Source organism: Camelina sativa, chromosome 3 (genome assembly GCF_030686135.1).
Source record: "Camelina sativa cultivar CO46 ecotype springtype chromosome 3, ASM3068613v1".
In the NCBI taxonomy this organism is placed as follows: domain Eukaryota; kingdom Viridiplantae; phylum Streptophyta; class Magnoliopsida; order Brassicales; family Brassicaceae; genus Camelina; species Camelina sativa.
Genome location: NC_141882.1, coordinates 16,441,067 through 16,507,295, shown reverse-complemented (window position 1 = coordinate 16,507,295; position 66,229 = coordinate 16,441,067). Strand labels below are relative to the sequence as shown.

Here is a 66,229-nt window from a genome sequence, read left to right as displayed (position 1 = left end):
GGTTAAGTAATAAAATATAACAAAAAGGGCAAAACATATTTGATCTCACATATTCCTAATTGAAAAATAAGAGTGCAAAAAATATAATATAATAAGAGTGGGAAGATAATGAAATATGTAAAAGTTAAGAGTAAAATTTAGGAATATAATATTTACAACTAACTACATATTTTAGGCCCGTATTTTGCTTAATCACATTTTGATCGGCCTCATATTATATTTCGGGCCCTTTTAAGTTTTTTTTTTTCGACCATGTGAAAAAGAGGGAGGAAAAACATAACACAAAAACTTTTCCAGAAGATGAAAAACTTTACTTTTACAGAGACGATTGATCAAAAGTGACGATTTGTAGCAAAATTTTCCAATCAAATGTGATCATCATCGAATCCATCTACGATTTTAAGCTAAGACCGGATCAAATAACGTATAGTTTGAAGAGGTGAGTAAGAATTTGTATGTGTCTTATACTTTTTTTTATTCCCAGTTGTATGATTTGATTATTAGTCTTATTAAACTTTCATGGATCAATAGATCTTGGGTAAGATTCTTCAAGTTATCTCTGTTAACATGTGTTACTTTTTCATGTTTGGATCAAGTTTTAGAATCGATTTTTAGTTTCGTTTTCAGATTTTATTTCGATGCTTCAAATGCTAGTTAATTGATCTGAGACGATTTTAATATTATAGATTTCGATTTCTGTTTATTGATTTATTAAATTCCATCCAGTATATGAATGTTGAAGTATATTGACCGAAATATAATATTTGGGCAGATGGCTGATTTTTTTGAAATGTATACTGGATGAGGCTATTCAGAAAAAGAAACTTGAAGAAGAGGTCACATTTTTACAACCACCTAATACCTGCTTTTTGCACTTGATAACAAGTGTATATTCGTAGTGATTTTGGTCCGACCTTGAGTTTCATAAATTTGGTAGCTCACAGTTGAGTCTTATTCTTCTAGATGAGACAATGCTCGGACAGAGGGACCAAACGTTTGCTACCCTCACGGCATTTCCAAGCAAAAGAGAATCTGTGAACGGACATAAGGCATTGTTTGCTACACTATGTGAGCAAGGTAATAGCAATTTCTTCTAAAATGTTTACGTCAGTGTGTGTAAAACTGCCTTTGTGGTTCTTAGAACTTTCTATCCTGAATGTTTGGCGAATCTTGCAGCCAAAGGTAACTTTTGCTCACTCACATACATATATGATCATCTCTTGAGATGTTTTGTTTCTATAAGTTCTCATTGTTCCCCTATTTTTCTTTTGATTCGATAAGCAGAGGCAAATCAAGTTAAGGTGAGCTTACAACGTTGTTAATGATTCTCAGAAGCTACAAAGATGAAACTGTCTGAAGAGGCGCCACTGGTGCAATCGCCAATCTCACAATGAATGGTAAACACTTATGGATACTAATTACTAACAATTGGAGGTTAAACAGATGGTGAAAGCTGAAACAGACTAATCAAATGGCTATTATTTTCTCTCTCTATCCTATAATTTTTTTAAAGCTATTAAAATTAAGAAATTTATATTTTGTGTGTTGATTAACTTGGTATGACATATAGTTGTTTGGATTTTTTTTAATGAGAATTACCTAAAAAAACTCACTCTTAAACTTCGTCTTCACAACAATAATTATTGCTACTGTACTTTTGCATTTTGCAGATTCAAGAAGTAAACACTTGGCTATAAATACATCCAAGGGATTGAAGGAGAAAATGACTTTCTCGAAAATTTGAGAAATAATATAGGTAAGTAGTAAATTATTTAAATGCCTAAATAGTAATAGATTATATGAATATATAAGGTATATAACCATAAACCATCTCCAAGAATTCTTCATTATGCCGAGAACCATAACTTAGCTTTGTTCCTTTAGAACCATAATCATAGCTTAGCTTTGTTCCTTTAGTTGAACTGGAAAAGAAAACAGTTTTATTAAACATAAGAGTTGCTTATTTTCTGTTAATGAAAATGATAATATAAAAACAGGAAGATAAACCAATAAAGATATCATATTTGATTGTGTTAGAATATAAAATACACACGTAAGAGAGTTTTTAAAATGGTATGGTCTCCACTCGTTAGTCTTTTCATATTTAGTCTTCTCATGAGAGATTTATTGAGTGCATTCTTTTTTCAATATAGATCAATAGATGGACATCAAGTTATAGAAGTCATGTTCAGAAAGCTCATCTTGTAGGCCTGTGGTGCTGCCTTCATATATTCACTTGCATGAATTTCTCGAGAACTTTCCAATCGCCATGCGATCTCTCAAAACTGTGCATGTTATTTTCACTGAATCATAGTTTTTCAGCCTACAAACCAATCACACAAATTAGAATAAGAATTTTGCTACGTATAAACTAAGATCTGAGTATTACTTTAAAAGTTTGATACTTACAATTATGTTTTCAAATCGTTTCTGCTCTGTCCAAATTTTGCAATATATGGCTTCTCGAAATGGAGAAGCTTGGTTTGGATGTATCAGCAGGTTATGAAAATCTTCACGTTTAAGATAAGTGAATCAAAGTTTTCAACAATTTCAATGAGATCTACTGTTCTAAAATTAAAAAAGAGATTTATTATAAACATATAAACATGATTTAAAATGTCTTACATAAAGAGTAAAAAAAGATCCTTACCACTTTACCCCGCCGGGGAAGCGTTGAATGAATGTGTCGATTGTTGGTTTTGCAGTTTCCTCACTTTTGGAGATCTTCCCTGATATGCTTGTAAAATTCTTGTAAACTCAAGTATATCTTACAAACTTACCTTATGAATGGAGCTGATATCTATAGGCATGAATCAGAGAACCCTAGCAGGAAAAAGTTTCACTATTAATGTCAGAGTCAAAACCGATAAGAGGAAGATAGTTAAACTTACCGCAGTAATATCATCTCAATTTTCTCTATAGTGTAAGTTGTATATTGCTTCGACGTGTGTACGATTTTAACTTTGATCTTCCATGCTGTTTTGAAGGGCTTAATATCGGACAGAAGATTGATTCCATCATTGGCGGCCATCTATACTATCAAGGTAAACTTTCAGAGCTGTTATTTTAGGTTTGATGTGTTTGGTCGTGTATGACGTTTTGGATGGTTTTTATAGTAGTAATGGAGGTGATTCATTGCGATGATAGAAACAACACAATCTTCTTAGTTGTTAATTGAAACATCCTAGAATATTCTATGTAATCTGTTTCGATTTTCAATTGATGTTTTCTCGTTTTGGTAAGATTTTGTTTGCTTTGAAAAGAAAATGATTTTATTTTGGTTTGATATGTTATTATAGAGGATGTTTAGGGATATCATTGCAATCTTTTTAAAATGTTTTAAATGGTGAATCGGAAATTATGGAGATGATAGAGAACAATTTTGTTAGTTTTGGAACGGAGTAAGTTTCGGGTTATTTATATTCTTGATTTGGGATTTTATTGTAATCATTATTAGTTTGATTAGTTCATCATGTAAACGGTATTTTCCAAATTTCTGTTTATTTTGGGGTTTAAATGTCGAAGAGAGTTGATATGGTAGGTAGTATGAATTAGGTAGGCAGTTAATATCTGTAATACATGATCCCTTATTCTTCGTTGTATTTTGACTCACAGGTTGATGTAGAAGCTGTTTGGATACACTTGCAATATGTACAAGATCCGAGTAGAGTAGTAGGCAAACAGTTCGGGTCCGCGTCCTTTTACACTTCAGATTACCTATATGTCTTTAATTTTTTTTTTCTTTCTTCTTCCTAGCGTTTGTCCTTAGGGGCATGATATGGAATTTGTTTTTTTTTTCCTCAAAAATCCCTCCTTTGTATTCCCCAATTAATAGTATAGATTTTGTCATAACATTGTATAAAACATTCATCTTACATAGCAGTTTAGGAAAATGAGCTATCTTCTACTGCGACTTTTCTTGTAGTGTAAAAAGACAATTATATATAAAAAAATAATTATGATGCTAAGTTGTTCTATATAAAAAATTCATATATTTATGTAAGTGAGAGCATATGTTTACATATTATACATATATCATTCTTATTATTATTATTATTTTTTTTACATGAGCCCATGTTAGTTTTCCAAAACTTTTAGTGAATTTTCAGTTTTTGTTAATTTTTAACGATTTTAATTGTAATTAAGATACATATCTTATTATATAAACCTTGATGACAAAATTACTCATTAACAAGATCGTGACACGTGTCAAATATATTGGTTAGATGTTGACATGTGTCTAATTCTATTTTCAGAATTTTATATGTTTATATTTTAAAAAATGTCAAAGTTACTCATTAACAAGATAGTGACACGTGTCAAATATATTGATTAGATCATGACACAAATCTAATTTTATTTACAGAAATTTACATATTTATATTATAAAAAAAAATATTTTTTTAAATCGAAAAGGAAAACTTACAAAATCAATATGCTTTCTATTTATATTATATGTGTGTTCTCAATAAAATTTGACATGTGTTAACAAAAACAAAATTAATTAAACATGTATATTAATCAATAAATAATGAATAACAAAGTTAAAAAGAATAACATAAGTTATTTAACATAATTTTAGTCGAATACAAATTGTATTTATTGTTGTAATATAAATTTTTATTGTAAGTAAACACACAAAACCTTAAAAGAGTAATGAACTTAAAAAAAAAATTCAATACATGATGTGTATTAGTATAGTTTTACATGTTTTATTTTAAAGATTTAAATGCATGTAGTTATATGACAAATCTGAAAGAAAAATAGAAAAACTGAGTTTGTAGGAATGAATTTTTGGTTAATTGATGAAAACTGACAAAAGTATTACTTATAAAATTACGACATATAGTAGAATAATATTTATGATATTTTTGGATTTCCAAAATTTTTGTGGATGTTAACTGATTTTTAACTGATTGTTTATTGTTAAATTTAAAATACTAACCAATATACATATTATCTCATATGATGCTTATATTAGTTTTTTTTTATTAAAATTTTAACTCTAATACATGAAGAAGTGAATTATGGTTTTACAATGAAATAAATAGTTAAAATGTGATTACTAAACTGAATGTCTAACGATGAAATTTATTTTAGATAAAAAAAATTTCAAATATTAATATGTATCATGTTTAAAAAATTGATTCAAGAATATTATTCATATTTTTTATGTTTGAGTTTATAATTTGAACACATGTATTTTTGTAATGCATATGTTAAAACATAAGATAATACGAAATAGATTATAATTTATAGGAATGAATCTTCACTAATTTTATGGTAATGTCTCTATATCTTTATATTTGTTTTTATTTTATAACTTTCACTTATTTAAAATTGATTATGAAATGAGTTAAAATTAGTACTTATGAGATAACAACATAACAAATGCATTTTAAATATGTTGATTCAGTTTTATTGCGAATTATATTTTGTTAATTTTTATTTGTATTTTCAATTCTTACTAAGATATAGACTTGATATGATTAGATTAATTTTGTTTGATATAAAATATTTGGTTCTATGCATTAAGATGAAAGGTATAATTAAACTTAAAATATGGTTTATTACGATGTTATAGATATTTAAATGGTACTCCATGTCCTATAAGAGTTTTTGGATAAAAATACAAAGATTAATAAACAATAAATATTATGTCATTTATAAAACTTCAACCAATAAGAAAATATACGAAAACGATATATTTCTCCAAGAGAATATCATATCAAGCCAGATAAAACTCAATCTACTACCACATGCTATATATCTCTGAGAAAATATTTCTCAATCTATATATCTCAGACTCTATAATTCAAGATCTATATCTCCTTTGAAACATAGTTTCACCTAATTACCCACAAACATCGGTTTTACTCGGTTCACTATTTACCGAACCAACTAAATCAAATAATAAAACAAATATAACCTAATTTAAACCGAATTAAATTAATTAAAACAAATTAAAAGAAAAAAAGAACATAATGATTTTCTTCAGTTGATCAAAGATTGAGCTCTATCTAGCTTGATGTGATACTTTTTTTCGGAAAATAGATCGTTTTCCCGAAAATATATTGCATAGTTCAAATAGTCATAAATTGTTATATTAATAAAAATTCTACTAAAAATTTGAGAAAATATTATAAAATAATGCAAAAAAGCCTTCAAACTCTTATATAATATAACTGAGAGAGTATTAAAATGAAATATGAGAAGTTCATATTTAATATTAAAATGTTACAAGATAAAATCTAAAAATATGTCTATTACAACTTAATTATTTTTAATAATTTTTTATCCGCGTAATAACGCGGGCCTTTGATATAATGCATTGATATAATTTTTTTCTAACTCTAATCCTTTAAGATGAAGTATGTAAAAACTAAAATATGGTTTATTATGATAGTCAAATAGTTAAATTTTATTACAGATAAAAAAAGTAAAGCTAAAATTATTTTTAAAAATTACTTAAAATTATATAGGTTATCACTCAAATTTAAAATATTATCAGTATATTTAATGTTTTAACACGCGAGTTTTATTATTTAGTAAATATATAAAGGAAACTAACTCAATTAGTATACTTTTATGAAATGTTTTATTAAAAAATAAGTAAACAAATCTTTGACAAATGCCGAAAGAGGAGCACTTATTGAACAAAAATGATCAAATTAAATCCCAGAGAAGTAGAAAACTCTAATTTCAGTGTTTGTTCGTAGCCTATACGACTCCAAAAACCTTCAAGCTTCCAAAATCTCCAAATTTAATTCTTAGGGTTTTCTCTGTGATCCCAAATCGGTAACCGGAATTAAAAATGAGCTCTTCACCATCGCCGGCGAATTCCGCCAACGGCGGCGATACAACCAACGCCGGTAACGGTCAAGATCTGAACTTACTACACTTCTTGGATAAGGTTCGTCTCGCCGCTACGCGAGATGCCAAGGAAGACGAAGGCGAAGATTCGCCGACGGAGTTGAACACGATCAATAGCGCAGGCGGGTTTCTCGTGGTTTCTCCTGATAAGCTTTCGGTTAAGTACACGAATATGAATCTTCATGGCCACGACGTTGGCGTTGTTCAAGCGAACAGACCTGCTCCGGTCAAGTGTCTCACTTACTACTTTGAGATTTTTGTTAAAGATTCTGGGGTTAAAGGGCAAGTTGCGATTGGTTTTACTAAGGAGAGCTTCAAAATGAGGAGACAACCTGGGTATTGTTTTCTTTAACCTTGGATTTTTGATCCAATATGTTCAGTTCCGTTGTGTAGGAGTGGTTTAGGGATGAATCTTAGTTGGAAACTTGATTCTTGAGTTATTCAAGAAACATTGTTTTAGTTCGTAGCTTGATCATTTATTGTGTATAAGGTACTGTTTTTGGATCTAAGTTGTGGTTTCTTACTGGTTTATCCTGTTAAGGTTAGATATCATACAGATCTAGCTTCTTGTATGAAGGTTGTGTTACGTTCTGTATTCAAAGTGCATTGCTTCGTGGCTCTTGAAAACTAGATTCTTGATTGATTACGGAGAAGGATGATAGTGCCTTTGAAAGAAGTTACGCAAGAAAGCATAATTCTAGATTGTTGTTGCATTTAAGATATGGCTTATTATAGAGTTTGAGGTTATGTGGCTGTCTGATTTTATTGTTTATTTCGTAATTGTACAGATGGGAAGTGAACAGCTGTGGCTATCATGGGGATGATGGATTTCTGTATCGTGGCCAGGGAAAAGGTGAACCTTTTGGTCCAAAGTATACCAAAGATGATACAGTTGGCGGCGGTATAAATTACGCTACGCAAGAGTTCTTTTTCACGTAAGATAGAAACTGTTTCATGCGTTTTGTTACTTGAATAAGTTCTATTACTACTGGGAATTGCATTTATGATGCGTTTCTTTTTGGTTTTCTTTGTTTGCATCCGCTTTGTCTGTTAAACCTGATGATATTTTTGATTACTTCTTTGAGGCCAGTAAAAACGGGGCTATTGTTGGGAAAATCCCCAAGGACATAAAAGGTCATCTGTTCCCTACTGTAGCTGTACATAGCCAAAATGAGGAGTATGTTCTCACTCTCTCTTTGATGATCAGTACCAATGTCATCATAGCTTCACCTCAAAGTTGTATAAATAGGTTCAGTAGAAGTACTTACACAATGCATTTGTTCTTAATTTTTGGCAGGGTATTAGTCAACTTTGGGAAGAAGAAATTTGCTTTCGATATTAAGGTAAGAAAGATAATCCTTGAAAAGATGGTTTATTAGGTCTTGTAGCTTTATATTAAAGTGGGATGATGTGACATAATGCCTCATGTCCGTTCTTGGTACTGGCAGTGTTTCTCTTCATACACATTGCGCTCACATTTGGTATTTTACATTTAACCTCTAGTGTTCTGTTCCTGTGTAATCAACCCTCAAGTTATAGTCTTTAAATAGTGAAGTAGGACACAAACTTTTATGTCTCGACTTCCCCTTCTCTCTCTGCATTACATATATGTTTGAAATTAAGTTTTGACAAGGGCTGCTTCCCTCTTTCTGTATTATTTAGGGTTATGAAGTATCAGAGAGGAATAAGCAACAAATGGCTATCGAAAAAATATCCATACCTCCAAACATTGGTTATGGGTGAGTACAGTCCTTTCCAGCAATAACAGATGATGTACTTTCTCAACTGAATTGCATACTCTGTTATCTAAAGTTTTGTTTTCTTTAACATTAGGCTTGTAAAGACCTACCTGTTACACTATGGTTATGAGGAGACACTCGATGCTTTCAACCTTGCTACTAAAACTACAGTTCCGCCTATTAATATAGATCAAGGAAATGCTATTGATGAGGATGATTCGCCATATGCTTTGAAACAAAGAAAGATTCTTAGACAGGTATTGAACTTGTATCTCACTGGCTACAGTTTAACATATAAGACATGTTTTCTCGAAGTTTACTATTCAAACCCAAACTAAATGACTGATACATACTTTCTTCGGTACAGCTTGTCAGAAATGGTGAGATTGATGCTGCTATGGTTAAACTCCGGGAGTGGTATCCCGAAACTGTACAGGTGAACTGAGATTTCCTGTCATATGGCTTGTTTCATATTGCTAAGATGATCCACTTCACAGGATTGATCACTCCATCCGTACTTACTGCAGGACGATAAATCGGTGGTTTGTTTCCTCCTGCACTGTCAACATTTTATTGAATTACTACGGGTATGCTCTTTGCATTCCTTATCCAGTTAGATTTCTTTAATATTTGTCAGAGGGATCCTCTTCGTATAAGAATGAAATTTGAGTAATATAGGAAGCTTGAGAATTCGGTCGTACCATACAAAATTAGCTGCTTAAACTGTGACAGTCTTGGTTGTAAACCGTTAACTAAAGAAAAAGAGTGCAAAGAATCTCCTGCACCTTTTAGATTATAAAGAAATATTACTGTGGAAGAATCTATATCCCACTGGAAAAGTTGTTACATAGATGCCATGTTTTTTTTTTTTTTTTCCATCCATAGATGCCATGTTATTATGCAAAATACTCTAATAACGTTGATAGACCTATGTGCAAAATTGAACACCTAGATAAAAGATGAATGGAACCCTCTTCACAGGGTCTCTAGAACACATTGAGTTGGTTCCGTATATTATACTTCTGCTGTCACTTTCACATTGTTGGTGGGATTATTTCTCTAAATCTGGTTTTGGAAAAACATGGCATAAACAGGTTGGAAAACTTGAAGAAGGTGTGAAGTATGGCAGACTTGAGTTAGCTAAATTTGTTGGGTTAACCGGGTTTCAAGATATAATCGAGGTACATACTTCTTCAACTTTGTGCCCTTATCTCTATGAAGCAAAATCTAGTTCAAATACAGAGAGATTCTATGTTGTTGATCTCTTATGAACTCAATTTTCTTGCTGATTATTTCAGGACTGCTTTGCTTTGCTCGTTTATGAAAAGCCTGAGGAATCACCGGTTGGGTATTTCCTAGAAGACTCGCATAAGGAACTAGTGGCTGATGCCGTGAATGCAGCGATACTATCAACAAATCCAAATAAGAGAGATGCGCAGAGTCACTTGCATTCCCATCTGGAGAAACTGCTAAGACAATTAACCGTGTGCTGTTTGGAAAGGCGGTCACTGAATGGAGACCAAGGCGAAACATTCCGGCTTCACCGCGTACTTGACAACAACAGTACAAGAAGATGAAATCGGGTTAGCCGCGCATATATTTTGAAACCTCTGTTTTTGTTTGGCTGCTATCACCACCATAAGTGGCTTTTGTTCATACTTGTGTCATATTATGTTGAACTTCCCCTTCTGTAATAGAAAAAGTTAAAAAGAAAAAAAAAAGGTTCGACGTTAAGACACTGGGACTTGCATCTTTAATGTTTCTTCAAAGTTTAGATGATTCAATTAAACTTTTTTCAACATTCATGATTCTACTGTTTGGTAGAAATGACTTGAGAATTTTTTTTAAAAATTTCTGCCTCTCACATTTTCTACAGTTTCGAGACCAACGACGACTAGAGTTTTGAGATGTTCATATTTGATTAATATATATAGATGACTTTGATGAAGTTATTGGGCATTGAGAAGTCAGAAGTCTTAACTATTTTGAACAATGGAAAATTTTGTTGTTTGCGCTCGTTAATTTTCATGATCTATCCACGAAACATTAAGACGTGTTAGCTTTAGGGCTGTAGCTATTACTTCGTAGTATATATATACAACTGCAGCCTTAAAGATGAAGCAGTCGAAAGCCACAACTAAAGCATTTGAGAGGGAGAGTTGGAATTAATTACACTGTTCAGGCGTATGTGAAAAAAACATGTTCAGGCGTATGTGAAGAAATGAAGGAAGATAACTTTATTATGCCTAAGGATGAAGGCTTGATTGTGGCTTTCAATAATTTTATACCTTTTTATTCTCATACATCTATTCATCATCATATGTGAAATTCTTTACTTTCATTACTTGGACATTCTTCTGTTTCTATTAGTTTCCTAAAAATTGGTTTTTAGTGTTTAATATTTTTGCCTTTTAATTAAGGGTTTGATCCAAACAAACTATATGGTACGGGCTGGCATGTAAATTTGTTTCCTCTCTTTCAATTTAAGTTGAAAACTTCTATACAAACTTATATATGTACAAAAACTTAGTGAATAAAAGTTCACTACTTAACTCAAAACATAAGAATTTACTCGAAGGAGACATCATTTCATCACACGAAAAAGTATTTTAGATATAAGAAAGAATCTATCTTCTCTCTCCTCGGTAGTGTTCGCCCTAGCCGTCATTTCCAAATCGACAGAAGTGCATCTAGCCTCTGGCACCGGTGTAGCTTCGGCTCGCCAGCGTTAGACTTTGCCTTCGTCTTGTTGCTCTGTTGTTCTTCCGACAAACCCAAGTTCATCTCGTTCCAAGATCTTGTTTAAACCGCACTTTTGGTGTTTCCTCCGGCATTACTTCCGTCGGGGGCTGTTTCTTCCTCTCGCTTTCGGTGGCCATTCACCTCCGCTCGCCTCTCGGTATTGTGGGTTCTTCAAATACTTCTCCGGGGTTTTGCCCTTTAGTTCTCGCTCCTCAATCAGTTTATGGGGCTGGGATCTCCTCGATGAGCTTCCAAAAACCCTTTCTCCCCCAAAATGTCGGTCACCTCCTCCTGTCAAAGCTCTCAACCACCTCTCTCCTTCTGGGTCATTTCTTTGACTTTCCGGATCTGCCTCCTCCCAGATTTTCCATTGTTTCAGCCTTCGCCTCTCCTCCTAGCCTGAAGAACCAGATTCCTTCTTGCGCAGCCTCTGCTACTCTTGGCTCCTTAGTGGATCTATTGGGTCTCTAGTCCAACCAAAGTTTCAATCTGTCCTGTAACGCCCTGACCGCCACCTCTTAGTGGGCCCCATGTCCAATAACTGTCCATGGACCCACCTTTCTTAATGTTCCTCACGTCCTCTCTCTAGGCCCGTGAGCCCATCTATATCCGACCGTCGGTTTGCTATGTCCAGGAGGTTTTAAAGGCCTGTTACCTTCCATACAAATCACCACATGATCTTTCCCTGCGATTTTGTCCTCACTCTCACAATTCCGACAGTCACTTCCCGGAAGGTCACCCATCCTGAGACTACTCCAGCATAAGTACGCTTAACTGTGGAGTTCTCTCAGGACTCTTGACTGAAAAGATAAGTACACTTTGGTGACATAGGTGGCCAAATTAATTCTTTTTCAACCTCTCCGCAAGTCTCTGAAACCGGGGTGTCACAATTCACCCCCACTAACAGATCGCAACGTCCTTGTTGTGCACCAAGACCGTCACCCCTTGACGGTGTGAGCCCACTAGGTTCCACACTCGTTTGGGTCGGCTATGATACCACTTGTAACGCCCCGACCGCCACCTATTAGTGGGTCCCATGTCCAATAACTCTCAGAAACTTGCCTCCAGCAATTCTGACTACTCATTCTCGCTCTCCGGGATCTCCTTTGATATCCGCACTCTCCGCACACTCCGGAGTAATGAAGCTATGAGTAGCTCGAGAATCAAACATAACATGGGCCTTAAACCCGCCCACCAACAAGGTCCCTACACAAACCTCATGTGTTAAGAACCTAACACTTTATCACATGCAAACATAAAATCTGAACTTACTAAGAATTCACAAAGACAGAGTACCAGAAATTATACCTGTGATTGCCCCGACACTGGTTCCACCAGTCTCTGCAGTCGTGTAAACCCGTGGCGCCTGCTCAATCCGTGCCACTTGCTGCCCTTCCGGCTGCACCGGATGCAACTTGGGGCCCAAGGGCATGATGTGCCCTGGCTCCCTGCAATGATAGCATACACGTGCCACTGCCGTCAGAGCACTCCTCTTGGGACAGCTAGCAACCTTGTGATCCTTGCTCCCACAACCGAAGCAACTCGCACCACTCGACTTCTATATAGCCTCCCACCTCCTCTTGGTTCCCTGCATAGGCTCGTCGTCCTTGCTAGAACCTCCATGATGTTGAGCCTTACTAGGCTGAACTGCTGGACTAACCGCCACTGATTGTGCCCAGATGTCCACCTCGATCTCTGCCGCAGTCTCAACTAGCTCTGCACGCGTAGCATAGCGCCGCCCTCTACAGTGAACCCTTAAATCATCACGTAGGGCCCTCAAAAACCTCCTGATCTGAGCCTCCTCAGACTCCATAGTTGTCCTCATGCTTCCGCAACTGCCGCAAAGCGTAGGCAATCACCTTCCCATGCTGCATCAACACACACCCCAAACCAACTCTGGATGCATCTGTAGTCAACATCTCCTTCAGGCTTGCAAAACCCTCCTCGCACTCCTGTGACCAAACAAAAAGGAACATTCTTCCCTGTCAACCTAGTCAACGGACGTGCTCTGTTCGCAAACCCCTGCACAAACCTCCTGTAGTAACCCCAACCCAAGAAAACTCCTGATCTTTGTGGCATTCTGCGGTCTAGGCCAATCTCTGATTGCCTGAATCTTCTCCGGATCTACAGAAACCCATCTCACGCTGCTAGAAACTACACTTGCTCAACTTAGCAAACAACTTCTCCTCACACAGCTTCTCCAGAACCGCTCTCAAGTGCATTGCATGCTCCTCAGGAATCTTGGGGGACTTTGGTTCTCCTAGTACTGCCATATTCTAAGAATTTGTGGCTTGAGAGTATGGTTGGTATATCGACTTCGGAGACGAGTATTGGAATTCCTTATACATTATGGCATGTAGGTTTAGGCCCGATGGGGAGCCAATATCATGACATGCAGGCTTCAGCCTAATGAGGAGCCAATAAAAACTCAAGGTTTAAGCCTTTGAGTAAATGAAAGTCCAAAAGTCGAGAGCAAATAATGCCTTGAACGTGAGTCTATCGCCTATAGGTGACCTTTCGTAGATTGGTCGGAGGAGTGCAGGCCGTGGACACGGTTACACGAGAGTCCTTGACTGATGATTGTTCGAGATTCGAGGACGAATCTATGTTGGTGGGGGAGGGTGTCGATCGACACCAAGAGTGGTTGAAAAGAGTTCCTTTCTTGTGTGTGTGTGAAATGGAATGTGAATGAATGATGTGATGATGATGATGAACAATGGTGAAAGCAGACTGTTTCAATTCCCCTTATGCAATTGTAGTAAAAGAGGTATCAATCCTAAATGAGTGAATGCAAGCAATCAAGGTGTGCAATACTTGTCTAAGTTAAGCCAATTATAGAGGGTGTTTGTCACTAACAACCTATTGCAGAATGTAAAATGCAGAATGTAAAAGCTGAATGGACAAGATACTAAATGTAATGGAACAGAATGATTATGGCAATAATGAAACTAGAACAGAGATCAAACTATAGTAATGCAGGTAATGAACTAATGCAAGGAAAGTAATGAACAGGAAACTAAATGAATGCAACTGAAATGCAACTAGAATGAAATAAGAAACAAGACAGGACAGACACAAATCATAAACAAGAGTTCTGAGAATGAACTCGAGCAAGCACTCGATCGAGTGTAGATCGAGTGCAGGGTCGAGCTGGACAAAAACGTAAAACAGAGCAATGCAAACAAAACAGAGCAAGACAAAAGTAAATCAAATAACAGGATTTAGACTAGGAAATAAATAGACAAGGAAGGTCTTAGGGATGGATTCATGGGCTGAACTTAGATTGTGGTTATCTAACTTGATCAACAAACCTCAATCAACATGAGCTAATCTCTAGACAATAATCTCTAAGAACATGTTAATCCACTCTCATGGCAAAAAGAATCAAGCTAATATATTTCTAGACTTGTTCTCACAAAGTAAAGAATCTATACAAGCAAGCATTAAGCAATATGTCAAGAATCAAACAAGACTTCTAATCTCTTAGCAAGCATAATGATAATCTCTAGATCTAGCCTTATCTATGCACTTTAGACATTGGTGTGATGCTAAGAAGCTTGAGATCAAACCCTACCCTCTCAGTTATAGGATCAGCATTAAGAACATCTAGCCTAGAAGAGATCTACAACAATCAAGCTTGACCAAATCAAATAACCACAACATCCATCCAGCCTAAACCATCCCTAAGAGCTAAGGAAACTACTCACAATCACACATGATGAACAGCAAAGTCATAAACCCAGAAAAACACGAAACTTGTATGATTAGAAAGATAAAACAGAGATCTACAATATTGGAGAAGGAATCAAACTCGAATTCTTGATACTTTGAAAGTTATGAAACAAACAAGTATGAAGAATCTTGTGTTTTTTCCTTCAAAAGAGGTACAAGATCTAAGAAAATAAAAATGCAAAAAGCATAAATTCCCAAAAAGGGTAAAATACTAGGTTTGAGAATATCTAAAAAGCTGCTCTCCGGTGGCTGCAGGGTACAAGGTCCTTAAATAGGAAAAAGGAGGGGAAACCCTAAAAATGCTAAAAGACAAAATAGCCAGGCGGCTCGGCCAACTCGACCCGGTGCTCGGTCGAGTGACCAGTCGAGTTGGGTTTTCTTGTGCTCCTTCCACTCGGTCGAGTCACTCTCAACACACGGTCGAGTGTCTGGTCGAGTGGGCAGTCGAGTGGGACTCTGGACCTTGGTTCTCCAGCCTTAACTCTTTTGCTTTCTCCTCATGATTGCTTCACTTCTCCTCAGCATTGCTTCCATGCTCCTTAGGCTCCAAAATCACATGTTTATGCAAGAAAAGATGCAAATGCAATGCAACTACACTCTAATGCAAGAACAATCCTAAAACTATGCAATAATGGTCAAAAAGGATAGCAAAGGATGAAAAAGATGTGAATATATTAAGGGAAAACAGGGTAAAATATATGAACATCAACACCCCCAAACTTAGTCTTTGCTTGTCCTCAAGCAAATAAACAAGACATAAGAAGGTAGGTGAGGGTTGAAAGTGGGATCTCAGCTCCTAAAGCTTGCAAATAAACCAGCTAGAATCAATGTCCAAGTTACTAGTACTATGATGCAAGTTGAATGAGCTGTACTTAAAGATTTTAGACAAACCTATCACAACCTTTACTGATTTGAGCCTTAGATGTCCACATGCATTCAAATCAACCATTTTCTTTAACATTCATTTAATCAAGAACATGGATCAATCTTATGCAATGCTTTAAACTCATTTGGCTTGGAAATAAAGGTTTAGAGACAATGATGGTCTCTGTTTAGAGTGGGGCTTATCAATATCAAGGTTCTCTCATAAAAAATGGATTGAGCTTTAGAAGAATGCTAAAGGTAAGAACACTTAGACACATACAAGAACAAAACCTTGTCTACCCAAAAGTAACCCAAGTGTTTGATCTCATCATTCTAAACCCAAATGATCCTAGTTCTACCCTTTATCTTCTTCTTTTCTCAAATACCCTTTTCTCTTTTGTTTTCAAGCCTTAGGAGAGGTTTCTTATTTGAATCAACTAGTGGAATGAGGCTTTCTTTCTTATTGCTATGGTTCCCTTTTCTTCTTATTTCTTAAGACATAAAAACATTTTGCTATACTCCTCTTTTCTTTCTTTCTTTTCTTTGACTAGAACCATTTTTTCACAAATCTTATACTTCCCATTCTTTCACTAAAACTTTACTTAAACACATTCCCTCCTAAAAACTTTAACCTTTTCTTTCTTTCTTTCCTTTTTTTTTTTCTCTTCTTTTCTTTTTCACAACAGCCAAGTCCCAAACCCAACAATTAAACCACCTAGTCCTATCTAGTTTGAAAATTGCAAACTAGAACTACACAAGGCAATATTCTTGTCAGTTCAAACCTAACACTTTCTACCAAACTCAATCCCAAAATAGGCCTTACACACTCAAGAATAAACATGGCTTGAAAGAAGGGTTGGTTAAGGGTATTGGAAACTGATTTTAATGATTTAATCAGCTACTTGGATCAACAAGAGTGGTAAAAAGGAGAAAGATGATCCAAATATGTATATGGTATCCATGAGTTTAAAGCACTACACAAACTGATAATTACAAGTCAATATTAGGTTCATATAAATAGGAAATGGCATCAAATCACAACATGCTTCAATTTAGACCAAATGCAATGCAGGAATTCAAGGCTTGGTTCAATCTTATGCTTCTAACTACTCAACTAGCATCAAAGTACTATTAACTTGGGCATTGATCCTAGTTTAGTGAATTAAACAAGCTAACAAGGCAAAACTCATCATAGATCCCTAATGCAAATAATTAACAGTCCTACATGAAACATGCTAAACAAGATGCTATTATGCAATGCAAACTACATGAACACTCTTTTTATAAAGATTTTTGCAAAATTTTTTAAATTTTTAGGGTTTTTCTATGCCTTAGATGCTATGCAAGTATTAACATGATGATGCTAAAAATTTGAAATAAGAAAACAAAACACAACATCAAATACTATCTCAAACCCTCCCCCAAACTTAAATCACACAGTCCTCTGTGTGAAAGAAATTTGTTAGAGGATTCAAGACTAAAAACAAAACACAACATCAAATGCAATGGTATTTACAAGGAAGATGATAGTGGTACCTCATGGATTCTGGAAGAAGCTGTCCACATCCTCATTCATGCTCTCATAAGTGTAGTTGAGGTCTGGTTGGTGACTTTGAGGGGGAGATGGAGGCAACTCGATGATGGCAATCGACTGGCACTCGGTCGAGTGCATGGTCGAGTGGGGGGGGGGGGTCGAGTTGGACTGCGAATCTTCTTTTCTTCTTCTAACTAGACTCCCTTGCTTCCCTGACCATGAAAACACCAAAACACAAATCAAAATACCAAAAATCCTAAGCAATATAAACAGAGATACCTTAGGGACTTCCTCCATAGTGAGCTTGTTTAAAGTCACTAAGTTTGACTTTAGATGCCTTTTTAGGCTTAAGGAGCATCCTGGAGAAGCATTGCGCACTTCTCAGGTGTTTCCTTTTCTCCCAAATACTTCTTAACTCTCTAACCATTGACTGTGAACTCACTACCATCCTTGTTGAGAAGTGTGACAGCTCCAAATAGTAGGATCTCCTTTATTTCAAAAGGACCTCCCCATCTACTTTTCAACTTCCCAGGGAATAACTTGAGTCTTGAATTGTAAAGAAAAGCTTGGTCTCCAGCCTTTAGGTCCTTGATGAGAATCTTCTTATCATGGAAGGCTTTAGTTCTTTCCTTGTAGATTTTGGAGTTTTCATAAGCTTCTAATCTGATTTCCTCAAGCTCATGCAATTCAAGGCTTCTCGTAGCTTGTGCTGTCTCTAGATCCAAGTTCAAAAGTTTGATTGCCCATAGGGCTTTGTACTCAACTTCAACTGGGAGATGGCAAGACTTGCCATAGACAAGTTGGAATGGGGTTCTTCCTATAGGTGTCTTGAAAGCTGTTCTATAGGCCCAAAGTGTTTCATCAAGTTTACTAGACCAATCCTTTCTTGTTGCTCCTACTATTCTTGATATAATGGCCTTGATTTGTTTGTTTGACACTTCAACTAGCCCACTTGTTTGAGGGTGATAGGCTGTAGACACCTTGTGCTTAACTCCATACTTCCTTAGCATTCCTTCAAAGATCTTGTTGATGAAGTGTGTTCCTCCATCACTAATCACAGCTCTTGGAAAGTTTAAGAACCACTTTGTGATCATTAGTAGGGCTGGCAATAGCCTCTACCCACTTGGAGACATAGTCCACTGCTACTAATATGTAGACATTCCCATTTGAAGGAGGATTAAAAGGTCCCATGAAATCAATTCCCCACACATCAAATATCTCAACTTCAAGAATTGGATTTTGGGGCATCTCATTCCTTCTTGTGATATTCCCCATTCTTTGGCAAGCATCACACTTTGTGATGAACTTGTGAGTGTCCTTGAATAATGTAGGCCACCATAAACCAGCTTGTAGGACTTTCTGGACTGTCTTGAAAGTTGCAAAATGGCCTCTATAAGCAGAACTATGACAATGCCCTAGCACTCCTTCAACTTCATTTTCTGCTATGCACTTCCTAAACAGCCCATCTGATCCCTTTTTGTATAAGTAAGGTTCATCCAAATAGTATCCATTGATGTCCTTGAGGAGCTTTTTCTTCTTATAAGGGTCCATGTCTGCTGGGATTTCTTCACACACTTTGTAATTGACTATGTCAGCATACCAAGGTAGATCTTCACTTTCAAGTGCCATCCACTCCTCCATCTCATCCTCCTTGATCGAGTGCCCAAACATACTCGGCCGAGTACTTGTTCGAGTAGTTGGGCGAGTTGGAGGCCGAGTTGTCCCAATTTGCATCAGTTTCTCCTCAGGCATTGAATCATCGATTGAAATCTCCTCCTCTATCCTCATTCTGGATAAATGATCAGCTACTCCATTCTCTATCCCTTTCTTATCAACTATTTCCATGTCAAACTCTTGGAGAAGCAAAATCCATCTCAACAACCTTGGTTTTGTGTCCTTCTTTGAGTAGATGTGCCTCAAAGCAGCATGATCAGTGTACACAATTACCTTGGACCCTACTAAGTAACTTCTGAATTTTTCAAAGGCAAATACCACTGCTAGAAGCTCTTTCTCTGTTGTTGAATATCTTCCTTGAGTTTCATCCAAGGTCCTACTTGCATAGTGAATAACATGCAGCTTCTTATCTTTCTTCTGTCCTAGAACTGCTCCTACTGCAAAGTCTGAAGCATCACACATAATCTCAAATGGAAGATCCCAGTTTGGAGCTTGGACTATTAGAGCTGATATCAAAGCAGCCTTGATCTCCTTGAAAGCCTTCAAGCAATCTTCATCAAAGTTGAACTCAGTCTCCTTACAAAGCAACCTTGTCAATGGCCTAGCTATCTTTGAGAAATCCTTGATGAACCTTCTATAAAATCCAGCATGACCAAGAAAGCTTCTTATGTCCTTGACTGTTTTTGGTGGTTGAAGTTGAACCATGACTTCAATTTTTGCTTTGTCAACTTCAATACCCTTCTCTGAAATCTTATGACCAAGAACTATCCCTTCTTCAACCATGAAGTGACACTTTTCCCAATTCAAGACTAGATTTGTCTCCTCACATCTCTTTAAAACCCTGCATAGATTAGCAAGACAAGAAGAAAAGGAATCTTCATAGACAGAGAAGTCATCCATAAAAACTTCAACCACATCCTCAATAAGATCAGAGAAGATTGACATCATGCACCTTTGAAAGGTAGCTGGAGCATTACATAATCCAAATGGCATCCTCCTATATGCAAAAGTACCATATGGACATGTGAATGTTGTCTTCTCTTGATCATTGGGATGAATAGGAATTTGGAAAAATCCAGAATATTCATCCAAGAAACAGTAATGGGTATGATTGGCTAATCTTTCCAACATTTGATCAATAAATGGAAGAGGAAAATGATCTTTCCTAGTAGCAGAATTAAGCTTCCTATGATCAATGCACATTCTATGTCCTGTTATGGTTCTAGTGGGAATTAACTCATCATAATCATTCTTTATTACAGTTATTCCTCCTTTTTTAGGGACACAGTGGACTGGTGAGACCCAAGTACTATCAAAAATAGGATAGATCACACCAGCTCCAAGCAATTTTAGAATCTCTTTTTTGACTACTTCCTTTAGGTTGGGGTTAAGCCTTCTTTGAGGTTCAATACTAGAGTAGGATTCATTTTCAAGGTGGATTCTATGCATGCAGAGACTAGATGAAATTCCTTTAATGTCATCCAAAGTATAACCAATAGCTTTTCTAAACTTTCTTAGCTCAACAACTAGCAAATCAAGCTCTTCCCTACTCAAGTTAGCATTTACTATCACAGGATAAGTAGAGTTCTCACCTAAAAAAACGTACCTTAGCCCAGATGGGAGAGGTTTTAGCTCTACTTTTGGTGCTTTCAGTTCAGACCAGTCATCTGTGGAGGACTCGGTAGTGCACTCGGTCGAGTGGTTTTGGTGCTCGGTTGAGTGTATGCTCGAGTAGGTGGTCGAGCTCTCTGTATTTGCTGTTTGAACTGACCAGACTTCCTCTCTTAATGCTGGTAACCCCTCAAAAACCTCTGGATGGTATGATTCTCTACAGGAGTCCAATATATCTTCATAGGCCTTGGTTTCTTTATGGATGAACCCTTCCTCTCCACTTTCGGTCAAACCAGTTCTAAAGTGATCTTGTTCTGCTAGCTCTTCCATCAACTCTCCTGCTAATTTGTCCAACTCTTCAACCCAAAAGACTTGTCCTCCAATTGTTGGTTTCTTCATAGCCTCTACAATGTCAAATGTCATTCTAAGGTCCTCTCCCAAGTTGAGATCAATATTCCCTTGTCTCACATCAATTATTGCTCCTGCTGTAGCCAGGAAAGGTCTCCCCAAGATCAAAGGATCTTTTGGTTCTTCATCCATTTCCAAGACTACAAGGTCTGTTGGGACTTCCACTGCTCCAACTCTAACTGGTAGATCTTCCAAAACACCATGTGGTAATCTTATTGATCTATCAGCTAAGATCAGGGATATGTTGCATGGCTTATACCTTGTAAACCCTAGGCGCTTAGCAACTGATAGAGGCATTAGGCTTACTGAGGCTCCCAAATCACAAAGGCATCTATTGAAGGTTAAGGACCCTATAGAGCAAGGTAGAGTAAAGGAACCATGATCTATTAGCTTTTGAGGGTTCACTTGCTTTTGGATTATGGCACTACACTCATGGCTGAGAATCACCATCCCTTGAACTTCTTTGATCCTTTCCATCACAGCATCTTTCAAGAATTTTTGGTAAGGAGGGATCATCACAAAGGCATCTATTAGAGGCATCCTTAGCTCAATCTCTCTAACTTGTTTGTCAAATAATGCCTTGTATTTTTCAACCATCTATTTCTTAAATCTTCCTGGGAAAGGTAGTGGAGGCTTGTAAGGAGGAGGAATGAACCGGACTTCTTTTTCTTTGGAGGTAACTGGCTTGATTTTCTCCTAAGAAGCTGCTCGATCGGGTAATCGATCACTCACTCGGTCGAGTGTGTGGTCGAGTGGTGCGTCGAATTCAACGGTGTTTTCATTCTGAGTCTCTTCTTGTTGAAAGCCCTCCCCTTCTTGAATTCCACTGTCCTCAGTGTTGGGATGTGCTCCTAGTCGTGTTGGTAAGACTCTTCCACTGCGAAGAGTGATAGCATTGGCAAATTCAGTAGATTGCTCAATAGCTTTTCCCTTATGATGGTCATGCTTTGGGGCAGAAGCTTGTTGATTTTCCATAGTCATAATCCTGGAAGTCAGTGTGTCAAACTTTGCATGAAGTTCACTGTAAATATCTTATATCCTCTTGTTCAGCTCAGCAAATTTGTTTGCTGCCTCAATCTTCCCATTGGTTTGCCCAATCAACAGTTGTTGCATCATAGCTCTTAAGTCTTGTTCCTGGCCTTGGTTAGTCTGAAACCCTGATGGGGGACACAATTGGGGCTGGAACACCTGTTGCTGCTGCTTGGGTATATAGTTTTGTTGCTGTTGAGGCTGTTGAGGAGGGTAGAATTGATCTTGTGGGTTAGCCACATTGTTACTCCTATCAGAGAGATTGTTATTCTTGAATCCTCCTTGGTTGTAACCTTTGAATCCTCCCTGGTTTTGCATGTAGCACAACTCAGCAAACTCTCTATCTCCTTCTTGGACTGGAGCTTCTTCTTCACCAATGAAGTGAATGGTCTTTGATTGGCTTAGGAGAATCTTGTCAAGCTTCTCATTGACCGTCTTTAAATCCTTCTTGTATTTGTCATCTTGATCAGTGGAGGTGATCCTTATGGTTCTATCATAATCTTCATTATAATTACCATCTGATTGAGCAAGATTCTCTACCAACTCCCAGCCTTCTTCCACATTCTTGTTGAGAAAGTTTCCATTGGAGGCTGTATCAAGTAGCATTCTAATCTTGGGTAGAACTCCTCTGTACAAAGTGTTGAGCAAAGACTCATTGCTGAATCCATGGTGGGGACACTGAGTTTGGAATCCTTTAAATCTCTCCCATGCCTCACAAAAGCTTTCATTATTTCTATGTGCAAAACTTGAGATTTCATTCCTCAACCTAGCAGTACTTGCATTGGAGAAGAATTTGGCCAGAAAAACTTTCTTGCAAGCATCCCAGGTGGTTAGGTGCATCCTCAGCACCAATGTGTCGAGGTCTTTGTTCATGGTTATCTTGTTGCTCCATGATTACTTGATCCTCTTGTTCTTGTACTACTCTTCTTCTATGATGTCTCAAACCCCTTGGTGGCCTGTTGATGTTGTCAAGAAGTCCTTGGAGATTGTGATTACCCTTTGACCTTGTTTGCATCAACAACCAGATTGGCAACTTGGACAAGCACTCGGTCGAGCACAGGCTCGAGTGGACGGTCGAGCTGACTGAAAGGAGACGTGCAAATATACTCGGGACGTGGCTCGATCACTAACTCGATCAGCACTCGGTCGGGTGTGAGCTCGAGTTGGTGGTCGAGTGGTACCTGAAATGCAACAGAGACAAGCAGAGGAAAAATTCGAGATTAGTAATGAACAAGTGAGTGAAAGAACTTAATCTTAGTCTAATATTGACCCTAATTGTCACAAATAAACACTCAAATGGGCAATGACGCCAAATTGAAACGAGTTCCTTTCTTGTGTGTGTGTGAAATGGAATGTGAATGAATGATGTGATGATGATGATGAAAAATGGTGAAAGCAGGGTGTTTCAATTCCCCTTATGCAATTGTAGTATAAGAGGTATCAATCCTAAATGAGTGAATGCAAGCAATCAAGGTGTGCAATACTTGTCTAAGTTAAGCCAATTATAGAGGGTGTTTGTCACTAACAACCTATTGCAGAATGTAAAATGCAGAATGTAAAAGCTGAATGGACAAGATACTAAATGTAATGGAACAGAATGATTATGACAATAATGAAACTAGAACAGAGATCAAACTATAGTAATGCAGGTAATGAACTAATGCAAGGAAAGTAATGAACAGGAAACTAAATGAATGCAAGAGAAATACAACTAGAATGAAATAAGAAACAAGACAGGACAGCCACAAATCATAAACAAGAGTTCTGGGAATGAACTCGAGCAAGCACTCGATCGAGTGTAGATCGAGTGCAGGGTCGAGCTGGACAAAAACGTAAAACAGAGCAATGCAAACAAAACAGAGCAAGACAAAAGTAAATCAAACAACGATCAAACAACAGGATTTAGACTAGGAAATCAATAGACAAGGAAGGTCTTAGGGATGGATTCATGGGCTGAACTTAGATTGTGGTTATCTAACTTGATCAACAAACCTCAATCAACATGAGCTAATCTCTAGACAATAATCTCGAAGAACATGTTAATCCACTCTCATGGCAAAAACAATCAAGCTAATATATTTCTAGACTTGTTCTCACAAAGTAAAGAATCTATACAAGCAAGCATTAAGCAATATGTCAAGAATCAAACAAGACTTCTAATCTCTTAGCAAGCCTAATGATAATCTCTAGATCTAGCCTTATCTATGCACCTTAGACATTGGTGTGATGCTAAGAAGCTTGAGATCAAACCCTACCCTCTCAGTTATAGGATCAGCATTAAGAACATCTAGCCTAGAAGAGATCTACAACAATCAAGCTTGAACAAATCAAATAACCACAACATCCATCCAGCCTAAACCATCCCTAAGAGCTAAGGAAACTACTCACAATTACACATGATGAACAGCAAAGTCATAAACCCAGAAAAACAAGAAACTTGCATGATTAGAAAGATAAAACAGAGATCTACAATATTGAAGAAGGAATCAAACTCGAATTCTTGATACTTTGAAAGTTATGAAACAAACAAGTATGAAGAATCTTGTGTTTTTTCCTTCAAAAGAGGTACAAGATCTAAGAAAATAAAATTGCAAAAAGCATAAATTCCCAAAAAGGGTAAAATACTAGGTTTGAGAATATCTAAAAAGCTGCTCTCCGGTGGCTGCAGGGTACAAGTTTCTTAAATAGGAAAAAGGAGGGGAAGCCCTAAAAATGCTAAAAGACAAAATAGCCAGGCGGCTCGGCCAACTCGACCCGGTGCTCGGTCGAATGACCGGTCGAGTTGGGTTTTCTTGTGCTCTTTCCACTCGGTCAAGTCACTCTCAGCACACGGTCGAGTGTCTGGTCGAGTGGGCAGTCGAGTGGGACTCCAGACCTTGGTTCTCCAGCCTTAACTCCTTTGCTTTCTCCTCATGATTGCTTCACTTCTCTTCAGCATTGCTTCTATGCTCCTTAGGCTCCAAAATCACATGTTTATGCAAGAAAAGATGCAAATGCAATGCAACTACACTCTAATGCAAGAACAATCCTAAAACTATGCAATAATGGTCAAAAAGGATAGCAAATGATGAAAAAGATGTGAATATATTAACGGAAAACAGGGTAAAATATATGAACATCAGTGGTGTTGGTCGACACCAGTTATTTCTGGTTCGACCAGTTCGATTTAATTGTCGATTTTGGTTGGTTTGGTTTATGGAAAACAATGGAACCAAGTATTAAAGGGGAAAAATCGACCTAGGTCGTGTTTTGGTTGTTTGTCGCCGCTTGAAAACAAAGAGAAAAGGGAGAGAAACAGTTCTTATTTATGATTTTTGTGAGATTTCAAGGTTTTTTTGGTGAGATCTTGCTGTGGGAGTGAGGATCCAAGGCTAGGAACATGTTAGAAGCTTTCTAGGAGGGTTGGATTCGTTGCTATTGGTTGGAATCTTCCTGCAAAGAGGTGAGCGCTTGACCATGGCTGATCTAAGCTTGTGATTCCTTGTTCTTGCTTGTTTGTTGCTGTTTTGTGTGTTTTTCTTGCTGGGAGTGATTGCTATAGGTTCCTACAAACGTATATGGCTTGGGTTTTGAGTATTAGGCGATTTGGTGGAGTTTGGCGGCAAGATTCGACTCTCGGCTTCGTGCGGATCGCGGTTGCAGAGGTAGTGTCCATCGACACCAATTGGTGTTGGTCAACACCAGTGAGAGGCATCGATCGACACTGTGGGGTAGTGTCGGTCAACACCAAGAGCCAGTGTCGGTCAACACTCGGCTGGTGTAGGTCGACACCTTCCTTCCAGCGGGATGATGTTTGTTTTCCTGGTTTGTATGCTTTGTTTGTTGATTGTTTGGAACATTGGTATCACAGTTGCTTGTGTGTATAGCCCAGTAGATGGGAGGATTGCCTCACTGAGTATTTATCAAATACTCATGCATCTCAATTTGTGTTTGTGGTGCAGGTAAAGGCAAAGTGTGATCCTGGAATCAAGGCAATGAAGAGGAGGATGTTCTAGGGACTCGATTGGTTTTTGTCTGGCATTGCTAGGTTACTAGAGTTGGGTCATCAAAACATTGCTAGGTTGCTGGTTCTATATTTCTTGATGTTTGGTTATTGGAATTGTCATACTTTGATTATTGGTTATTTAATTATTGGATAATGATTGGGTTATTGGTATGGTTTATGTTATCCGCTGTTGTGTGTTGTGGTTAGGAGGCTAGTGGGTATGAGACCCCTAGCTGTAGAATATTTATTTATTATTATTTTATTATTATTATTATTTATTATTTAAAAAAAACGGGTCGGGTCGTTTCAGTTCCGCCACTTTCCTCTCGCCATCACCTACTTCTCCATCTTCTAGAGCATTGGATACTTCTCCCGCTCCTCCCTGTGTGCATCAAATACTTCTCTGGCGGATCCAGTTAGCCTTGAATCTATAATCACTGATGTTGGTTCAGATTCCGTCCATGTTGGACGATGTTTGATCACCGGCTCTGTTTCCAGCGTTGCTCGAGGCTGCCCTAAACCTCAACCTTTAGTCATTTGTGTTGGCTCAAAAATTGTCTTAAAGTCTCAACGTTTGGTAACTCCCCAGCTACCATTTGAGGTTCTTGTGTCTAAAGCATTTTCTCCCATGGGGTTGGTCTTGTTAGGTTGTTTTAACATTGCTCCTGGTTCCTATCAAGCTTTGTTATGCTTGTGTCTCTATCTTTAATTTTTGATGGCTATTGTATTTAATTTTCCAAGACTGCATTTCAGATGTATCCGATAACATATCCTCATGTAACTTTCTAGTTTGAATGAAGACACTACAAGAAAACCTGCATTTTGGGACTACATTTTGTGACTACTTATTCACTCGCAAAATAAAGTAACGCTTTTGAAACTATTTTGCGACGACTTAACGACTACAAAAAAAATTGGAGAGAAAACGTCGCTTATTAACGACGAAACATAAAGGTCACAAAAGAGTCTTAAATTAGCGACTACATTAGGACTCTTTTGCGTCGAAAATAAATTCGTCTCAAAATGGTCACAATTTGCGACTACTTTGTGACCAGCTATATAGTCGGTACAACAAGTTGCAAAAACGTCGTATATTGAGGACTTATTTGCGTCCATATTTTTACCCCTATTTAGTAACAAAGAAGTCACAATTTGCAACGATATAGTGACTGATATCTGAAGACTTTGCGACTAACACCTGATTTAGCTACTCTTTTAAGACTGTTTACCCACTCTCTATATTTTTTTATTTTGAAATTTCACATTTGAGATTCATTTACATGTTTAGATTGATGTTTATGCTTTTTTTGCTCACTTTATCAATAATAACTTTCTCAAAGTATTAATCTTCAATGATTATAAACTAAACATCCATAAGTTCAAAATTTATCTTAAGTGTTACATGTTCTTTTATGAGAATGTGTTGCAATGAAGAAAAATTCAAAACTAAGTGATGTAAACATTGTTTTACTAAATCTTACTATTACATGTACTTTATACTACTACTATGAGTTCTCTTTAGTGATTTATATAAACAGTTTTTCTCATAATGTGTAGAATTCAAAATTTTTATTTTGTGACATATATATTGTAGTCTTAAAATGGTCACATATTGCGACTTATTTGCCACTATATTACGACTATCTCAATTTGTCACTCTTTTGCTACCAATTAAAGACATGTTTTGCGACGATATTGTGACTGATATCTGAAGACTTTGCGACTAACATCTGATTTAGCTACTCTTTTAAGACTGTTTACCTACTCTCTATATTTTTTATTTTGAATTTTCACATTTGAGACTCATTTACATGTTAAGGTTGATGTTTATGCTTTGTTTTGCTCACCTTGTCAATAATAACTTTCTCAAAGTATTAAATTTCAATGACTATAAACTAAACATTTATAAGTTCAAAATTTATCTTGAGTGTTACATGTTCTTTTATGAGTAATACATACACAAAATCTCTATAAAACTCTTGTTTATCAATGTTTTAAACAAAATATTTGTTTTTTCTGTTACATGTACAAGTGTTACATGTGGTTTCAGGTTAAACTTGTTAGTTATGACTAATTTGCTACAATTTTTGGGACTTCTTTGCCTCGTTTTAGCAACTCCTTGAGATTTAAAAAATGTAATTTGACATTATTGAATGACTAATATGTTGAATTAACCATTTTGTCTTGATTTTAATTAATACATTTATATATTCTTTTTAACTATCGTATATATTCAAAAATTGAATTCAGTCAAAAAATTCAGAATATTTTATTTATAAATCTAATCAGTTTAAATTAAAATTAGATATAATACTTTATAAATCCTCAACTCCTAATTTCGAAATTATGACACAAAATGATGCCAAATTACCATAATTTACCAAAAGGAAAAAAAAAAAGTAATTTACCAAAAGAAAAAATAAGAAATTCATCTCATTGGCTAATCTTAAATGGCAAGGATTGTCTTTTGGTGTGTCATCCACCGTTGATAGATTCAATCCAATAGACAAAATTCATCTTTGTTTTTCCTTCCCTTCTATTCCTTCCTTCCCTCATCGTATCTAGTAAATCAATTTTGTTTGTTTCCTTCTTCTTTCTCTCCTCTTTTCTTTTCTCTAGGTTTTGCCCACTTCTCTTCTTTGTCAAGTGAAATCGAGAAAGAACTGCAACTACGTCGCTAAAGATGGTGGAAACAAGTTTGTCTCTTTCTCTCTTAATATTCTTCTCAATCTACTTATATGTATGTGTATTTGCTTGAGATTAGAGCTCGTAATGGTTTTGCTATTCAGATCTAGTTTCCCAACACATCTTTACTGGAATTCCTACGTGTTTTAATTATCTTTTTGGTTTGTATTTTAGATTTCATCGGTAGATCTAAACAATCAGTATCAAGAAGGACGACATAGGAGATACTGGAAATGGAGGACCACCGTTGAAGATGCTTGCGCCGTTCACCACTGCCGCATCTCTGTCTCTGGCTGCTGCATCTCCATATCCGGCCGCCGCATCTCCGTCTTCGGCCACCGCATCTCCGTCTCCGGCCACCCACCGTTTTGTTCTCCGTCCCTCCGTCGATGATGCTAATAAATAAATATAGTCAATAGATATACAAATAAAATTATTGTATTTTCGAGTTGTAATGAGCTTAATTACAAATAAAATTATTTTTGATTTCCTTTTCTATGATATAATAAATCTTTTTTTTTTTGTTTTTTCTTCTGTAGTTCGTCGCAAAAACGTTAGTATTATGTGACATGAAATACCGTCAAAATTTAGTCTCTGTCTTGAGTCACAAAATATTCACTATAGATATACGTAACTAATTAGTCTCTAATATATGACTACATACTAGAGTATTAACATAGTCTCAAATTTAAGACTCTAAAATGAGGTCACATAGTAGTCGGTATTTTGCGACTATCTTGGGACCAAAAAAATTTGCGACCAATTTTTAACGACCATCTCAAATAGTCGCAAATATGTTGTCGTATATAACATATTTGCGACTATTTTGGGACGAAATTTGGAGTCATAAATAGCATGTTTTCTTGTAGTGAGAATTTGGTGCACAAAAAAAGAGACATTATTTCAATGTAATAGATAATCATCACTCATGTAAAATTAATATTTTAAAACACTCCCCTTAATTATTCAATGTTATGAACTTGTTATAGCGGGCTGCACAAGAAAAAAACTTGTTATAAGTTATAACATATCAAAACTAAATCCGGTAACAAATGATATTATTCTGCCTAATAAGTTTATATATGTTGACATTTAAGATAATATTTTCTCTGATTCAAATTAGTTTTCGTTTTAAATTGTTTCACACAAATTAAAAAAATAGATGGTACCCTTGTTGGACTATTAGAATTCCAAAGTATGTAATATTTTAATTGTTTAATAAGAAATACATAAAATAATGTTTTAGTGAAAGTGATACTGGAAAACGAGAACTACGACTAAAAATGAAACAAAAGATTAATTATAAAATGATAACTATTTTGAAATGGAGAAAGCATGTAATAGTCATTATTCTTCATATCATTTCTTGGCTAGTCAAACAATCAAAGATAGTCTATTTGCTAGTCAATGTTCAACTATACTATACACCTTTTATCGAAACAAATTAATTGAATATCAACAACATGACAATTACAAAATCTTATATAAAAAGAAAAATATATTTTTTAGATATGTTACTACATATCTATAAAAGTCTTTACATTTTAGATTTAACTCCATACTCTATAAATTATGTGATTTATGTTGTAAGAAACTAGTCATCATCAAATTATCGAAGGATCCACATTTCTAGTCCACATGACGCATGCCCATGAATCTTTTTCAACAAATGAGTTGCAGGTAATTCATCTACATAATTCTATTCTTGTTTACATTATAGTATTTTTCGGCTATTCTAGATAAATAACAATTTGTATTCAATTGTGTTTTGCCTTTTCCAATTATAATTTATAAAATATTTATTTTCAAATATAATATATATATATATATGAATGTATAACATATATAAAATATTTTAAAACACATAATAATATTTATGAGAATATCTATACTATGATTTGTCATTTGAAAGATGACTTTGAGATCAAGCACAACGTCAACTTAGTGCATCATAAACTATCGTGGTTTTTTCTGATTCATTGTGGATTTGAATACTCACTCTAGCATGTATATCTTTAGTATATATATATATATATATATATATATATATATATTTCTTACATTTCCTTCAAGTTTATAAGTTTTTCAAATTTGTGAAGCTACAATTTGATACCTAGCCTACATAACTTGTATTATATCTAACAAATACTATTTAGGATTTAAAGGTGTGGGAGTATTTTACAAATACAACATTTACTCTCTAATTTTCATGATTTTTGTTTATTTTCTACAGTTATATTAATTTTTGTCTATAATAGTGTAACGCCCCGACCGCCACCTTTTGGTGGACTCACATTTCTTAATGAGTCTCACGTTCTTTCACTAGGTCCGTGAGGTCATCCATATCCGACAGTCGGTATGCTACGTCCAGGAGGGTTTAAGACTTTTTTTACCGTCCTTACAAATCACCACATGATCTTTCGCTGTGTTTTCTCCTCACTCGCATAGTTCCGAAAATCACTTCCCGGAAGGTCACTCATCTTGAGACTACTCCAGCTCAATCACGCTTAACTCTGGAGTTCTCTCAGGACCCTTGACCGAAAAGATAATTGCACTTTGGTGACATAGGTGGCAAAATCAATTCTTTTAAACATCTTCGCAACTCTCTGAAACAAAGGTGTTATAATTCACCCTCATTAACAGATCACAATGTCCTCGCTGCACACCAAGACCATCACCCCGTGTGAGTCCACTCGAATTCACACTCATCTGGGTTCGGATTTGATACCACTTGGTGCCCCGACCTTCACCTCTTAGTAGGCCTCATTTCCAATCCCAGTCCATGGTCCCACCTTCCTTAATGATTCTCACGTCCTCTCACTAAGCCCATTAGCCAATCCATATCCGACGGTCGGTTTGCTACGTCTTGTAGGCTTTTATAGACTTGTTTACCGTTCCTATAAATCACCAAATGATCTTTCCCTGTGTTTTGTCCTTACTCGTACAGTTTCAACAATCACTTCCTGGTAGGTGACTCATCATCAGACTACTCCAGCTCAAGCATACTCAACTCTGGAGTTCTATTAGGACCCTTAACCAAAAAGATAAGTGTCGTTTGGTGACATAGGTGGCCAAATCAATTTGTTTAAACCCATACATGTCCTTAAACCAGGGTGTCACAATTCACCCCTACTAGTAGATCGCAAAGTCCTCGTTGCACACCAAGACCGTCACCCCGAAGGTGTGAGCCCATTCGGCTCCACACTAATTCTGATTTTGGAAATAAACTCTATGAGTCAAGATTTTATCATGAATAAATAGATTAATTATTTTTACATATATATATATATATATTTCTAATTATTTATTCAGAATAGTATATCTACAAATATTATATTTTTTAAAGCTAATAATATCAGATATTGATAATTATGATAGAACTCTGACTAATAGAGTTTATACCAAAAACTGGACAATAAGTAGTCAAGAAAACAGTGGATTACATATTTGACTAAGTTCTTGTAATTAAATATTTTTCAATAAGTAGTCAAATATGACATAAACTCTAAGTCAGTTTACAATAATTGTCGAATTTCCAAATATTGATTTGATAAAGTTTTGACCAAGTTTTATGAATTTAATATTTACTACCATCTTTTATTTATATAATGTCAGTCTTCCACTCAGAAAAAATAAACATATTCTTTAGCTAACAAAAAGAAAAAGAAAAACAAATTAAGTTTACAGTTTGTCCTGTTTTAGTGATTAAAACCTTTGTTTTATATTTGTCTCCAACATGAGTTCGAGAAAAACCAAAGGAAACCAAAAAATTAACATGAAAAAGATAGAAAATTATGTAGACGGCACGATTACGTTCTACAAACGCAAACAAAAGATCTACACTAAGCTCAGTGAGCTGTCTCTTCTTTGTGGTGCTGATGTTGGGTTTCTTGTGTACTCCAACAGTGGAATCACATACACATTCGGTAGCCCATCCTTCAAAATCATTGCAAAGCGGTTTCTCAACGGTGAGGGCTCTTCGTCAACCTCACTACTACAACAATCGAACATAGATGTTCAACATAAAGAGAAGATGGAAGAACTCTGCAAAGTCTACAACAGTATTTTAGAGAAGTCTGATGCGGAGAAACATAAAGGGATGGTCATGGCAAAGGCTGAGGCGGAGACACTGCCAGTGGAGAAGGACACGTGGTGGAGAGTCGATCCAACAACGATTAAGGACATGGAAGTCCTAAAGCAGTTGTTGGAGAAATGTGAAGATCTCTATGAGAAACTTCATGAAGAGGTTGTTTCAAAGAACCAAATAGAAAATGCACCGTAGATTTAATTTAGTGGAACATCTGTTTCATTCAAGATCCCGGCCCTAAATGTTACTCTTTCCATTTCAAAAATTGTTGTCATTCTATGTTTAGTTTTTGTTTCAACTAGGTTGTCGTTTTCAATTTCAATTTTACATTGTTATTTTAAATCGAGAATTATTTCATTTACCCTTTATGAAATGAATAAAATATTAAATAGTTTGAAATTCTAATAGTCAAATAAGAAAAAACATAACATTTGTCCATTTTTTAAAATTGTGAGAAATAATCTGAAATGATAACTAATTTGAAGATATCTTAATGTTTTATAAAACCTCTTGTTCCGACAAAATTACTTATGTGGAAGAGTTCATTGAGTGATAGTGTCTTTCAGATTTATTGATGTGTTTCGTCAACTATTCTATTAGAAAGCCAAACGAAACCACAAAAATCAATGCAAATAATGCAAAGAATTGATCAAAACCATTCTATGATCATCATTCTATAATCTTATGTAGAATGTTTTTGATCAATTCTTTGCATTGATTTTGGTGGTTTAGTTTGGCTTTATGATAGAATATTTTACGAAACACATCAACAAATCTGAAAGCCACTATCACTCAATAAATTTTACATAAGTAACTTTTATAGGAAAAATAGGTTTTATAAAGCATTAAGATATCTTCAAATTAGTTATCATTTAAGATTTTTTTGCACAAGTTTTAAAAATAGATATATGTTATGTTTTTTCTTATTTGACTATTAGAATTTCAAACGATTTAATATTTTATTCATTTAACAAGAGACAAAATAAAATAATTCTTGATTAAAAATAACAATGTAATATTAAAAACAAAAACGAACACTAAGTTGAAACAAAAAACTATTATAGAATGACAACAATTTTGAAATGAAAAGAGTAACATTTAGGGCCGGGAACTTGAATGAAACAGATGATCCACTAAATGAAATCTACGGTGCATTTTCTATTTGGTTCTTTGAAACAACCTCGTCACATAGTTTCTCATAGAGATCTTCATACTTCTCCAACAACTGCTTTAGGACTTCCATATCCTTAACCGTTGTTGGATCGACTCTCCATCATGTGTCCTTCTCCACTGGCAGTGTCTCCGCCTCAGCCTTTGCCATGGCCATCCCTTTCTGTTTCTCCGCATCAGCCTTCTCTGAAATACTGTTGTAGACTTTGCAGAGTTCTTCCATCTTCTCTTAACGTTGAACATTTATGTTCGATTGTTGCAGTAGTGAGGTTGACGAAGAGCCCTTACCGTTGAGAAACCGATTTGCAACCACTTCGAAGGATGGGCTGCTGAATGTGTATGCAATTCCACTGTTGGAGTACACAAGAAACCCAACATCAACACCACAAAGACGGGACAGCTCATTGAGCTTAGTGTAGATCTTTTGTTTGTGTCTGTAGAATGTAACCATGCGGTCTGCATAATTTTCTATCTTTTTCATGTTAAAATTTTGGTTTCCTTTGGCTTTCTCAAACTAATGTTGGAGACAAAATTAAAAAAAAAAGGGTCTAATCACTAAAAGAGGACGAACTGTAAACTTAATTTTCTTTTTCTTTTTCTTTTTGTTAGCTAAAGAATATGTTTGTTTTTTTAGTGAAAGACAGACATTATATAAATAAAAGATGATACTAAATATTAAATACACAAAAATTAGTTAAAACTTTATCAAATTAATATTTGGAAATTCGACCATTGTTGTAAACTGACTTAGAGTTTATGTCATATTTGACCGAGAGTTTATGTCATAATTGAAAAATACTTAATTACAAGAACTGAGTCAAATATGTAATCCACCATTTTCTTGAGTATTTATTGTCTTGTTTTTGGAATAAACTCTATTAGTCAAAGTTCTATCATAATTATCAATATTTGAAATTATTAGTTTTAAAAATATAATATCAGTAGAAATACTATTCTACATTTATATTATGTATGTATTTTGTACAAAAGAATATATATTTAGATATATATATATATATATAGTTTATTTCCAAAATAAGAATTAGTCAAAAAGTTTGTCAATTATGACATAAAAAACCTCAGTCACATGTGACATAAATCTAAGCCACTTTCTAACAATGATCAAATTTCTAAACAGCTTCTTATAATTAAAAGAGAAGTACAAATTAGAGAATGTCCAAAATTATTGATCTAATTACTCAAATTGCCACTGAATTATTAAGAAAGGAAACACTTAAATGAAATCACAAAGGACAAAATTGCCTTTAAAAACAATCAAAATTTTGATTTTAGGTGTGGGGCCCGCGTGTTTTTCCTATTAACCTACACCTAAAATCAAAATGGGCCTTACTATTGTTAAATATTTTTGTATACGTGTTGGGCCTTACTATTGATAAATCCTGCAAAACAAACAAATGTAATAGTTGTTACTATTCGAGGAATAAAACCAAAAAATTATCTATAAATGAACAAAAATTATAACATACGTTTAAATGTTAATATCTGCCCAAATCACACCACATAAATCATGCATTGAGGAGATTGGTGAAGAGAATGTAGTTCAAGTGGTTACTGATAATGCCACTAACAATATGGCTGCGGCAAAAAAAAATGAAAGAGATCAAGCCCAATATATTTCGACATCAAGTGCGATTCACTCCATCAATTTGATGCTAGAACACATATTAAAACTAACAAGGTTCAAAGGTACAATTCATATGGCGAAAGAATTCACAATCTTCTTAAATGCTCATCATAAGACATTGGCGTTGATGAGAACATTCACAAATAGGACAGACATTGTCAAACCTGGTGTTACTAGATTTGCATCATCGTTTCTTACTTTGCAAAGTCTCTTAGATAAGAGGGATCAACTAGCAGCCATGTTTTCTAGCGGTGAGTCGAGAAACTGTAAATGGTCGAAACATTCCAAAAGAATAAAGGCATTTAACATAGTGATGAGTGTTAAATTTTGGAATGGGGTGATAATGTAACAACCCGTCCCGTGGAACCCACTAGCCATTGCTAGCTTGCCCCCATAGGCCCCAAGATGGCCCTGCAGGGCATCGATCATAACCCCTCACTGTAGATATCCAAATCCACCAGTATGTTATTGGTGCACCAGGCGTTCCTCGAACCTTGTTCTCCACCCTTTAACAACCTTCCCACAGGATAAGCTGTCACCAATTGATCAGATAGTAGGGTCTACGGGACGGGTTGTTACAGATAATGTGCTTGAAAGTTTTTGGACCATTGGTCAAACTGCTTTGACTTGTTGATTGAGATAAAAAGCCTATAATGGAATTCTTGCATGGAGAACTAATAGAAGCAAAGAAACAGACCAGTGATGGATTAAAAGATGTGGAAAAAAATGTTAAGCCGATATTGAATATCATTGAAAAAAGGACTAATGGTCGACTTGACAATCCTTTGCATCTGACAGGTTATTTGTTGAATCCATACTATTTCTATAAAGATTCAAGCCAATCGACCAATGATGAGGTATTAAATGCAGTCTTTAAGTGTGTTTCTACATTTTTCCCAGATGATGTCATCACACAATGTCAAGTCATCAATTCTGAACCGGCGATTTACGAAGACATAGAAGGGAACTTTGGAAAACCATTGGCCATCCTAGACTGCCAGAAGGAGGATTATGATCCAGGTATTCTTCTTTCACTTATTTTTTTTCTATCAAATAATTTGAGGAGTATGAAAACTATCAAAGGAGATCCGTTTTTGAATTTAATGTGTAGACAGTACAAAGAGTCTGTGACAGATGGGTTATGCTAGCCGTCCCAACGGACCCCAAGCTGGCCCTGCAGGGCATCGATTCTAACCCATCACTGTGGATATCCCAATCCACCATTAGGTTATTGGTGCGTCAGGCGTTCCTCGAACCCTGGTCATCACCCTTTTATCAACCTTCCCACAGGACAAGTTGCCACCAATTGATGATTTTTATGTAGCAACCTGTCCCGTGGACCCTACTAGCCTTACTGCTAGCTGCCCCAACTGACCATCCGCGGACCCCGCTAGCCCCCTGCTAGCTGCCCAAACGGACTCCAAGCTGGCTCTGCAGGGCATCGATCCTAATGCCACGAGTAGGTTATTGGTGCGTCAGGCGTTCCTCGAACCCTGGTCCCCACCCTTTAACAACCTTCCCACAGGGCAAGCTGTCACCAATTGACCTGCAGATCATGGTTAGTTGATGGGATTTCCAATGATTGAGAGGACTCACAATTTGGTTCACAAGGTGATATAGGTGAAGAATAACCATTTCGATCAACAATTGATGATGCAGATCAAATTAGAGAGTTAGATGATGAAGATGATTTCATATCCAACAATGAAAGAATTTGTTGATATTGATTGCGAGTCTGACGATGACCAAATTCTACAAGTTGACGGAAAAGAAGAACTTGAAGTTTAAAATTGCTTTATCTTTCTATTTTAGTTTTCCTATTTCAATTATTTAGACTACTTGGGGTTAGAATATAAGGTTGATACTATTGGTTTGACAATTTCATGAATATTTTTGCAAAGATTTTAATATTTACTTTGTTTTATTATACATATTTAATTATTTATATGTAATATATTTCTAATTTATCATATCTATATATATTTTTAATAAAATATATTTACCCTATATACAGCCGCGTATACGGCTATATGCTAAACGGTGGTGCACCGTCTTACTAGCGCCTAACGTATTTTAGAATATTGGTAGCATAGAACAAAACCACCAAACTTCTAGAATATCATGCTCTTTATTGCTTTGATTTATCTTACTGAGTTTTTATGAAAATACTCATATAGATTGGAGAAATGAGGAAAGCAAAAGAGACGAAGTAAAGATGAAATTCAACTTCATACGAAGTTAAAAGAAGACGTAAGTCTAACAGTTCGAAGAAGGATGTTAATTACAAATTCAAGTATATATGTGGCGCTTTCTGTTGAGATTGATGGTGTTGTTCGTATATCAAACGAACATGGCCGCTGACTGTCTCGAAAAGTTTAAAATAATACTATTTTTTTGGATTAAAACTTTAAAAAGAAAAAAATAAAATGTGTATTGCTTAATGCATATGGGTATTGGCTACTACTAGCTAGTGTGACAATATTGAGAATAGTCACATCTCACAAGTTCAGCTCTTTCCGAATATTCTTTTTATTCTTTCAAAGATTTGTTTTGAGCAGACTATATTTTTTGTCACTTCTCACATGAAACCAAATCAGCTCCTGTTTCTTAATTTTCCCTCTACAGTTTCAACATACAACAAAATCTATACCAACACAGATAGATAAAACAGATAACACTATCAGAATATATTCTCCTCACTTGTATAAAGAAAATACTTCTATATATTAGCTCTTTAAAACTTTTTTCCTTATTGTACAAAATTTTACAGCTAAAATTCATACATCAAATCATCTATTTTTTTTTTCTTTTCTAGTTCAATATATGATCATGTTTGGAATTTTCGAACAGATCATCACCATTTTTTAGATTTTTAAAAATACAAATTATATATCAATCCTAAAGGAAACATTATTGTTCTTCTTTAGGTTTGCATATGCACCTCTTCTGCTGCTCTGTCAACTCCTGCATTAAATTTCAATACCAAATAAAATGATCAAATAAATGCAAAGCCTGAAAATTTTCTTCTATAAATTTGTGTTACTAATCAACTAGTATATATATATATATATGTAGATAAACCTGGATCTGGCTTTGAAGAGTCTTCACATACTCCACAGCTTCTTCCAACATGTCTGCAGTGTTGGTTTGCTGCAACAAATAAAACAAACGAACCCGAATCACCATCGCTATACAAATCTCCCAGAGTTTCAGAAACGTCAAAAAGTTTGATTTCAATATAAAAAGGCAAACTAATCAGATATAATACACGGAATCTTGATTGAAAGACTGCACACAATCATGGTTTATGGACTATGGAGTAGATAGTTTTGAAGTTCCATTAATGCCTTCACAATCATCAACAGTTAACATCAAAATTCCTTTACAGCTAAGCTTAAGCATTAAGCATATATAATCTTGGCCCATTTCATAACTTTTTTTATAAAAAAAATTCCAAGAGAACTGGAAATCAGTCTGCCCTGTAAAAAGAAATTTTACCTTATCCATGTTAGGAACAAGTTCTTGCAGCCGCCTGATCCGATCGCTTATTCGTGTTCTCCTCACCTAAAACGATAAATGGAAGAAAGCTTAATAACAAAACAAGAACGAGACAGAAACAAAATCACTACTGCAAAGCATCATCTAGCACAAGGTTTTAAAGTAAAATAAATACCCGCTCGGCAATGCTACGAGGATGAGTTGCACAACCTCGTTTAGCACGAACCCTACAAGGAACTGAATCCTCAAGAAGCTTGTCCATGTTCATATCCATCATTCCTGATATCCCACCACTCATTTGCTCTTCTTTCTACTCAACAGAACAAAAGGGCAGAGTTTAGTATCCATCAAAACATTTCTTATCTAACTAAGAGGCACCATTCCGAAACTAGTCAAGTTACACGATCTTCCGATATGGCAAACCTTACATGTAAGGATCAATACATCAAAAATGGACTTTGAGCAGTGACTAATGGAAGGCACTTTATGTGCTGCCATCTAACTAATACACGCTTTACGCAACACAACCACAGGATAACAAAGAAAACAAAAAAAAAAAAAACTGCAACTTGCTGGGATTTTGTTTCAAACAAATGCAAGTTGACAAATTAGACAAGACTACTACTACTACTACTCTTTTACATCCTTATTGTCTCCACAAATCGAACAATTCAAACACCCATATTAAACAATAACCGTATCAATCGAACTCAAGTCAGAACCTGAACTCAGCATTTTGACCATAAAAATTCAGACAAGTTGACAATAAAGTAAACAAAAGATCATTCAATAAAGTTCACATCTTTTTGGCAGGTTGAATCTGACTTAGTACTAAATACTTGAGAGAATCTTACCATCTGAGAAGAGAAGTGTGCTTCATCCATATCCCTAGACCGTTTGGTCGGAGAAATGTCAACGTTCGGCGACAAGTAATCATAACTCGCCGAAATCCCAAAATTAGAGAAAAACCCATCAGTCCCAGCACAAGACCCACTAAGAAAATCCGCCGGAGAACTATTCTGACGGTGAAAGCCACCACCTTGGTGAGTAGTACTATACAAACCCTGCTCAACAGAACTCGGGAACTCGAACGAATCACGACTCGTTATCACACCAGCGTTGTTGTTGTTGTTACCAGTAAGAAGCTCTGTTAAACAAAGATTAGGTTTCAAACCATCTCCCTCTTCTTCTTCAAGTAGGGTTTCAATCCAAGTAGCTGGAGCTGAACGGATCCGAGATAACCCACTTCGACTCATCTCTCCTCCTCCTCCTCCTCCTCGTCCACCGTCCTCACCACTTCCGTCGCCGACATTAGTTGATTGCATCGGTTGTTTCTTCTCTTCTCAACGGCGAAATGGCTCAGTCGGTGAAATTGAATTGAAAATTTTCAGTGGAGACAATTAGACAAAGAGACACAGCAGAGCCAGACCTGATTGTTCTCTTCTCCGATTGTTTTGTCTTTTAGTTGAATTTTTTTGTTTTTCTACCGTGTGATTATTTTTTAACACGGATACGTAAACCTGATCGTTGGATTTAGATACTTTGTTGAATTTGACTAAGATCTAACGGTAAAGAAGGTAGAGTTTAGGTGCGGCGCGTAACTTTGGAATAAGTCTAGCTTTTGCGTCACTGTTGCTCCTTTTTTTCTTTCGTTTCAGTGGATATGGTTTCATTTATTCGTCTACGCGCAATTGTAACGCGTGAGTTTCAACTTCCGAGTCTTGACCGCGAGGTTAGGGAAGGGGAGAGAGAAATATCTGAAATTGGAAACAAATTTGAAACTGTTTTTTTTTTTTTTTGTTATTTTCATGTTGGAGGATTCATCAAACTTAATATTATTATTAGGTAACAATCCGCACAGTGCGGGATAAATCTATGCAGATAATATTAGAGTTCTGAGTAAAGTTATTTTCAAGAATCTAAAATATGTTTGTGTAAAAAAAAAATATAACTCGTGGGAATATGTTTAGATCATCAAACTATAATGTATTAACTAAATATATGTATAAACAGCTCTTTCTTCAATCTATGCAAGATTTTTTAAAAAAACTTTTTTTTTAATTTTGAGTAAGAATATGTTTCATCCGTAAAATATTATATCAGTGGTATTAAATAAGTCAATTCCCTATAATAATGATTATTGTGATGATTTTATTTTAGAAAATTTAAATATGTGAATAGTAATCCATAATTTTTTAATAGGTGAATAAATTCTGGTTATGAAAACGTTTTAGATCTAATAATTTTATATTTTAATAATTAAATATGTTATAAAAATGATTGAAATAAATTTTCAAATTGAAATGTTTTACTTTTTTTATTAATTGAAAAGGAATATTCATTAATCATTCAATATTAATTATGTGTAAATATCCATAAAAATGAGGGTAATAAATTTATTGTTGTTTTAAGCTCTCTAACGACAACACATCAACATTTTCTTGAGAATGCTTCTCTATTAATATATAGGGATTTTTTCCACAGAAAAATAACAAGTTGGCTATGATACCAATTGCAAAGACCATTAATGAATATTAATATTAGTTGTATTAATTGATTTAAACATACTAATATTGTAACATAGAAACTCAACACATTTCATATTTAGTTAGAGAACAAATATATATATATATATATATATATATATATATATATACCAAGTATATCATATTTAGTTAGAGAAGTATGGGGAAAATGTAATAATGGGATTATTCAGGTTTAAGAAATTGTATTTTTAAGTTTTCCACTAAGAAGTTATTCGCGTTGATAAAAGCTTTTGCATTTGTCTAATATTTTCGTGCATGTATTTAAAGTAATTAAACATTTTTTTATATTTTTAAGTGTAAAGATAGAGTGGAGCCGAACTTATAACATCCGATTAATCTTTCAGGATGAGTATAGTCCTCGAGTAGTGGACTGATACTCTTAAGACCATCTCAATGTACTATACTTTTTGCTCTAAAATAGAGTAATTTAAAAATAGAGTAGAGTTTCTATCTAATGTATTACATAATTTTAGTTAATTTTATAAAATTATGTATGTTAAGTGTATTTCATTCTCGTTATAATAAAATGTTATTAGAAAAATAGTTACATTAGGTAGATGTCTCAGTAATATTCAATATGGCAAAAAAGCATAAATTATGCTGCATTAATAAATATATATAATATTAAGTAAGTGACGAAAAAAGAAAACAATTCAAGTTGCTGTAGAGAAAAAAAAACAAAAGCAATTGAAGTTATCACCGAGCCCATGATACCATCCATGTTATGTTTGTTGAAAACATTTGTTTTTGTACAACCCATGTTGTTCAGTTGTTGTTCGTAAATAGCATAAAGAGTTATTAAACAAAAGAGAATTAAATTTAAGAGACTAAAGTATAAATAAAAAAGTTCACATTTAAAATAGAGTAGAAAATATTATAGAATTTGTTAGAAATACATTTTTAGGATAACCTTTTCAAAAATACATTTTTTGAATATTTTTATTTTTATCATTTTTTGCACAATTACAATATGTTAAATTAATTTTTCAAAATTCTTTTTATGTTTGGATTCTCTATTTTATATTTAGGATATAGTTTTTAAGATTAGAGTTTAGTATTTAAAGTTTAGAACTTAGAATTTAGTTGTTTTATATATAGAAAAGGGGTATTTTTAAAAATAGACAACATGAAAAGGTATTTTAAAAAGTGACATAAGAAAAATAGTATTTTTGAAAACTCCCAAAATATCATTACTCTATATATAAGTTATCTCATTTTTTCTCTATTTTAGAGTAAAATATAAAGTAGGTTTGGAGAAGATTTTACTCTATAATTAGAGTTTTTACTCTAAAATAGAATAGGTTTGGAGATGCCCTAAAGCATGACATCATGTATATTGACTGATCAAATAGAGTGATTTAGTAAATTGAGGAGAATTGATATTTGTCTTGATATGATCGTGGCCAGCAAGGAGACAGAAGCTGCAGAGAAACCGGAGATCGTGGGAAGGATCACTCGTTCAAGAACTAAGAAGATGGCCAAGGAAGCTCATACACTCATAGCTGACGGGTCATTCAATCTACCGAGGATCCAAGTCTTCAACATATCCACCCTGAAGACTTCACCCGGTAATGATAACTAGATAACTTAGGTGTGAAGTTTGTACTCTTTTTCCCATAGCTGAATTTTGTCCCAATGGGTTTTTTCGGTATGGTTTTTAATGAGGCAAATGGATCACTACGTCGAGTTATCTAGAAGTCATTACCAATGGGGAATAATGTACAAGTCACCATGACTTCTGTACTAATACAAGTGACTTCTGTACTACTACAGATCACCTAGACGCTTCGTTGTTTTCTTATTTCCTTTACACGCCTTGTTGTTGTATTTTGAACTTCCTGTTGTTTGGAGTGTCGAGCCTTAGGGTTGATTATAAAACCCAAAAGCGACGCCTCCTTGTTGGGTAGCGAAGAAGTTTTATGTAACAAGTATTGTTGAATCTTTCTTCTCTCAATCCGAACTCGTGAATGCGTTCATGATTCCGAGTTTCTAAACACTTTGTGATTAAGAAACTCTTCACTTTATTTTCGAATCCATATAACCATCTAACACTTCCCACCATCGAATCATTGCTCTTCTCTCTCAAACATCACCTGCCGTCAATCGCAATCTACTTTTGCATCATCACCATCAATTCACGTCGTCTCTTACCTGTCATCAGCCTCCATCAGAGTTTCATCCTAGGGAGTTCGTATTATGTGGTATCAGAGCCAACTCTGTGCCAAAGGCTGAGCGATTCTAAACCCTAATCTCGTTTTGTGTTGTTTTGATTTTGTTCATTTGTTTAATTCTTTGTTGTGTTAGTCTCTGCTGTTTTAGCTTTCGTTGTGAGTCTTGTTAGTTTTAGGATTTGTTTTTTTTGTTGTTCGTTTGTGTCTAGATTACGAGTATTAGAGTTTATTTTGTTCTTTCACTCAAGGAACGTTTTACTTCGAGTTTTCTTCTTTATTTTGCAGGTACAATGGAGCTTTCTCCAGAAGCTATGGAAGCTTTGAACCAAGCCATGGCTAAGCAAACAACATAAGCAAACAAGACAATGTCTACTCAGTTCCAGCAACAGATGGAGCAGCTCAGTAACAAGTTTGAGAAGCAGATCAAAGATATAGCTCAAGCAACTAGCGCTTCAGATCAGAGTTCTTCAGAACCGCCTAGTCCTAATGAGGCTCTCCGCTTAGCTAAAGGAAAGGCACACGTGGGAGCTTCTTCCAAACATACACGGATCAGAACAGCTAAGTCACCTACTGGGGGAAGAGAGACTTGTTTCAATCAGAGAAGAAACACTCAAAGCACAGAAAGAGAGTATCAAAGAACTGGTAGAGATCCTACACGCCCACGACGAGCTGAACAAGTAGCTGGGCATCAAATATACTTTGATACAGATAGAGAGTATTCAGAAGAAGAGGAAGCCTCAGATCATAGCCAAGAGACAATGAGGAGAAACAGAAACAGAGATCACGGCAGGGATTATGATCCTTTGAGGCAGCAACTGAATCATCTCAAGATTCAGTATCCTTCGTTCCATGGTACCAATGATCCAGAGACTTATCTAGACTGGGAAAGGAAGATGGAGTCGAACTTTCAAGTTCAAGGTACCTATGAGTTGAACAAGGTGAAGATAGCCATATCTGAATTCAATGGCTATGCTTTGTTGTGGTGGGAGCAGTTGGGACTCACTAGACATCGACAGAGAGAGCCTGCTATCACTACATGGGAACAGTTAGTCACACAGATGAGAAAGAAGTTTGTGCCTACACACTACCAGAGAGAGATTCTTAACAAGCTAAGGCATCTCACTCAAGGCACTAAGTCTGTAAGAGACTACTATCAGGAGCTGGAAACGCTTATGATCAGGGCTGATCTGAGAGAAAGTGAAGACATGGTTATGTCTAGGTTTCTTGGAGGTTTGAACAGAGAGATTCAAGAGAAGATAGAGCTGCAGAACTATGAAGATGTGTAAGAAATGGTACATAAGGCAGAGCTAATTGAATCACAGATCAAGAGAAAGGGAGTGAGGTCAACGTTTACGCCTAACATTCCCAAGCCAAGAGAGTTCAGTAAACCCGCCTTCACCAAGGACAGCAAACCCGCGACAGCCACAGTTAAAGAGGAAGTTAAGATCGATTTCAAGCCCAAGAGTAGCACCTCTACAAGTCATATCAGGTGTTTCAAATGCCAAGGGATGGCGCATTATTCCAGAGACTGTCCTAACAAGAAGATGTTTCTTCTTCAAGAAGGAGGAGAGATTGTGCCTGTAGACAGTTTAGAGAGTGAACCAGAGTCTGATTTAGGTGAAGAAGGTGAACCAGCAGTCATGGGAGAGATGTTAGTAGCACGCAGAGCTTTAAGTGTTCAGACTCATCCAGATGATCGAGGGCAGCGTGAGAATCTCTTCCACACCCGGTGTATGGTTCAAGACAAGGTATGCACCTTGATCGTTGATGGTGGTAGCTGGACTAACGCTGCTAATGAAGAGATGGTACAGAAGCTTAATCTCAAGACCACTTCACATCCAAGACCTTATCAGCTACAGTGGTTGAATAACAAAGGAGCTTTAACAGTTTCACAGCAAGTGGTAGTGAAACTCACAATTGGGAAGTATGAAGATGAGCTTCTTTGTGATGTTATTCCGATGAAGTCCAGTCATATTCTTTTGGGAAGACCATGGCAGTTTGACAGAAGAGTGTTTCATGATGGCTACACCAACAGACAGTCATTTGAGTTCAAAGGACGCAGGGTCACTCTTCTACCACTTAAACCCAACGAGATCTACAAGGATCAGCTTCACATGAACCGCAAGGATACAGAGAAAGTGTCTCACAGCCTGTACATCAATCTCAGCGAGTTCAATAAGCTATTTGACCCAGAGATGAGCACATTCATGTTTGTCTACAAAGAGACACTCGATAGTACCAAGCCAGCAGAAGAGCTTCCACGCGAGATGATAGAAATTATAGAGGAGTACAAGGATGTATTTCCAGAAGAGATACCTCCAGGCTTGCCTCCAATACGTGGGATAGAGCATCAGATCGATTTGGTACCAGGTTCAGCTCTACCGAACAGACCAGCTTACAGAACCAATCCTGTAGAGACTAAAGAGCTGCAGAAATAAGTAGAAGAGTTGATGACCAAGGGACACATCAAAGAGAGCCTCAGTCCATGCGCAGTACCAGTCTTGCTCGTACCAAAGAAAGATGGTTCATGGAGGATGTGTGTTGACTGCAGAGCTATTAACAATATCACAGTGAAGTACAGACATCCGATCCCGAGATTAGATGACATGCTGGACGAGCTATGTGGGTCAACAGTCTTCTCAAAGATCGATTTGAAGAGTGGGTATCATCAGATCATAATGAAGGAAGGAGATGAATGGAAAACAGCTTTCAAGACCAATCAAGGGCTCTACGAATGGCTAGTCATGCCGTTTGGTCTCACCAATGCTCCTAGCACCTTCATGCGTTTAATGAATCATGCTCTCAGACCTTTCATTGGCATCTTCGTGGTTGTGTACTTCGACGACATCCTCATCTACAACAAAGGTCTAGAAGAACACTTAGAACACATCCACCAAGTTCTAAATGTTCTTCGTTCTCAATCCCTCTTTGCTAATTTTTCTAAATGTTCGTTCTGTACTACTGAGGTTGTCTTTCTAGGCTTTGTTGTCAGTGCAGAAGGAGTTAGAGTGGACGATGAGAAGGTCAAGGCTATTAAAGAGTGGCCAACACCCAAAAACGTGGCAGAAGTCAGGAGCTTTCATGGACTAGCAGGATTCTACAGGCGATTTGTCCAAGACTTTAGTACTATTGCAGCGCCACTTACAGAAGTTATCAAGAAGGATGTAGGATTCAGATGGGAGGAAGCACAAGAGAAGGCGTTTTCAGCCTTAAAAGAGAAGCTTATCACTGCCCCTATTCTCTTACTTCCTGATTTTATGAAAACTTTTGAGATTGAATGTGATGCCTCCGGAGTGGGTATAGGTGCTGTTTTGATGCAGGATAGGAAGTCAGTAGCTTACTTCAGTGAGAAGCTAGGAGGATCGACGCTAAACTATCCTACATATGACAAGGAGCTGTACGCCTTGGTTCGGGCTCTTCAAACGTGGCAGCATTACCTGTGGCCAAAGGAGTTCGTTATTCATACTGATCATGAGTCCTTGAAGCATCTCAAAGGACAACAGAAGCTCAACAAGAGACATGCCAGATGGATGGAGTTCATAGAGACTTTTCCCTACACGGTTAAATACAAGAAAGGTAAGGATAATGTAGTCGCAGATGCATTATCCAGGAGGTACACTCTCGTTTCTACCTTGTCTTCTAAGCTTGAAGGTTTTGATAAAATAGTAGAACTTTATGAGACTGACATCGATTTTGCTGAGAGCTATGGCAAATGCCATAAGTTTGCTTTTGAAAACTACTATAGGTAGGATGGATATCTATTTTATAAGGATCGATTGTGTATACCAAGAGGATCCATAAGGGAACTGTTGATTAGAGAAGCTCACGGGGTGGACTAGCTGGACATTTCGGAGTGTCAAAGACTCTACTTGGACTGCAAGAACACTTCTATTGGCCTCAAATGAAGAAAGACGTTGAGAAAGTCTGTTCTAGGTGCCATATCTGCAAAATGGCCAAGGGTAAAGTACAGCCCAACGGCTTGTACACTCCTCTCCCTATCCCTTCTCAACCTTGGACTCATATTTCTATGGATTTTGTTCTTGGCTTACCTCGAACCAGAAATGGTAGAGATTCGATTTTCGTTGTGGTTGACAGGTTTAGCAAAATGGCTCACTTCATTGCCAGTCACAAGACGGATGATGTTGTTATTGTAGCTAACTTGTTTTTCAGGGAAGTAGTACGTCTGCATGGAATACCTCAAGTAATCGTTTCAGACCGAGATACTAAGTTTCTAGGACACTTCTGGAGAACGCTATGGGCTAAACTCGGAACCAAGCTATCATTCTCAACCACATGTCATCCGCAAACAGATGGGCAAACCGAAGTGGTAAACAGGACACTATCTACACTCCTCAGGACCTTAGTGAAAAGCAACCTCAAGTCATGGGAAGAATGTTTACCACACGTAGAGTTCGCATATAATCACGCTAAGCATTCTTCTACTTTATTCTCTCCTTTTGAAATTGTTTATGGTTTTAATCCACAATCACCTCTAAACTTGATTCCTTTACCTTTAAGTGTGAAGTGTAGCTTTGATGGCAAAGAAAAGGCTGAACAGGTCAGGAGGATACATGCTAAAGCTAAGGAGAACATAGAGAAAAGAACCAAGCAGTACGAGAAACATGCGAACAAGGGCAGAAAGGAGATCGTTTTCGAAGAAGGAGACTTGGTGTGGATTCATCTACGCAAGGATAGGTTCCCAGAAGAGAGGAAAAGCAAGCTTCTACCACGAGCTGATGGTCTATTTGAAGTCGTCAAGAAGATCAACGACAACGCCTACCAGATTGATCTTCAAGGTAAGTATAATATATCTTCAACCTTCAATGTTTCTGACTTGCTTCCTTATTATGTAGATCCCGATTTAAGGACAAATCCTTTTGAAGAGGGGGAGGATGATATGATCGTGGCCAGCAAGGAGACAGAAGCTGCAGAGAAACCAAAGATCGTGGGAAGGATCACTCGTTCAAGAGCTAAGGAGATAGCCAAGGAAGCTCATGCACTCATAGCTGACGGGTCATTCAATCTACCGAGGATCCAAGTCTTCAACATATCCACCCTGAAGACTTCACCCGGTAATGATAACTAGATAACTTAGGTGTGAAGTTTGTACTCTTTTTCCCATAGCTGAGTTTTGTCCCAATGGGTTTTCTCGGTATGGTTTTTAATGAGGCAAATGGATCACTACGTCGAGTTATCTAGAAGTCATTACCATTGGGGAATAATGTACAAGTCACCATGACTTCTGTACTAATACAAGTGACTTCTGTACTACTACAGATCACTTAGACGCTTCGTTGTTTTCTTATTTCCTTTACACGCCTTGTTGTTTTATTTTGAACTTCCTGTTGTTTGGAGTGTCGAGCCTTAGGGTTGATTATAAAATCCAAAAGCGACGCCTCCTTGTTGGATAGCGAAGAAGTTTTATGTAACAAGTATTGTTGAATCTTTCTTCTCTCAATCCGAACTCGTGAATGCGTTCATGATTCCGAGTTTCTAAACACTTTGTGATTAAGAAACTCTTCACTTTATTTTCGAATCCATATAACCATCTAACACTTCCCACCATCGAATCATTGCTCTTCTCTCTCGAACATCACCTGCCGTCAATCGCAATCCACTTGTGCATCATCACCATCAATTCACGTCGCCTCTTACCTGTCATCAGCCTCCATCAGAGTTTCATCCTAGGGAGTTCGTATTATGTATGATAACTGTGTTAAAAATCTTCACCTAATATTAATTATATCCCATAAAATCGATAAGTCAAAACAGATCATTTAAAATAATAATTTTTAATCATTTAAGAATTAAAACTAATTTTTAAAAAATCATCTAAGAACTAATACACTCTTTATTCAAACATTTAAAATCAAAACAGATCATTTATTTTCAATCGATAAGTCAAATTATGTGAAAAGTAAGTGTTTTCGATTTACACAGAAATAATATTTAAAAAAAAATGAAACTTTGAGTAAAAGAGATTTAGGTGATGCAGTAAGGAAACCTCAGCTTTAACAATGAATTCATTTGCGTATTCATATTCTAAGGGATTGTCCAGAAATGGCTGGTGTGTGGGCTCTTTTGGTTCCAACTAGGAAGAGGAGAGAGTTTTTTTTTCATGTCATTACTGGAGTGGTTGTATAGTAAATTGGGGGACAATACTACAATGGGAGAGAGTACATAGTTTACACTTTTTGCAATGTCTGTTTGGTGGGATTGGAAGCGGCGGTGTGGTAATGTGGTTGGAGATAATGGCAAATGTCGGGATAGAGTGCAGTTTCTTAGAGACTTGGCTCAAGAGATTTTTGTGGTTAATATGTAGGTTGCGGTTCCTCAATAGAATCAAGGTCTGAGGGCCGGGTGGAGAGGTAACCTGGGTTAGCAACAGCCAGAGGTGTCATACGAGATGAAGCCGATGACTGGGTCAAAGGTTTTGTTTTAAATACTGGTATTTCCTCAGTCCCAATATCAGTGGCAGACCTATGTACAAACAAGGCAGGTCACATGACCTGGCCAAATTTTTAAATTTCCCTAATGGTTATTGAGAAAAAAACACATTTATCCTCGTCAAAAAAAAATTTACTTTGCTTGACCTGGTTTAAAATTCATTTTGGGTCCGCTATTGCCCGATATCTAAATTTCTGGGAGTATACTATGGACTCTTCATTTCTTGGGAGTGTTGGGTTTTGCGGTTGCAGTTGGAAGTGGACTTCGAAATTGTGGTTGGTTTTCTGAAGGCAGGTATCGGCAATTCTCATCCGCTGTCGTTTTTGGTACGCTTGTGCTATGACTTTCTTTCGAGGAACTGGATAAAGCGTATTTTGCATGTGTATAAAAAAACTAACCGTCTTGCATATGAGCGACCACTTGACTTTGTTCGTTCTATTTTGTTGGAGGATGATTATGGGACTGCCTTCCCACGACAACTCCGGTCGTAAGTTTTTAATTAAGTTGAAAAAAATGAGTTAGTTATTATTTCTTACTTATTAGTGTATTAAGTTTTGAAATCTAAGCAACAAAATTAAATACATTTTCAAAAATTGAAAAGATGCATTATCAAATTTGACTTTTGTCATTGAATTTTGTAACTTAAATGTGAGAATAAAAAAAAAGATCTTATTCCAAAGAAACGAAAGATTACAAAAGAAGAAGAAAAAACGAAATATCCAAAATAGATGGACAATCATTTAAATTTTTGATTGGTCTACTCATCTTAGGGTTAGGGGTTTCGTTTAAAACCCTCCTCTATTCTCGATCTTTTTGGGAATCAAATCGTTTGGGAGATTTTGGGGGATAAACAATGGCAGAAATAAGCAGCTGGTATTACACAAGAGAAGAGATAGAAAAAAACTCTCCATCGAGACTCGACGGTATCAGCATTAAGGAAGAAACTTTCCAACGTTGGTCTTACACTTCATTCCTTCAAGAGCTTGGTCAGAGACGAAACAGTCCTCAGAGGTCTATAGCAACAGCGATTGTCTTATGTCAACGGTTCTTCACTCGCCAATCACTCGCAAAGAACGACCCTAAAATAGTCGCCACCATCTGTATGTTTATCGCTGGAAAAGTCGAAGGGTCTCCAAGGCCGGCTGGTGATGTCCTCCTTTTCTCTTACATGGTTTTGTTCAATATAGAACCGTTGAAAGATGTGTTCGAGAGATTGAAGGTCACTGTGTTGATAGGAGAGAAGCTTGTGCTCTCTACATTAGGATGTGATCTCGACATCGAACACCCTTATCCACTAGTGATGGATTGGATTAAGAAATCGGTTAAGGCCGAGGATTTTAGGCGTTTGTGTCAGGCTGCGTTTAACTTCGTCAATAACACACTACGGACGTATCTTTGCCTACAATTTGGACCTTGTCAGATCGCTGCTGCTGCTATATACCTCGGGTTGAGCATGTGTAAGATGAAGTTACCTTGTGATGGAGATAAAGCGTGGTTTCAAGAGTTCGGTATTACGAAACGTCAACTGGCAGAAATTTGCGACCAGACTCTTGATCTTTATGTTCAAGACTTTGTCATTCCGAGAGGTGACTGCAAACAGATCAAGATTGATGAAACAAGATCTTCTCAGGGTCTTCAAGGTCATCAAAATGATAAGGGAAATTGTCAAACGTAGTTGATAAGTCAAGAAATGTTGTTGACACAGATGATTGTGTACCTTTTGGGGAATCTCCAAATATAGATATAGTGACTAAAAGAAAATGTATTGGCAAAACATAGCAAACTTTGACACAGATGATCTTGTGAGCAAATTTTTTTTGGGGACATTGGAAGTGTTTGAAAATATCAGACTATTTTTCTTGTGCAAAAAAGATTTAGTTTTGTTGAAACTTTGAGACATTATATATTTATATTCTCTTTAAGATCTATATTATTAATTCTTTGATTATGTATTGCACCTATATGAGATAAAGAACAAACCCACATAACGAGTTTCTAAGCTTGTGACACGATCCTGAAAAGTCATAACTAAAGAAGATCAATTGAATTGAGTTAGTCATGTCCTTCATCATAAGTCTGTTCTGATACTAAATCATTTAAATTTGCCATTTTTGGAGATGAGTGACTGCTTGAAAATCACGAGATTGCACATATCATACTGATCAATCATGATGAGACGATATTGATGATTGATTTCTTTGAGCTTAAGAACTATAACGTAATTGGCTCATCAAGATCACATCCTTCATTTTTATGACATCATTAGGTCGACAAGATCATGCCTCATAGTTCAATCTCGTATTACGTTAAGTAACACGCGCTACTGGAGTCGACCTCGTTAATCTCTAACCATCCATATAATTTAGATTGTTTGTATTTCCATATTTAGCTAATTTTCCACAGCACCCACATTATATGTACCACTTAGATTGTATAACCATACTTAATAACCAGTTCAATCAACTAGTTAACTAGAACGTTGGGATGGAAATTGTAACTTCAAGATGGTCTTTAATATATAGCGTACTGTTGGGTATCCATGATACCTTCTAAATCGATATAGATAACACAATCAGTCAATCACAAAGATTAACACAATCAGTCAATCGATAAATAATGTTACTTGATTTATCTACTCCGATCTATTAGATTTGATTTGATATCTAAGTATAAACTCGTGTATACAAAGATCCCGAGTGATCAATACTCCTTCATAATTGTTAAAAATTAATCAAGATACATAAATTAGTGTCGGACATTTGTACTCACTACCAGCCTTTGACACGTTACCAGATTCAACAAAAAATAATTGTGGCTTTTATTATATGCATAAAATGTATCATAGTATCAAAATTTATTTCATCTACTTGTCCCGTGCCCGTATTATATTCGTCTAGAGGATAATCCGGCCCGGTATAGGAGGAGAGTACTATTAATACTTTCGTTTTATAAAAAGTCAACTTGGAATCCCCGCAAAGGAGAACACGATGATAAATTGACTATAAGAGATTGCCTCTAGAACATGTAATCAAACAACAAATGATAAAATTTTACTTAAACAAATGGGCAAGTTAGGGCCCCTTGAACTCCTTCGTAACGCAGCCCCTCGAGAGTACCCACATTAGCTAGCTCTTTGTTTTCTCATGGCATAACGCAACATTCGGTTGTTCGAACGAACTATCCTCCCCCAATTCACCTAAAATTAGGAATTCTCTAGTCCAACGCAAACACATCACTGCCGGTCACACAAATAGACTTCGCATCATCCCAGATATTTGGGATGATGTCAGCTTAGCTGAAGATTCAGGTTCACTATTTGCCTCTTCATTCGAGCCTCTCTCAAAAACATCTCATTATTTACCGTCGTCACAGGCTGCAAATTAAAATTTTTGATGTTTACAGATTATTATAATTCGGTTGTTGTGACACGGGAGAAAGAACTTTGCTACGAGATATGTTGCAACTTTTTGTGATGGGTTAACAACTTTGCTACGAGAGTTCTAGTCGTTCTAATGAGACAAATTGACTATGCGTTGTTCATCTCTTCCTTCCAAAATAAAAATTTAAGATTTTTAGACAAAGTGACTTATACATGAAATAGAATTTGAAAAAAAAAAAAAAACAAGTGTATAGTTATTTTAAATTATACAAGATTTTCAAAATATAGATATGTACGATATTATCAACACATCATTTTATAAATACTATTATCACCGAATTTTCAAATTAATTTATGAATGAGCCCTTGAGTAGTTGTATTCAATAAGATAACAAATTCCATTATTAGAAACATGAAATATAAAAATAAAAACATAATCAGAAAAGGATTGTAAAAGGAACAATATATTATGTATAAACCAGAAAAGAAAAGAAAAACCTTAGAACTTCGATTCATCTAGAGAAAAAGCAAATAAAGTTAACTTAATCCAAATAAGACAAGGATTATGATTAGGGATAGTGAAACTATATAAATAGAGCACATACGTGACTTCTTTTTTCACCAACACATTCGTCCATACTTCTCTCTCGAAGCATCTTTTCTTCTTCTTCTTCTTCTATCCACACGACCCGAATCATGGTCACCAATAAGATCTTTGGCTTCGTGCTCGTGATCATGTTTCTCTTTAATTGCACCTCTGCTAAAACATACAAAGTCGGTGGTAACTTTGGATGGACTGTGACGGACGACTCTTGGGCTAACCATAAGCAATTCCACGTGGGAGATTCCCTCGTCTTCGAATACGATCAGAACGTCAATGACCTCGCTCAAGTTTCCAGCGGTTTAGAGTATGATTCATGCGATTCCTCTTCTCCTAAAGTTGTTTACAACACCGGACACGATGTGGTAACCTTTAAGGAACCAGGACATTATTACTTCATCACCTCAAATCATATTCAATGCATCTCCGGACTTAAACTCGACGTTCTTGTCGTCCATGACCAATCACGTCGGATTCCTCAACCACTACCATAGAGCAAGACACATGAACCGTCACGTCCGATTCCTCCACCACCACCGAGCAAAAACCATGGCCCGTCACGCCATCAGATTCCTCCACCCCCACCACCGCAGAGCAAGAACCATGAACCGCCACGTCCTATTTCTCCGCCGCCACCACCACCGAGCAAGATAGGAAGGATCTACAAGGTCGGTGATTCCAAAGGATGGAGCGTCTACAACAGTTACTACTATTACAAGTGGAGTAAAGATAAGCAATTTCGTGTTGGAGATACTCTCTTTTTCGAATACAACAAGGAACTCAATGACGTTAGAGAAATCAGCGATGATCTTGAGTTCAGATCCTGTGAACAAAATTCTACCGTAGCTGTGTACAAGACGGGACACGATCTCGTTAGGCTCACTAAGCCATTATTTTGTGAGCTTAAAGACAGGTCTTTGTCAGGCTGGGATTAAGCTTCGAGTCACGGTGCAACCATCAACGGAAAACGTTACTTTTCCAGATGTTCCCAAGAAGCTCTCACCTATTAACCGCTGCAATAGGTGGAGGTGGTGGTTATGTATTTTCAGACCTCATCACTAACCATTCGGATCAACTAACTAATTAACAATGGAGATTTTTAGTTTAAGCGTTTTTTTTTTGTGTTATTATGGGTTTTTTTTTTTTTTTCTTTTGTTTTTGTCCTTTAGTGGTTGAAATACATTGTTTCGTTAAAATTTTGTCAAATACTTTTTCTCAAAATTTCGACGTTTCTATTTAATTTGATTATGAAAATGCCTATAAAGTTATAAACATGAACACGTTCCACATGACATGACACATGCCCATGTGTTAGATTCTGAGCAGCAACGAGCCTTGTAAACAAGGGACACTTCGCATTATTGATTGACTAGGGGCGAACCTGAGTTACGCCCTAATGATATATTTAACTACTGTTATTTTAAACTTTGTGAACTTACTTTAACTTTTAAAAAAGGATTTTAGTATACTTCATACATGAGAAGATTATGTAATATTGTATTTAACATTTAGTAAAGAAAACGTATTCTAAAACTTGGTAAACCTAGTAGCAAACTTGGTAATACATCATACATTCACACAAAGTTGCAACACATCCAGGGTTTTAAAAGCAACCTACCGAGCCTATTCATCTCTATCATTTCAACGAAGCGGATTGACAATTTTTGTTTTCCATGTCACAACGACTACATTAGATATATTCTTTCTTTCTTTTGATTTCCGACCAATAGCAACTCTAATTTTAATAACATATGCTTTCGAAAGAAATTTAAATTTTATATTTGCATAACATGCGATTTCATAATTTTTTTTATCAAAATATTAACTCAAATTACCCCCCCCCCTTCTCTAAAGAAATGTTTCTGTTTTTTTTTTTACGTGAATAAATCAAATTAAGTGTCACTGTCACTGTGGATGAAGGTTTGACCATATCTTTTTAACGGGAAATTTTAATTTTGTATCTTTTACTAAATATTTCAAAATTCTGAAATATTAAAATCCTACCAAATCCTTAAAACATCAAATTAAAACATTAAGTTGAATATCCCTTTAAGTTTTTATTAATTGTACCGAATATTTTTTTCGTGTGAAACTTTGATCATCATAAATAACTTCTATATTAGAAATTTGGCTTTTTTTGTTTGGGTATTATTAGTAAATAGCACAGTTTTCACAAATAATACAGAAACTACCACAACGTCAAAAACATTGAGTAACTACCACTTTCCATACGACGAAGATGACATTCGTGCCCTCACCAAATACGCGGGTAAGTTACAAAGCCGACAACAGGTTCATCTACGTAGGGAACAATAGCATGAGTAAGTAATGATGGTTATGTAGTAGGTAAAATAAGCATGGTATTTGAGATGAAAATTTCTTTGTAGCTATTTTTTAAAAAAAACCCGTGACACTACGTCTAAATAAACACTGAAAACCGGAAACGGTGAATGGGAAAGAAACACAAAAGTGAAGGGCACTTACAGTACGGAGTTGAGATGGAAGGATGAAATTCATACAAATAATGATAACTACCTATATTTAAAAGCAACTTTGGTAGATAATCATGGTAGAAGAAAAAATAGAGAGAATAACGTTTTGACAGAAATAGTTAGTAAATAACGTTATCTCAGGTGGGATAGGAGGAGGTTAAAGACTAAACTAACCTATTTGAAAACTTTAGGGCGAGAAAAAAATATGCAGCAGCATAAAATTACATGAAATTTTCTTATAAATAGCATGTGATATTAATAAATTAGTATAATCACTTGAAGTAAATATAAATAGCATGTCATATATTTACAAGCATGAAAAAAACATACTGGAGTTTAAAATTACATAAGTTATTTTGAAAAAAACTTTCTATTTAATTGCATAAAGAAAGAAAAAATACAAAAGTCCAGCCCGACTTTAGAGTTTGATAATGGCATAAGCCCATAAAAAAGGACATAAGCCCAATAAACACACATTCAATGGTATTTAAGTTGAACCTAAGAAGGTTAGTAGACGAACATGCGAGTAAGCAATAGAATAGTGTCGTCACCAAGTAGATCCGAACCAAATATCAAACATTGCTGAGGCCAAGGAAGGATTAGTGTCTCTGAAGCTAGTAATTCTGTGTCGAATAGTGGCATCAATGAGGCGCAGTAGAGTATCCGGCGAGCGAAAGGTTTGGCGATGCAGTCGATGATTCCTTTCTTCCCAGATGAAGTAGAGAGAACATTGCCAAGCGAGTAAGGTGAGGCGTTTCTTTCCTTTAAGTCCTTGATGAGTTTGCATGTTTCTTAAAGTGATATCCCAAGTAGCGGAAGCAAGGGTTCGGGTTCGTGAAGCTACTGTAGACCAAACGGAGAAAGAATAGGAACAGGTAAAAAAGAGGTGATCTCGACTTTCCTAAGAACCATTACATAGTAGACAAGAAGGGTCCGTTTGTAGACCCCATTGGAGGATCCGATCTCGAGTAGGGCACCGGTTGAGAATCAAGAGCCAAGTTAGGAAGCTATGGTTGGGAATACTTCGCGAGATCCAAACCGATTTTCTCCACGCGACCTGTGAAAATATAGGACGAAGAAGATGGTATACATGTCCAGTGGAGAAACGAGCATAAGTTTGGCCCTCTAATTCCCAGACATAGTAATCCTCATTGCTTTTCAAAGTCAGAGTAGCAAGATAAGAGAGTAGAGCAAGCTGGTTATCTGTTCTAGCATGTGGGAGTAACCACTGTCCTTGGTGAATGAGTTGGTGAAGAGTTGCATTCTGCGGGATTCCTAACCTTGTCTCTGTAGCCGAGTAGAGGAAAGTAGAGATCTTACCAAAATGTGACCAATTGTCCGACCAAAACCTGCAGATTTTTCCATCTTCTACCTTTAACTTTATCCAACCGAATACCTCTCCTCGTAGCTTTAGTAATTTATTCGCCAACCAAGAATAATTTTGCCATGGCTTCATTGTCCAAAAGTTGTGAAAATGTCCCTTTAGGAAGTGTTGCCTAAACCAACCCACCCAAACCGAACCTGATCTGAAGAAAAGGAGCCAGATGAGTTTAATGGTACAAGCATGATTCCAGTAGTTGAGGTCACGAATAGCCAGTCCACCCTCATCCTTCTTTTTTGTTATTGTGCCCATGCTACTCTGGCTGTATGGTGTCCCTCAATCGAACCCTTCCATAGAAAAGCACTGCATAAGGAGTTAATTTTTGCAATACACTTCTTTGGGAGAACAAAAGTGGAGCACCAAAAGTTTGTTATCCCTGCGATCACAGTATTAATCAGCAAAAGTCGACCAGCAAAAGACAAGTGTTTTGAACACCAGTTATTTATTTTCCCTTTCACTTGTTGCAATAGCGGCTCACAGTCTAACATAGTCTAGCATGTGATATTAATAAATAGTATAATCACTTGAAGTAAATATAAATAGAATGATTTTTCCTTAATCTCATATATCATGCCGGCGTTGCAGAGATATCCTACCAGAGGGGAGGGGGGGGGAGAAGCAAGCACTGATAAGAGGTGCCAAACCAAAAGGAAGAAATTTAGACAGAGAATGAGAGATCAATAACGAAAGAGTGGGAGATTGGAAAAGGAGATCTAATGGTAAAGAAATCCGATGAAGGGGCTAGTGGAAGAAATACAGAGGAGATCTAGAAAAATACAATAAAAGTAAAGGATTTGGTGGTGGTGTTGGTGGTGATGGTCGCCATTAAAGACATAAACATGAAGAAGATGGTAGTCGTCGTTAGGGAAATTGAACACAAAAAAAAGAAGAAAGAGAAAATTAAAAAAGAGAAAGAAGGAGAACTATGTAATTTCAAGATACATAGTCGACATACACACATGAATCATAGTTAATTTATCTATTTTTTTTAACTTGATGGTTATCTAGTATATATACTCTATATTTAATGTCTCCTATAGAGTACTCACCTACGGAAGACCATCGACATAATTACATCACCCCCTCCCGACACCGTACCATTTGTGGTATTTCTTTAATTAACTCTGTTAATGTGCTATTCAGTGCATATTCCTTTTTTTGTGGTAAAAAGACTTGACTTGTTTATATGTATGATTTGACCATATCTTTTTTTATTGGGAAAGTTCAAATTTGTATCCTTTTTAATTGTACCGAATATATTAGAATCTTGACTTCTTTTTTCTGTGGTATAAAGACTTGACTTATTTATATAGACATCCTTTTCTCATGATATTTTCACCCCCAACAAACTAAAAACATATTTTGATTATTAAAGAAAAGAAATCAAACTAGATGGCTTTGTCGAAGTTTCAACTTGCAACTTTTCTCATCATATATTGTCTGCTAACTACTTCCCAATCAAAGAGTAAATATCTTTTCTCCTCTTGGTTTGCTTTTTGGCTGTGTTGTAAAATTCTTTTCTCAGTTTTAGTTATTTATAATATTTTTTTTTACTTTAATCTTTCTCTATACCCATTTCCAATAAATATGCATTATAACACCCATATAGTGATAGACAATGTTTTCTAAAATAGTACATAATATCTCGCAGAAAATATAGTAAATGGTCATTACTGATTTGTTTTTGGCAATTAACAGTATTGAATACAAAACAAATCGGAGTTGATGACTGTGTTTATAGAGGTCGATGCCAGTTCAGCGAAGAATGTAAGAGTCGATGTGGACCGCCTGAGTTCTCAGATGAAACTACTGGTTTATGCATGCTCGATTATGATGACAACGAATATCGTTGTTGTTGTACTTCAAATAACTAAAAAGTGTTACCGTTACGTTAAATATTGAAACAATCCGATCCGTTTTTTTTATAATAATAATAATCTAATTAAATACTCTATTATATTTAACTACAATCCAAACAATAAACCAACAACAATTCATAATTTATAGCGGAAGACAAACCAAACCAAATCCAATTTAATATAAATACCGTATCAATTATAACCAAATAAAACCATCAACCTATCATGCCTCTACACAAGTTCCAACATAACTAACATAACCAAAGAACACACAATCAAGACCCTAGATCATCCTCCTCCTCATCGCCATGATTCCACGCTATACATTAACTACACCACAAACACAATGAGATGTGTGAGTATTATAAGAAATAACCAGTGAGACGATCCTCCCATCTACGAGCTATACACACAAACAAATTAAGAGTACAACCACAAATAAAACATAAAAAACCAGCCATTAAACTGAACACCCAATAACACATTCACCACACCTACACATCATCACACAAAACAAGTTATACAACCTGATCGCTTAGATAAGCTCATGGTCATGTACTCACCTAACAAACTGATTCTAACAACAAATATAACCATGAGAGACTCTCCTCGCATCTGAAACAGTCCAGAAACGTCATACAAGAAGTAACACAACCAAAAACAACCTTGAAGCAAACTAGACAGAAACATCATAAAAGAACAGTCTCCAAGACGAAACCCGAAAATAAAACCCAACTGTTAACTATCAACTCCCTCCGCTAAAAATCTAGCCCTAGACGTCCCAAATCTTCTCACAAAATTTCAGCACAAGCAGATCTCAGGTGAAACCGCAATCGATCCCGAAACACCCGCTGGTCTCCATCCGCGGCTGAGAAGAAACGCCCACGAAACTGCCGATAACTCATAGAATATTAACTCAAATTCACTTCTGTAAAAAGCAGAATGACGATGAAAGAATGGGGAATAACTCTAGAAAATTTCGTTACCTTTAACAACAATTTGATAAATCGAAACCGTTTACTCCCAAACTCTAACGATTCTGCTCATTCTCCGTCTCTCTAAGATAAACCTTTGTTGATCTCTTTCTCCTTCCCCTTCACACCAAATTGACCAAGGCTCACTCTCACTTTCTCTAAGACTCCCAATGTCGACACTCCATCAAAACAAAGGAGGCGACACTTTTAAAAAAATTCTAGGGCTTTTGAATCTAATTAAACCAATAATTAAACCGAAATTAATTAAAATCCACTCCTTTGATTTGTTCAATACAACCCAAAATATAATCTCGGAACACGGATGTTACAAATATACATATTATCTACATTTAAAATAATATAGTCACGGAAATATCAAATATCTAGTAGCATGAAATTGATGTAGACGACCAATGTCAAAATATAATTTTATTAAATTGTATCACTAAAAAGTACACAAGAATTTTGATGGCCACTTAAAGCGGGTGAAGAAGCCCTTGATTTAGACGCCTTTCGATATGAAGTTGTAGTATAGTGGTTAAATTGTGTGTAACTATTCGAACCTCGGATAAAAGTGAGTTTGTACTTTCAAAAATTTTTCTTCCAATGATATTACTTTTTAGCGTGTTCAAAATTGTTAAAGAAACAAATTCTAAGGAGAAAATGAGAAAATTTATTTACAATATATATATATATGTATATGTATCGATCATAGAGAACTAATGGGAATTAGAAACAGGAGGGTCAAATATCTGAATTTGGTCCTAAGTTTTAAATTTTCCACTATTATTTCCAACCAACAAAGAAAGAAAAGAGACAACTTATAAATAATTAATACAATAAAACTACAATCTTTTTCACCATAGCATGACATCTCAGCTTTTGTATTCAAGCATAGACAACCATAGACTGAAAAATCAGTTAAAATGAATACTCAATCAAATTATAACAATTAATACAGATCATCTCTAATTTGCTTACATGTCATCATTCTATCTTATCTTCCCATTTTTCTTCTTGCTTCACAATATTTCGAGACTCAGCCATCACTCTGAAAATACCGAGACAGAGAAGATATTGGATTAGGGTAATCTGTTGGATTTCAATCTATAATCAGCTCTAATCCGTTGGGTATTAATTTTAGGGATAAACAATCTCAGACTTTGTATCAAAATAAATAATAATAATAATATAATATAATAAATACTCTACAACTAGTGATCTCATACTCACTAGTCTCCTAACCACAATTAAACCAAACAGCAGAAATAATACCAATACTAATAACCAATAAGTTATCCAATAATTAATAACCAATAATTAAAACATAACAATTCCAATATCAAACATCAGAAAACATAGAACTAACAACCTAACAATGTTCTAGTGACCCAACTTTACCAACCTAACAATGCCAGACATCAACCAATCGGGTCTCTAGAACATCTTCCTCTTCATTGCCTTGATTCCACTATCACACTTTGCCTTTACCTGCACCACAAACCAAATTGCAATGCATGAGTATTTAATAAACACTTAGTAAGACAATCCTCCCATCTATTGGGCTATACACACAAGCAATAGAGACATCTCTAACCATCAACCAACAATCAGTGACCAAACAATAACAAACCAGGACTCTGCATTGATCGGCACCAACCATGCATCGACCGACACCAATTGGGGTTGCATCGACCGACACAAGCTTGCATTGACCGACAAAAGGTTCACTTTCATCGACCGACACTCACACTGCATCGACCAACGCATGCTCGACATTACGTGGAAATCCTAATTGCATCGACCTACGCCTCCACATGGCATCGACCGATTCTCCTAGGTCAATCTGCGCCATCCTCGCACTGCATCGACAGACGCACAAAATGCATCGACCGACGCACATGATGAGCATCGTTTTCCCCAAAGCTTCTCGCCGGATCTTCGTTCCTACAAGCAACAAATTCGATCCCAAGCCACAAGAAAGCCTCACACAAACCTAGATAACGTTCTAACCAGCTACACAACACACAAACACACAGATCAGAGAATCTCTAGTTTAGATAAGCCATGGTCATGCACTTACCTTTGCCACAGAAGAAATATGACCCTAACACAGGAAGAACACGCTCCTACAACGATCCCAACTACAAATCTTTATAGAAACAGCTTCTAACTCCAAGAACTTCTCAAGAACAGTCACAAACACAATCTCTCTTTCTTTCTCTGCCAAAACGGCCAAACCACTGCCACAACACGACAAAACCCTTATATACTCGCAGCAAGGGTTTCCTTTCCCCAAAACGCAACTTTTAACTTAAACTCATCCGCACAGAACCGACCTTGCATCGACCGATGCATCCCCTAAATCGGGATTTCGGTTTGCGGATGTTACACTTCTCAAAAATGGAACTTGATATAAACTGGTCGAAAATAAAGTTTTGATTTTTCAATGAAATGGTGCAGAAGTGTGACCTTATCATCTTTTAGAATTTTGAAACCAAGCTTGTAAACTCTGCTCTAACATCCTCGTTGCGAATTTGCTGTTGCCTCTGATTTTATCTTGATTGTAGACTAACTCTGTTTTGTCCAATGCATATTTATCATTGTTTTATTGTATTGATTATTTTTCTTTCTGTCAGGTGTCCACAACTCATATCTTTATCATTAAAAAGAATTAATATGTCACATGCGATGATTAACTGTCCACTCCTCCATCTTCTTGATATAGCCTCATGCCATAAGCTTTTGGATGCTACTATTCGGTTAGCGGTCATTTCATGTCCTTAGTTAGAGTCACTAGACGTTTCTAACTGTTCCTGTTTCAGTGATGAAAATTTGCGCCATATAGCCCAGGCTTGTGCTAATCTGCATATTTTGAATGCTTCATACTGCCCAATATATCTCTTTAGGTTGGTCCTATTAGATATTTTCTTTGCTCCCTCCATTTCTGTTGTCTCATTCTCTTTTTTTCCTAACTTGATTTCCCTTTTGTTATTTGAACTCAGCAAATCTTCCATTGCTGATTTTTCATAGCTGTGAGGTTATGACATCCGCTTCTATGACTTGGATTGCTACAACCTTTAACTATTTTCTTTGTTTTCCACACGGTGTGGATCGGACCACACCCAAAAGCATATTGTTCTACAATCTTTAAACGAAGACCGCAAATTCAGTTGGGTTGACCACATCCACATATAATCTATTGCAGGTTTTGGAGCTTGAAAATTGTATTATGTTGACATCTGTATCTTTGCATCTCTCCTACTTTTTAATATTGATTTCTCATTTTTTTCTAGCTTTTATCTCTGTCTTTTACTTTATAACAGTGATTTGTGCATAGGTTGTATGAGGTGCGATGATAAAGCTAAGTCGAATGTAGGTGTACTCATTTATGTGCTTTTGAAAATTTATATTCGAAGGTAAATTCAATAAAACCAATACAATTTTTTTTTGAAGATAAAATTAATTTAGAATAAAATAAAAGAACTTGTAGCTACATAATTGTTGTCTTAGAATTTAAAATTCCTAATAAGAAAAATAAAACACAAAACAACTATGCTTACTTTCTAATAGTAATTTGTGCTCCTTAGCTTTATGAGTAGGGGCTGATTAAATTTCTTAAAACAACTATTTTCATTTTTAAATCACATTTCATAATCAACAGTGAAAGTATGTAAGAAAAAAAAGAAAATAGTCTTTCCAAATCCAAGTACCTATTTTATGTTACATAGACAATCCAATTAAGCAATTCTACCAATAATAATAAGAAAAAAAAACAAAATCAATAAAAACACACACGGTATATATCATTAAATAAAAAAATCAACAGCCAAAATTAAGTAAAAATAATAACGAAACAACAAAACTAATAAAATGGACCTCTAATACATCCTAAAACAAGAAAAAGAAAACATTATACTCTACAATTCCATTACAAAAAAACTAAAATAAAAATAAATAACTACACTTAAGAAAAAGAAAAACAAATAAACATCCTTAATAAAAAGTGATTTTACATTACAAACAACATACAAAACTAAACACTACAATAGTTAATTATCTACAACTTAAATATTACTTTGACAATTAACTTAATCCATATGCTATTCAACATAAGTATAATAGTATTAAAATAACATACAGAACCAGATTAAAGTAAAAATATGTCTATGTAGTTTGACAAATAATAACTTTTCTAACAAGACAAAAAAACACTATATAACAATTATGTGATTAAATTTGTAAAAACTACAAAAAAAAACACCACAAATTCAAACTATACTAATATATCTACCACAAAAGGTAAAGAAAATAAATAGAACATAGATTAGGATTAGTTAGACTATTTATATAATTAATTTTACCCGATTTAAATGTAAACATTTATAAGCCATCCTATGCTTGACTTTGAGATTACTCTATTTTTATTTATTAGTGCATTTTTCTATCTTAACATTATATAATATTAACAATCTCAATAAATATTATAAACAGTTGCGATTTTTTTGTCGTACTTTCTCTTGAAATAAATTTTTAATATTTATTTTGAAAAAATCATATGGTTGTATCTGTTCATTGTAAAATTGTGTCTTCACCATAAAAACACCATACATATGTGCCTGTTCATTTTAGAGTTGTATTTTTCATCATATATTATTAACAACTTTTCATTCCAATGGTTAAGTTTATCTAAATTTTTATGTCTTTTGAACTCTATATATATATTTGTCTCTTTTTAGATAACTAACAATTAAATAATTGTTCGATGACACAAAGTTTATGTTTAATGCTAAATCAAAATAATATGAACTTTAATATCCAATATCTAACATTATTCTATAATCTAACGAAATTTTTTTGAAATGATTATAGTAATATAGAAATTTAATCAACTTTCACTATGTAACTTACAGTTGCGTTTATTTATCATAACTCTTCATTAAATATATGTTTTAAAGATTTAACTATTTCATATTTTATTTTTACAAATTCTGTATTTTTTTTATAATTATTGGTTTATAAATTTCACTCAAGATGAAAATTATTTTATCAAAAAGTTGCATGTACTTATTATGATCTTTTGTTTGATATTTTCATTTAGGA

The 66,229-nt window shown here is 35.8% G+C and overlaps 4 protein-coding genes, 1 long non-coding RNA gene, 1 other non-coding gene and 3 pseudogenes across 6 annotated transcripts; 7 read left to right on the top strand and 2 right to left on the bottom strand.

Moving 5' to 3' along the window:
- The first annotated feature begins 6,582 nt into the window (after positions 1-6,582).
- LOC104777469 (ran-binding protein M homolog) lies at positions 6,583-10,413 on the top strand. The gene is made up of 10 exons (XM_010501730.3): positions 6,583-7,209; positions 7,662-7,808; positions 7,964-8,050; positions 8,171-8,216; positions 8,536-8,612; positions 8,707-8,869; positions 8,980-9,048; positions 9,140-9,199; positions 9,707-9,793; positions 9,911-10,413. Exons 1-10 carry the CDS (start codon positions 6,815-6,817, stop codon positions 10,187-10,189), a joined length of 1,410 nt encoding a protein of 469 aa, XP_010500032.1. The 5' UTR covers positions 6,583-6,814; the 3' UTR covers positions 10,190-10,413.
- Positions 10,414-22,867: 12,454 nt separating this feature from the next.
- LOC147947019 (small nucleolar RNA R71) lies at positions 22,868-22,974 on the top strand. Its single transcript, XR_015595646.1, has one exon. It is a non-coding gene; the product is annotated as a small nucleolar RNA R71 (small nucleolar RNA).
- Positions 22,975-28,683: 5,709 nt separating this feature from the next.
- On the top strand, positions 28,684-29,377 carry LOC147947018 (uncharacterized). The gene is made up of 2 exons (XR_015587100.1): positions 28,684-28,887; positions 29,051-29,377. It is a non-coding gene; the product is annotated as an uncharacterized LOC147947018 (long non-coding RNA).
- Positions 29,378-32,568: 3,191 nt separating this feature from the next.
- LOC104779099 (agamous-like MADS-box protein AGL61) lies at positions 32,569-33,285 on the top strand. Its single transcript, XM_010503492.2, has one exon. The coding sequence runs from the start codon at positions 32,613-32,615 to the stop codon at positions 33,156-33,158; it is 546 nt and encodes a 181-aa protein (XP_010501794.2). The 5' UTR covers positions 32,569-32,612; the 3' UTR covers positions 33,159-33,285.
- An 822-nt stretch (positions 33,286-34,107) lies between these two features.
- On the bottom strand, positions 34,108-34,614 carry LOC104779098 (agamous-like MADS-box protein AGL61; annotated as a pseudogene).
- A 3,890-nt stretch (positions 34,615-38,504) lies between these two features.
- Positions 38,505-40,946, bottom strand: LOC104777468 (transcription factor bHLH80-like). Its single transcript, XM_087506187.1, has 5 exons — positions 40,131-40,946; positions 39,452-39,586; positions 39,277-39,342; positions 38,860-38,928; positions 38,505-38,742 (listed from the first exon to the last, which is right to left on the bottom strand). The coding sequence occupies exons 1-5, from the start codon at positions 40,599-40,601 to the stop codon at positions 38,689-38,691; spliced, it is 795 nt and encodes a 264-aa protein (XP_087362313.1). The 5' UTR covers positions 40,602-40,946; the 3' UTR covers positions 38,505-38,688.
- A 10,347-nt stretch (positions 40,947-51,293) lies between these two features.
- LOC104779097 (putative cyclin-T1-1 pseudogene) lies at positions 51,294-52,158 on the top strand (annotated as a pseudogene).
- A 2,311-nt stretch (positions 52,159-54,469) lies between these two features.
- LOC104779095 (blue copper protein-like) lies at positions 54,470-55,482 on the top strand (annotated as a pseudogene).
- Positions 55,483-59,632: 4,150 nt separating this feature from the next.
- Positions 59,633-60,257, top strand: LOC109130622 (defensin-like protein 275). The gene is made up of 2 exons (XM_019240436.2): positions 59,633-59,758; positions 59,992-60,257. Exons 1-2 carry the CDS (start codon positions 59,686-59,688, stop codon positions 60,165-60,167), a joined length of 249 nt encoding a protein of 82 aa, XP_019095981.2. The 5' UTR covers positions 59,633-59,685; the 3' UTR covers positions 60,168-60,257.
- Positions 60,258-66,229: the final 5,972 nt, after the last annotated feature.

What these genes read in the sequence shown, in the direction of transcription:
- LOC104779099 (XM_010503492.2), top strand. Translation starts at nt 32,613, where the DNA reads ATGAGTTCGAGAAAAACCAAAGGAAACCAAAAAATTAACATGAAAAAG.
- LOC104777468 (XM_087506187.1), bottom strand. Translation starts at nt 40,601, where the DNA reads ATGCAATCAACTAATGTCGGCGACGGAAGTGGTGAGGACGGTGGACGA. An exon ending in CTCGTAGCATTGCCGAGCGG is followed by an intron (nt 39,343 to 39,451) that starts GTATTTATTTTA and finishes TTATCGTTTTAG; the next exon opens with GTGAGGAGAACACGAATAAG. An exon ending in CTCTTCAAAGCCAGATCCAG is followed by an intron (nt 38,743 to 38,859) that starts GTTTATCTACAT and finishes AATTTAATGCAG; the next exon opens with GAGTTGACAGAGCAGCAGAA.
- LOC109130622 (XM_019240436.2), top strand. Translation starts at nt 59,686, where the DNA reads ATGGCTTTGTCGAAGTTTCAACTTGCAACTTTTCTCATCATATATTGT. An exon ending in AACTACTTCCCAATCAAAGA is followed by an intron (nt 59,759 to 59,991) that starts GTAAATATCTTT and finishes GGCAATTAACAG; the next exon opens with TATTGAATACAAAACAAATC.
- LOC104777469 (XM_010501730.3), top strand. Translation starts at nt 6,815, where the DNA reads ATGAGCTCTTCACCATCGCCGGCGAATTCCGCCAACGGCGGCGATACA. An exon ending in GTACATAGCCAAAATGAGGA is followed by an intron (nt 8,051 to 8,170) that starts GTATGTTCTCAC and finishes AATTTTTGGCAG; the next exon opens with GGTATTAGTCAACTTTGGGA. An exon ending in GGTATCCCGAAACTGTACAG is followed by an intron (nt 9,049 to 9,139) that starts GTGAACTGAGAT and finishes TACTTACTGCAG; the next exon opens with GACGATAAATCGGTGGTTTG.